This window comes from Cricetulus griseus, assembly GCF_003668045.3.
Source record: "Cricetulus griseus strain 17A/GY chromosome 1 unlocalized genomic scaffold, alternate assembly CriGri-PICRH-1.0 chr1_1, whole genome shotgun sequence".
Taxonomy (NCBI): domain Eukaryota; kingdom Metazoa; phylum Chordata; class Mammalia; order Rodentia; family Cricetidae; genus Cricetulus; species Cricetulus griseus.
In genome coordinates this window covers 9402012-9474100 of record NW_023276807.1, presented here as the reverse complement: position 1 = coordinate 9474100, position 72089 = coordinate 9402012, and the positions used below count along the sequence as shown (strand labels likewise).

Below are 72089 nucleotides of genomic sequence, written 5' to 3'. Positions count from 1 at the left end.
GCCCCTAGCCAAGCAGCAGTTAAACTGCTCGACAGTGCCCTCTACTGCCAGGGAATGAGAACTTGCTTCCTCAGTTCCAGTCTTCCTCTTTTTTAAGGGCCAGGACCACTTTTTCTGCCTCTTCTTCCTCCTTAACCACACCTTGCTTTGAATGTACAGTGACTCGTTATATAGAGTTAAGGGTGCCACGGACCTTCCCTCGCACACGCCCACCTAGCTCCTCTCCGTGCTCCTCTCTGTGCTCCTCCTTTCTACTCTCTTGCAACTCAATGGAGTTTTTCTGGGAAAATCGGACAGATTGCCCATTGAGAAATCAAATACAACAAATCTCAGGATTGTTTGGTGCAAATTTGGTGTTGGTGGCTGACCAAAGGCAAAGCACGTGCCCGTGTTTTGCCATGGAGGGCAAAGCAGATGCTTCGGCACCCTCCATTTCTGAAGCCTGGGGAAAGTTCCTAGATAAGGCATTCTCATCTCTCATTCTGCTTCTACACGGAAGCCAACCCACAAGCGTCTGATGGAAATGAACTCTGAATATACTGTTGTACTCAACCTGATTATTCTTCTGCTGACTTTCAAAACAAAACCTTGTCACCACTGCTGCGCCCTGTACTACTCACTTAGAATAGGGGTCAAGCTGTTTGGGAGCTGGTCTAGCAGATTGTAAATTGCGACACAGATTATGTTCTGTTCATGTATGGCCAATTGTGATCAGAATACTACCCAGTTCTCTGCTGAGGCCTGCAGGTTTAGGAGATATATCCAAGACAGGGTCTCTATGGGTAACAGCCCTAGCTGTCCTGGAACAAGCTCTGTAGACCAGGTTGGTCTCAAACTCACAGAGATCCTCCTCCTCTGCCTCCCAAATGCGGGAATTAAAAGCGTGCACTACTACTCCCTGGCCATTACTATCTTTATTTTTAAGCCAGGTCCTGCTACAGAAGCCAGCTGGGTCTTTGCTCAGTGGAACCAGCATTGCACAGGTGTGAGCCAACTATGTGGCTCACACCACAGCTCCCTCAAGACTTCCTGTCTCAGTGCTGAAGTGTGTACAGCCCATGGGAACTGTCTTATAGACTTGTCACCTTCATGAGCATGACAGTCACACCCTGAATGTTTAGCAGGGGGATTCAGTGAGTTTTCTGTCTTGCTCAGGTGAAGGGTTCCAGAGTCTCAGTCCAGAACATTCTACCCAGAGTCAGAAGGAGTGCTTTAATTGACCTGGGTGATAATGCCATTATTTCCCCACCCTGTCCTTCATCCCCCAGTCCCTTGCTTTTTGGGACACTGTATCCCTGAGTAAGTCACCTTCTCATCAGCCCTTGACTTGGGGTGGATTTGGAATGCTGCTAAATGGTTTCCATCTTGCACACATGTGTATCACATGGGAAACGAAGAGGAGGGCATCTCCTCAGAAAGGCAACCTGCCAGCTTGACTGTGGATTCATTTCACTCTGCTAGGTTTGTCATAGGTGACACACCCCCAGAGGAAGTCCCATTCATTCATATTTCCACAAAGGTAAGGAAAGAATCTTGATGGCTGTTTTAGAATGAGGGTACTTTATTATCCGGGTAACTTAAACACAACTACATAAAAGTAGCTCTAGTGTACAGGTGTGACCATCCAGCTGCCCACAGGCAACTCATACCCCAAGATAGCTATGCTTGTGACCTAAGACAAACACAAAATCATAAAATTAACTTACAATATGATGAGGGTGTGTGTGTGTGGTGATTTTTTTTTATTTGTAACTGTGTTACATGGCAGATAATTCTGTCACCATGACAAAAGGTTGGACGTTCCTGATAGGCAACACAGAGAAATTCTGACAGTAATTTTTAGTTACCCTCATTAACAAGCACGAGATCATCTTTAACCTATCATCCCTTGGACCTGTTTTCTCTTTTCTAGCTTTTCCAGTTCTAGGAAATCTGCACAGAGGTCTCATTTCTAGAATCAAAGTTGAGCCTTGGAAATTCATTGACATGCCTGTGGAGGAAGTTTAACTTCTTTCAAAAGCTCTGCAAACTGCCTTTGTCTATTTGGAAGGTGGCGCCCCCTACAGGCTGCCGAGCTCTGGTCTTCTGGGAGACTCATCTCTGTTTCTTCTCTTGGCTGACCTGCTTCAGAAACCAGCCAGGAGATTCAGTTCCGGCCTCTTTTGAAGAGAAAAGTCATGTTCTGGCTGGGTCAGAGCTGAAATGAGACCCTCCACAGGGCAGAAAACAGGCTGCTCTTGCTGCTTTGCTCTCTCCAAGCAGTGCTGGGAGGGCCCGGTGGGGTGGGGTGGGGAAGGGGTTGGGGGTCTTGCTATTTCCTGCCTCAAATTATGAGCCACAAAGACAAGGCACACACATTTGGATGGTGTGGTTATATGCTCAGCTCCCAGGTGCTGTGACCTTTTGTAAAGAACAAGGTGGCAAAAAAAAAAAAAAAAAAAAAAAAAAAAAAAAAAAAAAAAAAAAAAAAAAAAAAAGGGGAAAACCCTTTGGGCAACCACTCCTGAAGTCCTCTATTCTGAGAGAGTTTACTGGGGGGTGGGGCACAGGTAAGCAAATCCCTGAGAAGCCTGAGTTCTTTTCACAAATGTATTCCATTTAACTTGGGCTGGGATGTGAGTTACTTTACCCTGAAGGGAAACCTTACCTGCCAGGCTCCAGACAGGTCCATGAACGCTGGGGGCCTCCTCCTGTTTTCTCCCCCTCTGGAAAGCTCTATGTTGACTTCCCTAATCTTCACTGGGCACACTTAGCTCCTGAGTGGAGGAGACTCTGACCAAGACAATGATAGTCTCTCAGGGCTTTCCGGAGGCAGACAGCCTAGGTGCTGAGAGGGAAGTGGTCCTTTGTGCTTGGAGACAAAGCATGCCTATTAGCAAGGCCCCATCACTGTCTATGAGTAGGCCCCGGAGGCCCAATCTCGCACCTGGCAAGGCCAGGTCATCCATTCCCAAAGACTCCCAGGCAATCTGGGCCAAAGGAGCCTGGTAAATGCAGCGTTCCTCAGGCTGGCAGCCTTCTATGGAATGTAGGTTTTACTTTTTTTCACATTCAATCTTGCCAGATGTTTTTCAACTCTATCCTTAGAACTTAAGAGGAAAATGTTACTTTTATGAACTAGCATAGAATAAGTAGAAAATCTACACTTCTTGACTCAAATTCTATTACTTCCCCTGTTTCTTCCTTTGAAGAATTTACTTTGCCCCCAGTCAGGAGTGTCTTACAAGTGCTTATTGTAATTATGAGTGGCTTTGAGAACACCCTTTGAAACCACGGGTTCTTAAAAACTCCTAACTCTGGGGGCCCCTTCTCAGAAGAAATATAATGAGCCCATACACAAGGTGACAAATAGGATCTTAAAGCGTGTGTCAGTCACCTCTCTCCCCAGGTAATTTTTAGGGTGGGTTAATAGTTTATATGCCCCACCCCTCCCAGTGGTTGCATGTACAGTACAGATCCTGCTTCTAAGGCTCGGGAACATCAAGGAAGAGGGGAGCAGAAAGACTCTAAGAGGCAGGGAAAGGATGCTGGGAGGTGTTGTTTCCTAAAAAGCCCAGGGAAGTTTCACCCAGGGTGTACCTCAGCAGTATGACTGCTGAACTAAGACCTGAACAAGCATGACACCAATAGACCTGTTAACGGGAAGGGGAATCCCAAGGGGGGCCCATCCCTAGAAGAAAAAAAAAAGCCTACAGGCAAACAAGAAATGCTGAGAGTGCAAGAAATAGTCTTCCTCAGGGAAAAAGCCCCCCTCCCATTGGCTGTCCAATACCAAGTGGTCAGCCCTGAAATCATATAGACAAGCAACACTAAATGGACTCAGAAGGCTATGTTTATATATTTAGGCACATGTGCATGCGTGTGCACGCGTGTACACACACACACACACACACACACACACACACACACACACACACACACACACACGTGCTAGGGCATGTGTCTGTGAAGTCTAGAAGAGGCCATCAGATCCCAGGAGCCACAAGTGATTTGAGTTGCCCAGTAGGGTGCTTAGAATTGAACTCAGATCCTCTGAAAGAACAGCAAGCAATCTTAAGTTCTGAGCCATCTCTCCAGCCAAAGCCCCAATGGTATTTAGTGTTTTACTCAACACTACTTCCCAGACACTTATCCAGTGTCTGGCCTTTATTCAGCTTCTGCACTGAGCTGAGTCAATATTGGGTTTCAGTGAATGGAGAAGGAGGGTCAGAACTAATTTAGGTGGTGACTCCCTGGGGTTCCTCACTCACTCTTGGCCTTGTTACTCATCTCCCGGACCATAACACTGCTCTTCCAGATCTTTCAAAGAAAAGCCTCAATATTTTAGAAGCCTGTTGGCCATATGGCCATGTGGCCATGTGGCCATGTGGGTTGACCCTGGCATCTTGGAGGACTCAGGGGTTTGTGATGGGACAGGTCCTGTCCAAGGCCCCTCTGCAGTGGCTAGACGGAGCTCCGGTGTCCCAGGCATAAGATAGCAGTAGCTGTGTTAGCGTGTCATTCAGCCCACCTGTGAGGCTCCACAGTAGTCACTGACTTCTCAGAAGCTGGAGGCAGAGTGTGGGAACAGGGAATTCACAGAAGACCCTCAAGAGAGTGCATCTTGTGGAGGGAACTTGGTCAGAATCTGCTACTGGGAAAGGGGGGGTTGAGGGGGGGTCTTAGAATGGACGTCTGATTTGTCCACCAAGCCAGGAATGGGCTACAAAAGATAAGAGCCATTTCCAACATCAAGCTTTGAGGGAGTGGCTGGAAATGAGGGCTGCAGAGACCTCAGTTATCACCATGCATTAAGAAGAACACATCTTTGTTTCTACCCCTCCTGCTAATTCCTGGATACTCACTGTTGCTGTTAGGGCTGTTGGAGGGAGACTTGGTCCTTCACACTTCCTGCATGTGCTGTGGTTTGTGGGATCAGGTGACTAAACATGGCCAATGAGGTATGAAAACAAGAAGACATCTCTCTTTCTCTCTAGATAGATAGATAGATAGATATAGATATATGTATGTATATATATGTATGTACGTGTGTGTGTGTGTGTGTGTGTGTGTGTGTGTCAGAGCCTGTGATCAGAACCCTCTGAGAACATGCAGCTGCCTGCTAGCCTGGGTCTCTGAGTCATTTAGTGATAAAGAGAAAGAATCCTCTAGCCTGCCTAGAACAGCCCAGTAGGTGGAGAGCCCAAGGACCTGTGCTGCTCAGTCACTGCTGTACAAGATGGTCTGTGGTCTCTCCAACTTACCTCACATCAGGAGCATCTGGGTCCCATTCTATCACCAATTCTGACTCTAATAAGCAGTCATTTGTTTTAGAATACCTGCAGAGCCCTGGGGGAGTTGAGAGGCGGTAAGTCCCTATGCCTTCCTCACTCTTTCCCTGTCATTAATACGTCACATCATAGATGTTCGTTTGTCATAACTGATGAGCCGGCTCTAAAGGGCTATTACAAATGAAGGCTCATTCTTTTCTGCCATGTCCTTAGTTCTTACCAAATCATTTTTCTGTCCTTGCACATTGCTTCTCTAAACTGGGACAACTTTCAGACTTCTCTTGGGTTTGATGGTCTTGACAGTTTGTTGTTGTTGTTGTTGTTGTTGTTTTCTGTTGTCCTTGACAGTTTTGAGGGATACTGGTCAGCAGTTTTATAGATGGTTCTTCAAAATTGGGGCTTGTTTGATGTCTTCCTCATGGTTAGACTGGGGTTATGGGTTTGTGGAAGGAAGGCCCTGTAGACAGCCACCAATGAGAATTTAGACTGTCCACATGATATCTATATTGGCTGTTTTCAATTTCTTGAGGTCAGCTTTCTCAAGTCTCCATGCTGGAAAGTTGTTACTTCTTGCTCTCTCACACTAAGTCTTGGAAAGAGCATTAGTTACTTTCCTGCTGCTGTGATAAAAAATACCATGACCAAGGCAACTTAGAGAAGGAGGCATTTCCAGAGGGATATGGTTCCATCACGGTAGGGAAGTGTGGTAGCAAATAGCAGACATGATGGCAAGACCAGAAGCACATCTTAGCCTAGAGCAGGAAGCAGAGGGAACAAACTGGGGATAACAAGTGGCTTTGGAACCTCAAGGCCCACCCCAAATGACAGACTTCCTTCATCAAGGCCCCATCTCTTAAACCTACCCAAACAGCACCACCAGCTGGGGACCGAATAGTCAAACATCTGAGTCTACTGGGGGCATTCTCATTCAAACCACCAGATGAAGTCACTAAACACAGCCCACATATAAGTGATGGGAGTCACCCTCTACCTCCTTGAAGGAGTGTCTACAGACATTGTCAAGAATGTGTTGGAGGAATTAGTTTCTTCCTATTCACTTATTTGATCATCTTGTTTGTATCAGCATGGATTCATGAATATTTATGTTATACATTATTTTATAGTAGGTTATGGCAATGTTCACCACTGGGAGCTCATCCAGTTGCTGCCTATGTTGCTTTGGTAGCCCTCATCTTTATGCTCTTTGAATACTTCTTTTTCTTCACCACACAACACTCCAGGCTCATCTTGCTTATTTCTTGTCCCTGATCTAGATTCAACCATTGCTATAAAAAGTCCTGGATTTATTTATTTTTTTATTTAGAAAGCTGGGAATAGGATCTAGGTTTTGGTGCTTGGTTAAACACCAGGACATTTCATTCTAACGTAACAAGGCCTAGGGCCTTGAGTTAAAGCCAGGTTACTCCTTGGCCCTGTTGCCCATGAGAGTTAACTTGATTGATAGCTGGCTTTTGTAGGTTCACCGAGCTCTGGATAGGTCAGCACTCCACCACCTGCCACAAAGTATTTATAGATAGGACAACACACACACATTTTCACACATGATCAATGAAAGTTGTCTTTTATGAAGGAATATCTATGCATTGTTCATCATGATACTTCTTGTAGTTTAAATATTAGCAGAATTGATGCTCTAATGCCACCTTCTCCCAGATCTCAGTCTTCTTGGCACCCAGAGAGCATAGAGAGTAGAGAGTTTAGCCTCTCTAGATACCAAGACCAGAGGATCTAACCCAAGACATTGGAGATCAAGTCATGGATGGGACTATATTCATTCCGGAACTAGCAAGAGAGACCTTACTTGGTTTGAAGTGTGTGTGTGTGTGTGTGTGTGTGTGTGTGTGTATAGGAAGGTGGGTGAATGGGTGTCACTGAACACACACACAAACACACACACACACACACACATACACACACACACGTGGTCTGAGTGTGTGTACCTCAGTATTGAGGTGTGAACAAATGTACATGAAAATGTTGGTAGTTATGAGATTGTGTTCATATAAAAATCAGTATATAAATGTACCTGGGGGGGGAGTTAGTATGTGTGACTAAGATGCATGAGTGGATGTGCAAGCATTAGAGATTGTGAGGTTGGAATGGAACAGATAACCTCTTCTTCAACACTCATTTTCCTTCTTCATTCCACATAGAACATTGGCAAGTGCCTCCCCAGGGCACACACCCCACACCCCCCACCACCAAAAGAAGAGTAGGGTCTCCAGAACAGGGGCTTCTGGTGTGGCACATTGCCAAACCTCATCTTCTCCCTCTCCTGAGAATCTGGGTGCAGCACAAAACAGTCAAATATTTTCCCTGTCACCACTAATGATGGCCCCACAAGTTCCTGGATAGCAGAGTTAATTTATTGCCATAATTAACAATTTTCTGATAGCATACTAACACCAGTTAATTATTCCCTCAGAGACAAAGCAGACTCATAGAATGCCACTAGTAAGAGGACATACCCAGCCCAGAAGCTCAAACACACACTGTGTGATAGGTTTGGTGACCTGGAATGTGACTGCAAGACAGAGGTAAGGGAGTGTCAGTTACTGCTGTGGGAGCCCCAAATGATCTCTACTGGGCTTGCTCTTCCTGAATCAAAAACAATGGCGCTTTGGGGACATGTTAACCATCCTGCCAGCCTTTCACTGACACCATGACAAGCCCAAAGCTGTCTCAGCCAGGTCTGAGGTCCTAGGGTGTAGAAGAGAAGCCATTATCTCCATCTCTTCCATCTGCCCAGACACCATAACAGCACCCACTCTCTAAGGCACATTGGCACATTACCTGAGTGGCACACTGGCCGGCTCAGGGTCACAAAAATACATTAACAGTTACAGTCACTTCCCACCCCTGCAGGCAGGACCTCCCACAGAGAGCCTTAATATGGTACCATAAGAGAAGGGCCTGGGCCCAGACAGACATGGCTCTCAAACACCTGGGACAGATGGCCACCTCACCTCCAGAGACACCTCAGCTCCCTAGTGAAAACAAGAAGCCAGAAGTGAGAGCTCTGCTCACATTCTGACGTGGGACAAACCACAAACCCACAAAGACTCACTTGATGAAAAAAAGAAAATCAATCCCGAGGCTATTTTTCGCTGAGTGACTATAATGGTTCAAGTGGACACTGGGTTTTCTTACCTCAGTTACTCAAAGGGAACCCTAGTTGTGTTCTCCTTTCACAAGCAAGAAAGTCCCTCCACAGGGGAAAGTTAGGTCAACTCTTACCTGATGCCTCTCTGTATTCATATGCTCTTTTTATTAGCTGCTGTTTCTTAGAAAGGTCTCAGTTCCAGCAAAATGGAGAGGAAAGTACAGAGATTTGCTGGATGCCCAAGCCCCACACGTACACAGCCGCCCTACTACAAATGTCCCCCACCCGAGTGGCACGTTCATTAAACTGATGAACCTCAGGGCACATCCTTACCACTCAAGATCCACCGTGTCATCTGGGCTTGCTTTTAGGATTGGACATTCTATGCCTTTGGTCCATTGTATGATGACATGGGTCCATTCTGTAATATACATGGTGGCTTCCCACTCTAACGACTCTTGCTTCACTTCTGCCTCCCTGCCTCTCTCTCTCTCTCTGAACCTGACTCAGCCACTTCATAGTTTTGAATGTTCCAGAACTCAGCATATGGCACACAGCTGATTCAGACTGCATTCATTATTATTATTATTATTATTATTATTATTATTATTATTATTATTATTATTAAGGTGGGAAATTACCCAAAGGGGACCATCTTGGAATGGAAAAATGGCTTAACATTTAAGAGTAATTTGCTCTTCTAGAAGACTTGAGTCTTCCCAGAACACATGTCAATTGGCCCACTACTGCCTGTAACTCCAGCTCCACGGAAGCTGACACCCTCTTTTGGTCTCTGGGGTACTGCACACATGTGGCATACACTCATACAGACATACACATACACATTAATAAAGATAATAAAGTGAACCGTCTTAGTAACGTGCCTGAGTGATTCCATGTTCAGGTCTTAGCAATTCATTTCTTTCTGGCACCGAAGAACATTCCATCATCAGATATGCCACCATTTACTTAGCTGTTCACCGACTACAAGATACCGTGCTTGCATCTAAGGTTTGGCAATTGCGAACAAAGCCACTAGTAGAGTTTTGTGTTTGCCTAGATTTTCAGTTCATTTGGTACACATATAAGGAAAACAGTATCTGGGTTGTAAGGTAAAGATGCTCAGGTCACTTTCACTTGTTCATGGAGGAACATCGGACAGACAATGCAAAGGATGTACTCAAGACTAAGGACAAAGTGCTGAGGCGATGGCTCACTGGTAAAGTGCTTGCTGATGCCGATGGTCTGAGTTCAAATCCCCAGAGCTCACCTAAAAACAGGTCAGACAGCTCCTCTGTAATCAGTGCTCCTACTGGGATGGGAGATGGAAAAAATCCCCAGAAGCTCATGGATTAATCCGCTGAGCTAAAAATAGCACCAGAGTGACAGACAACAAACAAAACTTCTGTATCAGACAAAGTAGAAATTGAGGAGCAACAATATCTGAGGTTTTCTCCTGATCCCATATACATGCCTAACACACATACATATATGCACATGTAACACACACACACACACACACACACACACACACACACAGAGAGAGAGAGAGAGAGAGAGAGAGAGAGAGAGAGAGAGAGAGAGGCACATAAGCACACACAGGATTAAGGGTGAAAATGGGCAACTAAGATTTCTTCTTCCATCTTCAATCTCCTCAGAGGAACCCCACATACCACAGCATCCATGGTCTGCAGGACACCAGAGCTGAGTGAGGCACGTCACCATCTGTGTACCTACATGTGTGTGAACACACACTTGGAGGGAAGACACATCAGTCTCAGCACCTATGAGGAATCATTTTTTTCTATTGCTTTATCACCTATAATTTTTCATTTCATAAAAATGAGTATGAACCTAATGAGGCACGTTAGGATTTGATAGCACTGACAATGAGACCAATGGCATGGATTTTATCCTCTGCATTTGCATGGCATTTCATCCCCCAAATTGGTCCCCAGATCCTGTCACCATTACCATGTCATAACAAGTAGACGATACAAACTGTAAGACTCTGGAACCTTTGCAAACTGAGCTCGCATGTCCATCCTGGACCCTGCTTCTCTTGACAGGATTATCACAGGAGCTCCCAAGACAGAACGGTCCTTTGGGTGTCTTGTCAGGTGGAAGGGAGAGTGTTTCGGAGTCTGCATCATCCTGAGTGGCCAGAATTGGAAACAGGGAGACAGAGAAAGACTGGGACTCTAGAACCTGCAGGGACAGAAGCTGAAGGGACCAGCTCCCCATTTCGGCAGCCATAACAGCCGAATACATGCTTGTCTGACCTTGTCTTAGTCACTAAGGTCAGATATCTGCCTCGTAGCAAGGAACTAATCAGAAGTTAGCTTGTGGTGCTATATTTTACGGCTCTGGGTGTGCTTTACGAACAAGTGCACAGCAATGACGCGCAGAGCATAGCAATCGCTCTGGGAGGGCCTATGGGCCATAACAACCAGTTGGCCAATCAACACAGGGCAAGCCCTCCAAGCCTGGAGCCACACCAATCCTGAGCTTGTGCGTACCCCTAGACACTCCCCTTATGCTGCCCTACAAGATCTCTATGCAGCTGCGTAGAGCTGTCTTTTCTAGCCATCCATCATGGCAGGTGGATGAAAGATCCCAGCTAACATGGGGGTAGCTCGTTAAACAACAATAAAGCCTCATGCAGTTTGCATCAAGCTTTTGACTCCACATGGTGATTGGGGTGGCCGAGCGAGGTCCTGGGCTAAGATCCTGGAGGCCTGAGCTTTCCAGAGGTCTTACACTAGTGTTGTACCCAGAGTCAGGACCCCCAAAGACCACCAAGAGACTAGATCCCATGTAAAAGCAAGGAGTTTATTACTGTTATTATTAGTAGTATTAGTATTAGTAGTATTAGTAGTAGTAGTAGTACATGCTAGGGCTGACCATCCTACACAAAGACAAGATATCTACGGCCTCGAGAAGGAGGTGGGAGCTTCTTTTAAGCCTTACTGAGGGGAGTGTCTAAGGAAGTTAGGTCATTTGAGATTGATTTGGTTAAGCAAGTAGCAATCATATTAGTATGTTCTAATTGGCTGGGGCTGATCAGGGCTATAGTTTTCCATTTTGGGACAGGCCTGGACAAGTACTAGGCCCTGTCCTCTAGCTGCTATGGAGGCTGGCTCAGGCCTGGCCTGGCCTAGTACTGCATGTACCAGGCCTTCTCCGTGCTGTTGAGGGTCTTGGAGATTGATTGTCCTTTGTTTGTGGCTTTTCCTCAGGAACTGCTTGTTCAGTCACAGGAAAAAACAGGCCTGATCTCTGGGAGAAGACTGAGCAGCCTGTTATGGTGTCTGCTCAGTCCTTTCACTAGGTCCACCCAGCTCAGAGGGTGTGGCCCTGAGGTTGCTCTCAGCACCTGTTGAGACAGCAGGTGTGGGTGATCTCAGGAAGGAAAGGTGGATGGTGGAGAGGGAGGAATCTGCCTCCAGGCCCAGGTGGTACCCACAGTGAAGGTGTCATCCCTAGTCTCAGAAGGTGAAGAGGGGTCGTGGATTTCTAACTTTTCTCACTTCTGAACTCACCACTGGGAAGTGCTTGGCTTATCCCACAGAGGATAAAACAGAAACCTAACTGCCACAATCCTGAGAGCAAAGTTAGTGAGTTTTTCCTAAAAATAAATAAATAAATAAATAGAATGATTGCCTTAGAAAAGTATATGTGTGTCTATAAATTATTTAACATGTCAGATAACACACTAATTATGTAATGGATCATAAATATAATAAGTGTCCTGTTCATTTTATATAATAAATAGTATATAATATACACTGTGGACTATATTTCTTAAATGCCATGTTTCTTTTTTTTTGGTCTCGCTGAGCCTTTCTTTCCCAGCTGTGAAACCCTTTCATTCAAATGCAGTAAGTTCTTCCAACTACTCTTTTTTTTAAAGTTATTTTCTTTTTTTTTGGTTTTTTATTTTTTATATATTTGAATTACAAACAAGATTGAATTACATGAAGATCCCAGTTCCCTTCTCCCTCCCTTCCTCCTCTACCACCCCCCCAACTAAAATCCTACCTGTCATATGTCCTTCCTTTTAATCTACACCTGACTCAACCTTTCTGCTCCCTCATGACCTCTGCATCCCTCCTTTTCTTCTCTTCTCACTCTCGTAGCTTCCTCCCCCCTCTTCCCATGATCTCAATTTGCTCGGGGGATGGTGACCCTTTCCCCTTCTCCAGGGGACAAAGTTTGTCTCTTTTAGGGTCCTCCTTGTTTACTAGTTTCTCTGGCAGTGTGGATTGTAGGCTGGTAATCCTTTACCCTATGTCTAAAATCCACATATGAGTAAGAACATATCATGTTTGTCTTTTTGTGACTGGGTTACCTCACTCAGAATGGTTTCTTCGAGTTCCATCCATTTTCCAGCAAATTTCAAGATTCCATTGTTTTTTTCTGCTGAGTAGTACTCCATTGTGTAAATGTACCACATTTTCTCTATCCATTCTTCAGTTGAGGGAATGCCATGTTTCTTATTTATTTGTTTTGCAAAGAGCATCTGCTGGCATCTGGAGAGCAGTCCTGGATACATCCCCACTTGCTTTTATAGCATTTGTTCTCAATCTTCCTAGTGCTGTGACCCTCTAATACAGTTCCTCATGTTGTGGTGACCCCCAGCCTTAATGTCATTTTTGTTGCTACTTCATAAATGGTAGTTTTGCTACCATCATGAATTGCAATGTAGGAGATGTAGGTTTGCCAAGGAGTCACAGCCCACAGGTTGAGAACCGCTGCTACGGAGAGCTGTGGCTCACACTGACCGCAGCATCCTTGAAGAAGTGTTTTACAACATCCCACCTGTAAATGCTGGCCAACTGAGCTCCACCAAACATGTCTTGAGATGAGGATAGGTTTTGGTCACCCCCTACCGGGCACATGGGCACCCACAGTTGGGTGGGTACCCCTGGCTGGACTCCTTCAATGAAGTGAAGGATGGACTGAGATTCAGAATTGTTTCGAAGTTCTCTGTGAGGTACTGTTTGGTTGTTTCCTTAGAATTGAAATATCCCCTTCAGGAGGGATAGGGGAGGCTCCAGACTCAAAGGGAAATATATTGAGGGAAACAAAACTTGGAAGGTCCTGGGGACCCTACCCTGGCTGTATAAAACAAAGTAAACAGCTTCTGGGGATGGGGATTCTGCCCACTGAGCCAGAGCAGAGAATTCTCAGACTGTCTAGCTGCCTGACAGTGCAGAGCCCCAGGCTTGCAGTTCTCATGAACGGTCACCATGTTCAGGTGGGTTTTTCCCTGAGGCCCTGCTTTTGAGTCATCTCTGCTTCTTGTAAGTCACCCCTCCCCCACATTCTTGTTAATAACCTGGATAAAAAACCCATTTGCTCCCCAAGTTGGACACCGGGGCAATCATCCCTTTGGTCTGTTGTGGGATCTCTTTCTGGGGTGAGTAGATGTGTTTGTGTGCCGTCTCCCCAGGAAAAGTCTGCAACACTGCAGGATCCCAGATAAAATGAAAAAATGACCTACCAATAGCAGAGTCTGGCATAAACTCTAGCTGTGTGCTCATCCCCAAAAAGTGTGTGGCGTATGGAAGTGAGAATAAGAACATTGCCCAAAGTCCCAAGTAGATGACCGTGAGAGGACATGACTTGCTGTAGCGGAGGTCAGCTTTCAGCCTCATTAGCTCTACCTAAGACCAGCTGGAAGTCCCTGCTCGGTCATCAGTGGTGGCTGTGTAGGGACGTCCCACTTTGAAGGCTTGGAACTGAGATCTCAGAAATTTGCAAACACCACCGATTTCCACCAACTCTTTCTCCATGAACCGATGGGAAGATACAATGTCATTGCAGGGGGGAAGGTAGCTGAGACAACTCTCCAAACTCAGAGTCTGTCCTTCCTAGGACAGTCTGTCCTTCCTAGGACACCTCAGCCAGACTTGACCCTCCAGCATACCACTCTCTTCATTCTGTATCTAGGCTTCCCTGCCACAAGCTCCATGACACAAGGTCCCAATGGTGACTGTGGTCTGGTAGAGTCCATGCAAGAGGTGGCAGCCAACACCCATAACCCATCTCCTCAACCTTGGGCTAGGCCAGCTATGCCGTGGGGCAGGGGTTGCTCTTAGGGGTATGCTTCAAGAAGCCCTGTGACATGCTTATTTTCTCCAGGAAGTAAGACTGAAAGCTCAGGATGAGGGCTGCTCACCCACAGGCCTCTGGGGTATGCAGCCTGGTGGCAGGCTCTGGCCACAGAAAGATGAATGGTGTGGCTTCCTGGGCTCACAGACTCACCCAACGTTCCATGCCTCACTCACATTCACAGCAGCCCCAGAAGGAATGAAACTTTTCGTCCCCTGGGTCATAGAAGACACCCAGTGTGGCTTCTAAGCATGGCTGCTAAGCCCTGTGTTGATTCACCTCTATAGATCGGATAAATCTAGACTTGAGGGGGATGCTGCCTCACTAGATGAGTCTCTATGACATGGTATGCAGATCTGGTCAACCTAAAACAACTGCTAATGCCCTGCACTAAGACTCTGGGATCTGGGGTGATGTTGGCCCAGGGCAAAATTGCTTAGGTGGGGTAAAAGGCATGGCCCCTCTTGTGTGTGAATGTAGGTAGTTTGTCTAACTCTTCCAGACTCCTCCCTGCCCTTCCTCTGTGAAGTGTAACAGTAACTGTGGAAATCTCATGGGCTTCCTGTGAACAGCCCACACATGCCAGCTGCTGTGACTTGCTGTGATTGTCACCGACGCCACTGCTCCCCTGATAATGGTTTAGTCAACAGTGGCCATGATCATTAGTCATTCACCCTCACCTTCGTTATGTGGAGCTGTCCTAGCAGCATATCCTGGCACCTACATCTGTCTGCTCCTATGGTACTTCCTCTTGCAGGGGGAAAGCTGGGGAGGAACCACATTCCTTCCCTACGGACCAGTGGGAATTAAGTCTGGTTAACCTGTCACTGTCTCACTGCTAGATGCTATAGCGGGGAGCAGAGAGGATGAGAGCAAACAGTGCCAGGAGCTGATGAGGAGAGGTGGATAAAGCAGGGGTGGGGTTGCCAAAGAGCAGAGGGCCACTCTTACGGAAGGTGACCCTGGCAGCACACTGATGGGCCCTCCCTTTAGAGCAGTGCTTCTGACGCTCTGAAACACATTATTAGCACCTGCCAGCTTGTCTCCATCCCGGAGCTTGTGATTAAGCTGTGGGAGGGGCCCCGGGTTTGTACAGGTGAATTCCCAGGCGGTGCCAATGCTGATGTGTGGGGAAGAGACTTTGAGAAACACTGCTTCAGTTCCAAGCCCAATAACTTAGCAGTCAAACAAAATCACTGGCAGGCAAAAAAGAAGCAAAGGAACTAAGCAATGACATGAGAGGTTGTTTTTTTTGGGGGGGGCAGTTGGGGGTCTCTAGACACTCCCAAGGCTCAGTTGCAAACCAAACAGAAATTCACCTTTGACTTTAGACCAAGCAGGAAAGAAAGAAGAGTAAGTAGCCCAGACCTCATGGGGTGTATTCTCCAAGAGTGGGGTGCATCATCAAAGAACAGATTAGAACCCCTCAGTCTTCAAGGCTGTGTAAGCCCCCAGGGACCCCAACCCCAGACTTTTGAAGCTGTGAGCCCCACTGACTATCAAGTAGGCCACCAACTACACAGAAGCCGCATCCCTATGCCTGCAGCTTACCCAAAAAGGCAGCAGAGGAGGTCTCCCTCTGCTTCAGAAGGCTTTAGTGGTCCTTCTGTCCCTTCCTTCCCCAGGCTGCTCTGAGCCTCCCCCTTCTCTCCTCCTCTCTTCCTGCAGTCTTGCAAGTGAAGTAAATAAGACAAACAAGGCAAGGATTTGGGGTTCCAGGTAGCTAGCTCAAGGCTGCTCAGCTTGAAGGATGGGTCTTTGACACCATCACCAGCAGCTCAAGCCAGAAGCTGACTCACCACACAGGACTCCTGACTCCCTGGCTTTGACTTTCATTTATTGGATAGGTGCTTCCTTCCAGAGAGAGAGGCTCTGTAGCTTCCTGTGCTGTGAGTCAATGCAGAAGGTACAGGAATTCATTCCAGTCATTAGAATAGCTGGCAATAATCAGAGTAACATTTCAGATGGCTTCTTCCTGGTTCAAAGCCCACCATGTTAAGACCCTTCCTGTCTAACAGCAGAGGGGACTGGGTCCCAGGAGCTCAGCTTGTCTGCAAAGGGAAGGTTTCATCCCTACCATAGGTGGTTGGTTTCCAATCTAAACCAGTCCAAACAGGCTGCCTGGCTGGTGTTTCTTCATTCCTGAAGATGCAGTGACCCCATGTGGCCATTGCCAAGCACAGCAGCCTACAGGGTGTAACAGCAATTTCTTCCTCACCAGGCTGCTGTGTGTTGAGCTTTTAGGGTAATTTGTCTCTAGCCCACTGACTGTGAGACCACAGCCCCCAGCAAGGTCTGAGCGCACCCCTTCAGGCACTGCTGGAGGTGCTGTGAACCTTTTGTTCAGTGTGGCTTTCAGATCTGTTTTTGTGCTGTAAGGTTCTACTTCCTGTGTCTTGGAGACAGGTGAGACCAAGGGAACTGTTTGTTGTGTGATGCAGGAGGTGGAAATAAGAGGCTTTTACACAGAGTTGAGAGGGTCTACAAGGATTGGTTAGCTACATCCACATTTATAAGTGCAAGTGGGCCAGAGGCATTAAAGATGTTTCTCCTAGTGCCACCCAGATGACATGCACAGATACGGGAGGAATTGCATGTGGCTGCTGCTGACATTTGCTGAGCTTGACACAGCTTGGGAAGGTGTGTGTGTGTGTGTGTTTTTCCCCACTCCCTGAACATAGGTAGGTGGCTTGGCGGGGTATGTCTGCACCTTACTTCCGTTTTCCACACCTCACTTCCCTTTCTCTGGCTATAAATAAAACCTGCCTGAGACACAGGGCAGAGAACTCTGAAACACGTCTCCCTGTGTCTGTCTGGTTCCATTCTGAAATGGCAAATAAAATCAATTGCAATCCTGCAAATCTAGACTGTTGCAATTTACTCTTTAAGAGTCACAAATGTAGATTCTTAATTGTAAATGGCAGTAATGTTCTGAAACATTCTTTCTGAAGAGGAGGGTACAGCCACTATCTGAAATGAGAAAGAGAGAACATTTTCAAAAGCAAGAATTACTTTCCCCCAAACTCTTCTTTCTATGCCCAACTGTTGCTCCTCTAATCTCAACCCGAAACTCCACTGTGAATGAGTTGTGACTATGAATCTAGACAGTGTTGGTTCAATAGTGACCAGTCTGCCGCCATCTCTCTCTCTCTCTCTCTCTCTCTCTCTCTCTCTCTCTCTCTCTCTCTCTCTCTACACACACACACACACACACACACACACACACACACACACACACACACATATATATATATATATATATATATAATATATATATATATGTTCCTGCACAGTCTTGATCTTGCAGTTTCCAAATTCAGAACTAAATGAATTTCCTTTCTTTATAAGATTTGAGTATTTTGTCATAGCAACAGAAAATAGATGAAGAGCTTTTCTAAAATCTCCCCCTCTTCCTCCTCACCTTCCTTCCTGTCTTCTTCATTCCAGTGCCCCCTGCTCCAGAAACTCATTCAGTTTTGGAGATGCAGATACCTTAGGCCAGTCCCCGTCCTGTATTCTCAGACCAGTGAACACTGCATCATGATGACCTGTGATGAGGGGCCATTAACACCTGTGCAGACTTGAACATGGGTTTGAGGGCACCCCAGTGTCAGGGCTAGGGCCTGAGCCAAAACACAGACCTGAGCATTTGAGGTTTAAGGTGCTGGCTGTGGCTCCAGCACACCTAGGTTATTTACTGCTGCAGGCCACAAAGAGTGTCTCAGGTATCTGGAGTCTTCAGATTACCTCACCCTTCCCTCTTGCTGGGGACAGAAGAGTGTGAAACACAGCACATGTTCTTTCCTGACTGAACAGTGGTATTCTCAAATTCCTCTTTCTCCCAAATGGACTGCTTAGGCTTCTGTAAGAAAATACCTCAGCCTGGGTGGCTTAAACAAGACATCCATTTTAACAGTTCTGGAAGTGTGAGGCTAAGGTCACTGGCTACCTCTGAGGTGCCTCCTCGGCTTGCCGATGGCAGCTCACAAGGCCTTTCCTCTGACTGTGCATCCCTGGGCCCTCTCTTCTAAAGACACAAGGGTATAAATGGAGTTCTTAATTGGTCTAAGTAATAAAAAGCCAGAGTCAGATATTGAGGGAAATGCTCAAAGATCAAAGAGAAGGAACTAGCCAATGTCATACCTTACCTCCTTTGAGTCTCAGTAGACAAGAGAGAGTTCCTATTTCTCCCTGCTTATATCCTGTTTCTGCCCAGCTACCTCACTTCCTGACCTCCAGACAGGCTTTATTTGTACAAGCAAATGTCACCACACAAGGGTTTACATTCATGACCCCACTTAATCTCCATTATCTCAGACACATTTAAAGGGCTATCTCTCTAAGTCACATTCTAAGTCACTGAGGAGTAGCATGTCAACACAGATTTGGGGGAACACAATTCAGTCATATGAGAGTCATGTAAATAGGTCTAGGACATGGGCGACTTTGAGAGAGGGCATTATTTCACCTACATGTTCAATCAACTCATCTAGACATTGACCAAACATAGATCTTTTTATTTCCAGGCTGAGAGAAACCGAAAAGCATGGGGAGGGTTTCCCTGCTTTCCTCAGCCAGTCCCCCAGGGTTTGGGGGGTCTTAACATTGACTAAGGGAAGTCCACACAGCCCTGGGTTGTGCCCCCTGGTCAGTCTTTAGTTGCCAATACCCCTCCACATCTGATGTGGTCACTAGATACTCCTCCAGCTGAAGCAAGCTTTTGTTTTCAACAGTCTGCAGCCTGTGTATTCCACAACCGTGAACAATGCTAGAGCTGGAAAATGCCAGATGGACTGTGGTGTGCAGAGTGGTTATTAAGGAGAGTCCCCAGAATTGACACTGATGGAAGAGAAAGGGAGGAGGTGTGGGTCAAGAGAGCGGTCAAGTGACAATGCCAGCCCATCAATAACTTCAATAGCCAGAATGATCCCTCAGTGATGGCCTGTGTCAGGCAGAGCCCAGCCTTTATAGACCCATATTGATCCGTCACAGATGTGAGCTGCTCAGGAAGTAGAATGACCACGGGCGAGGCAGCTCTCTGTTGCTCAGCCAGCTCTAAAGGAACAGAGAGTGGGGGCCTGTGTACCCACAGCATGGCCAGCCCATGGCCAGGGGGCAGTGCTTCATTGTGAGAGCCAGGGCAGTGCATCCACATGCTGGCTACAGTCCACACTAAGTCTCTCTGGTTTGCTTCTAAGTGTGGATTCTGGAAGCATCTCTGGCAAGATCCCCGTTGACTTGCCTTCTTGGGAATGTAAGGATGTACATGGCTCAGTGGCAGAACAGGTCATGCAGGAATTCCTGTATCTGATATCTAGGATCTTACAAAAAAAAATGATAGAGAGAGGATTGAATGCCAACATTTTTGGTTGTGCTGCTGGACTAGGGCTACAGCTGGTGTCCCACAGTCCCCATCTATACACTCCAGTATTTCCTTGCCTTCATCTATGTCTTGGCTATTCCCAGTAGCCTTACTGAGAGGTGTGAGCCCCCGCATCCTCCAGCTAGGGTGACTACACTTGACTATTACCATCCACACCGGAAAAGAGACATCTCAGGGGTCACCTCTATTCCACACTTCTTCCCTTCCCCAGTGTGTTACAGCAGCTGGACAGCCCCCTCCTCTTTCTGGTTAGACACCACCTCCCCATCAGGAGGGCACTTGCTCCTGGTCAATCTGAAGAGACCAGGTTGACACTTAAGTTGCAATGTGTAATTCAGCTAGCTTTGTGTCATCTTTTCAGACAGAAGTGTCCCTTGAGAATCAGGTGTTTTGATCTTAGCTTCCACCTGGGAAGCACATATGTTCCAAGAGGTTACTGGGAATTAGAGGTACCACTCGTTGGTTCTCAGACCCTTGGGTCCTCCTCTATGGGGACAGACTACTTTGTAAAGTTGATTGGCCCTAAGTGTCTCCTGCAAATCCTGGAGAGTGACATTCTGTTCCTGTAGCTCTGAGTTGGCGCTGTGCCCTTAACAGGCCACACTGACTTCCTATGAGTCTAAATGGTTCACATGATTTAGTCTCATGGTTACAGCCAGTTCTCGTACCTTTATTCTGTAAGGAGGATCTCCAGTCCTTTGACAATGACACATAGTACCCAATGCTAAATAGACAAGCACTCTGAGAACACTATTAGTGGGGCTTCTGAAGAGCTCTGTGGTCAGAACAGGCACCGGTATTTGTCTCTTTCTATCAGAATGAGTCACTGGCCTTAATGGGATCCATTGGGATCAGACTGTTGCAAGCTCAGACCTGTCTGCCATGGCAGATTGGGGATTTGTATGGTAGACTGGTACTTATGTCAACTTTGGCAAATGAATGCCTGCATCATCAGATCCATTCATAGCCTCTACTTCTCTAACCATTGAGCCTGCACTGAGGTGGCCAATGACAAAGGCTGGCTGAGTCGGCTTGTCTATTAGGCCATGAGGAAACTCTTCTGTGGTAGAAGATGGCCTCCAGAAAACTAACATGAAATATGACAGTTATCATTCTCTGTCTATTGCCCACAGATGCTCCAACATATCTCTGCATCAGACACCCTGCTCCAAATCTTCCAGGCCTTGTCCTTCCAAGTTCCTAACACCAGACAAGTGATTTGGTGCTGCCTGGGCATTCATCTGTATTCTGACTTGGCCTGCTCTCCTTCACCTACAATGTGGATGAGCATATGCCTTGCCCTCAGTTCTGCCTACTACGAGGCTTGTCCTGCACAATTCTTCCAAGACCACCGTTGAGTGAGGCTCTATGGGGCTGTCATTGTTTAGATCACATATTCACACCAACCCCACTTGGACATAAGCTAAACTTGGCCATTTTCTTCTTGTTGTCTGGCCTTATTTGGAATCCCCAACATAGCATGGGTATGAAGTGGTAAGTGGCATTGGCCTATAAAAGCCTGAGTCACCTGTGTGTGTGGTGGCTGTGCCCTCTAGTCCTGCCTGTATACAGCTGTGGACATTCCTCCTCCATTTTCAGATAGATTCTTGCTGTCCCATGCACTGAATTTTATCTGCTCTGCATCATAGAAATGATCTTAGAAAGTAGTGTTTTTTTTTCCTTTTTTAGTCAGTGTCTCACACAGCCTAGGTTGGCTTTGAATTCACTATGTAGTTAAGTGTGATCTTGAACATCTGATCCTCTTGCCCGGTGTTCCAGATGCTGGGATTATCCACGTGTATGCACTCAGGGCCTTACGTATGCTGGGCAAACATTCTACTGCTGAGCTACATTCTCAGCCCAATAGAGCATTTGTTTGTAATGAAAAGCCACTATCCCCTTGTTTTTCTACTACTGAGTTAAATAGTGGATTGAATAGTAGCTAAGCAGTAGGCTGATTTGAACAGGAATAATAAAAGACCAGAGTCAGATATTGGGGTTCAAGCTTCACACTGATACACATCTCTAATGTGTTGAATAGCGTTCCTCCAAAATCCATGTCAGAACAGTGTCTGCGAACATTGCTGCTGTCTTAGTTACCTTTTCTACTGCTGTGATTAAAAAAACAAAAACAAAAACAACAAAACACCATGACCAAAAGCAACTTAGAAAGCAAAGGGTTTATTTGGCTTACAGGTCACAGGTCACAGTCCATCACTGAGGGAAGCGAAAGCAGGAACCTGGGGACAGGAGCTGAAGCAGAAACCATTGGGGAGTGCTGCTTACTGGCTTGCTCCCCTTGGCTTGCTTATCTAGGTTTCTTATATTCCCCAAGGGCACATGCCCAGGGGTGGTACCACCACCAGCAGATCTGGTTTCCCCACATCCATCATCCGTTTGCTTATCCACAGGACACTCTGATGTGGGCATTTTCTTAACTGAGGTTCCCTCTTCTCAGATGACTGTAGCTTGTGTCATGTTCACAAAACAAACGAGCAAATACAAATACACACAACCAACACAGTGGCCTTATCTAAAACACTGCTTTTGCAAGTGTAACCAAGTCAAAGGGCGTGCTCTGTAAGGACAAGGCTGTAAGAGCAGGTAGCAAGCAGAAGGCCACACACTAATGAACAGAAGGTCCTAGACCTGCATTGAAGAGCCAAGGAACATGAGGGACAGCTAGAAGAGGCAAGGGAAATTCTCTCTGAAGTTCATGGGAGGAATGGCTCTGCCACCACCTTAATCTTCATCTTCTAACTTCTAGGATCGTGGGATGATACATTTCTAGTGTTTTCAGCCAGAAGTCTGTGGCAGTTTGTTAGGATCACACCAGAAAGCTAATTTAATGTCCCGCACACATCTAGTCATTTACCTTGTCGTCTGGGTAGGATTATTTATTAAAGAACATCTACAACACTGTACATTTTATCTATTCCAACTATCACATATTAGATACACAATTTCAATTAATTAAAATGAATAGGCAAAGAATACAATGAGGTAAACATTGCGACATTTAAAACTGGCCTTGTGTAAGAAACAAGTGCCAAATGTTGGTACTAACATCTTTGCCCCCATCTCAAACAAGAAACAACAGTGAACTGGGTGAATATTCCATATTATATGCATATATTACTACTGATCTCTGAAGAGGCAAAAGTCTTGATGTTCATTGATACGGACTTAACTTGTTCAAACCTGCTCTAAATAAATAAATAAATAAACCCGAACAATTCTTAATGGTAACAATCATTTCACAAGCACAAAATCAGTTGCTAGCATCTCATAGTATAAATGGATGAGTTGTGAATATGCAGCCTTCCAACCTATTAAGCAGTTTTTCTAAAGCTCAGTGGGAAATAGTGTGTCAGGGAATAAGCTGTGTTGTGAGGTAAGGTGGTCAAGGGTCAACCTGTACACAGTAAAACACTACTAAAGTTAAAAGTGCTGTAAACTATGGAGACCCCAAGAGAACGGGACAAAAGCAAAGATCCAAGATACCTAGCTGCAAACTCCGTATTCTCCTGATTCTGAGACCACACAAAGACCGATCAAAATAGAATCCAAGAATATTTAAAAAAAAAAAAAAACATTTCATCAAACCGTCTCCAAAAAGGCTGGGGAAAATTACTGAAAGCCTTTTAAACTTATCCCCTGAAGCTTTCCCACAGAAAACTGGCTGCATCATTACACAGCTTGCAGGCAAAGAAAGGAATCAGTCAGTTTCGGTCTACAGATTCACTCAAACACCATGGAGCATCCTGAACTCAAAATGAATCAAGGATGTTTCTTGTGGGGAATGAGAGGGCATTAGCAGCTTTATTTGTAAATCACCCTGGTCCTGAATTAGCAGTTAAGAGACGGAAGGCTGGGCATGGTGGTAGATCTTTCAGAGGACTCAAGCCTACATCTTCTCAGCCAGGGCCAGCCCCAAGCTAGAGTAACTTTCCTGGTCTTATGCAAACCAAAGGCGAAAGCACACAGAACCAGGAATTTTCTACTTGTGGGTGGTGTCTGGAGAGAATTAAAAACTATTTGAGTTTTCTCTGGGCTACAACAAAAGATAAGCAAAAAGTCCTTTTGGATTTTGTGGGATATGACAGATTCCAAGTCCTTTAACAGCCTCACTCTTGTAGGAGCCTTGGCCTTGAAAGCAGGGATGAGCAGCTTCTGGCCAGATGAAGCTGGCCTCGTAATCAACCCCAGCTATTCAACTTCCAAATTACACTGGGCCTTTCACGCTATTTGTTTATGAGCATAACCATCAGGAATCAGAGTTTTAGATAAGGAGTGGAGAGAGCTGAGGACAGCCGTGTACTGTGCACTTGGCCTGTGTGGAGGGAGTACTTTTTGTTCACAAATATGTCAGAAACTCAGAAGGCAAAGTGCATGCTGCTGCAACCGGGTTTGAACAACTGAGAAAAGATCTCTAAATTCTTAAGTTGGCACAGACCAAAGAGCTTGCTCAAGTTTGTCATAGGGATAACAACCAATTGGGAGGCGTTTTACACAGCCACACAGCTAATACATGAGTTTTGGAGCTGTCTGCATTTCTGGCTGTAATTCTGGAAACAGGGTTTTGCACACCTAGTGGAGGTCTCTTCTGTTGCCTGATGCTATTACAAATCATCATTGTTAAAACTGAAGCCCAGGCTGGAGAGATGGCTCAGTGGTTAAGGGCACTGTCTGCTCTTCAGGAGGATCAGGGTTCAATTCCCAACACCCACATGGCAGCTCACAACTGTCTAACTCCAGTTCCAGGAGATCTGACATCCATGGAAAAACACAATGCAGATAAAGTTAAAACAAAACAAAACTGAAGCCCATGGGGGCTGGCTCATTGGTTAACAGCCCTGGCTGCTCTTCCAGAGAACCCGGGGTTCAATTCCCAGCACCCACGTGGCAGCTCACGACCATCTGCAACTCTAGTTCCAGGGGATCTATCTGATGCCTTCACACCAATGTACATAAAATAAAGTTAAATAAATTATACAAAACAAAACAAAACTGAAACCCATTTAACAGAACCCAAGTATCACCTCCGCCCCTAGCCTGACTGGAGTGCTTACCCACACTACACTAGGCAATTGGCCTCTCATTTGTAGAGAACCTGGAACAATAAACATTTCTCTCAATGGTATTCATCATTCACTCGTTTGTAAATTAAGACCCAAGTACAATTCAGACAGAATGTCACCACCTTGGTTGAGTGCAATGGTGGCACTTTAACTTCAGTATTTCGTGCTACTGAAATATTCTGACAACCAGATTTCCCTCAAGAGCCCTCAGTGAGCACCTGTCTACCACTGTGCAGTGTGTGCAGGTGTGATGTGGAACAGAGTGTGGCCAGCACAGTCCTAACACATTCCCTTTGGTATTGAAACCCGAATACGGTTGTTCTTCTTTGCATCATTGCGGCATGGGCTTTTACACAAGAACCTGGGGATGAGATCACTCTAGAGAGGCAGACAAAATTAGGACCAACACCCTCACAGCTCAGAGTCCAAGAACTCAACCAATTCTAAAATTTAACAACGCAGAGGTGACAGCAAACCTTCCAAACACTAATTCAGCACAGACACTGGAGACACTACAATCACACTGGCTGGACACTCCCAGATGGAAACAGTAACAATACAACTTGCCACTTTTTTTCAAAAAAAAAAAAAAAAAGGGAATAAGTAAAAAATCTACTAATTTTCATGAGTGAATTCTAATAAGGGATTTCTGCCACAGGAGTTGCAGTTTAGCTTCATGTGGTCAGATGATGTCATAAATGCCAAAGAGAGTTGAACTGGTAATGCATGAAATTGCTTGCCTAAAGGGTTTAGCCTTTTTTAAGATGGCATTGAAGTAAATGAGATGGGTGTTGTATTCTAAGACCTGTGGTGAAGCTGAGTTTCAGTTACTGGAAAGAACGATAAACTACATTACTGTTGTGATCATAAGGCCTTCCTAATAAATGCTTGATGGATTGATACACTATCAACATTTTGTATCACATAATGTGCTTTTAAACTAAAATCCCACACCTTGAATGAATAAAGCAGAACTTGCCACTGGGATTTGCTCAGCAGGGTCTTGTCTGTAAGGATGCTCACCTTACAGACTCAGCAGCCTACTGTCTGGATCAGCTGCTCAGGGCAGTAGCAATGTCTGGGTATTCCAATCCAGATTCCCAACATGCACTGGAGGTCGGGAATTACACCTATCACTATCCCGATGGAAAATTCCCAGCTGAATACACATAAAACTTTCATTAAAAAAACAAGTTTGGGAGCATGTTTGACATCACACATACAGTTTTAACTCATTTTTGATTACTCTTTTGGAGTGTTTATAAATATATAGTCTCAAAATAATTGCTATTCTCAGTCTTTTCTATACGTAAGATACATATTATATTTTTTACGTCCATTTAATTACAACATGCAATTTACAATGCCTGGAATTATAGAGGGACATGAAACACAAACACAGCTCTGTCCAGTAATTATGAATTCTTGGGTAAGGACTGGACAATGATTCAATTCCTTAATTTCGCAAACAAGTTCACAGCAACACACAGAGCCCAAGTCCATTTTTTGGCTTGCTTGTATTCTAATAGGTCTGTCTCCATTTGCAAACACTTACTGGCTAGCCACTGACACACACATTTTCCATCTATCATATCAAGATACTGATGAGGAATGTAATCCCTTTTGATACCTAAGTCACATGTCAACCATGTGTGTGTGTCATGCTGGCAGTGAGCTGGATGCGTGAAGCATCTGCTTTGAAGAGATTTTCTCTTGGGGTTCCCCACTATACCTTCCACTGGAACTTCAGGCTAATCTTGAACAGTGTCAGAGTCCAGCAAGCAGACTTTTAATGTGTGAGAAAATCAGTATTTGGCAAATGTCCCATTTATCACCTTACTGACAAGCATTTTACAAAGAATAGTGAGGAGGACAGGCATTTGTCCCTGCCTGGAACTCATAAAAACACAGGGGCTTCCAGCAACCTTAATGTAGAGGAAAATCAATTATCTCTCTCTGCATTGTTAGCCATCTCTTGGCGACTATTCATCTTACGTGTAATGATGACCAATATCCGTCGAATGGCAAGCAGACGCTCTTTCAAGGAGGCCATGCCGAGAATGGCCAGCTGAGCCTTGCGTTCCAACGGCAACACCGCCAGAATCCACCAGGACCATGCAGGACCACTAGAATTGCTCTGTGAAATACAGGAGTGAATAAACAGAATTAATGCCTATATCACAGGCTGTTCCCTAATCTAGCCTTTTGTTTTAAACAACAGATATGGGCAAGAATGTCCCAACTTCTGTTGTAGGGATAGGCCACAATTCATTAGGCCCTTAAGAAGCAGAGTTCCTGTTGAATATGATTTGCATTCACAAAGGTGCAAGGAAGGGGCACAAAAGGAAAGACTTGCCAAGAGAAACTGGTTCTACAGAGAAACTCTGTAGAATATTCTGTCTCTGTTTCCCTAAGTGTCCAGATATCGACGTACAACCATCAGAAAGAAAGATCATAAATACTACCTCCAGGTACCAACGTTGTGTGCCATTGCTTTTGAAGTCTTAAGTGGACTAGCTAAAGCATAATGTTACAAAGTATTACAGTGCTACAAAGGTCAAAAGTACTTAGACAAGTTTGAGTGGCTCAGGAAAGTCAAACTTAAAGCCAATGTGGCAAAGTGTGTGTAACATACATACGCACACATCATTATATGTGCTAACTATCATGAATTTATACATACGGATAACATATGTAACTTTTGTTTAGGTACATGTGTATACACACATTAGCCTTTATTTCGAGTAATCAAATGAGCATTTGGGACTGAATTCTAAGCAAACGCTGATTCTCAACTGTTTTCGTTCTTCTTGGTGCTGGAATGAAGACATTTAAGCCTAAGCCTGTCTGTTTACAAGGTCTGGATTCTCCTCTATCCCCTTTAAAGAGGTACTAACCAGGAGCCAGGGAGAATGGACCCCAGTGGCTGTAGCTTTCGAGTTGGATAATTTCACTGGAGAATTAGGAACAATTCATCAACCAAAGCTCAAAGGGGCATCTCAAGTCACTGTCAAGCAGATCCTACCTGCCCTTCAGAGGTAACCTATAACCCAGATTCTGAGAAACACTATGGGACTCAAACTCTCTCCTTTCCTTATTCCACAAGATCGGGAAAATAGCATGTTCAGTGAGAAGCACCTCACAAAAAAATATTCCCCCTTAACTAAAATCCTCATCATTGTCAGAATAACAGTCTCCAAAGGTCTCAGATCATTGGTAGAATAACAGTCTCCAAAGGTCTCAGTGTCTGATTCCTAAGGCCTGTGACTCTGCCACTGTAAGTGGAAATGGAGGACTTTGAGGATGTGACCAACTTACTACAATGGGAAGATTATCCTAGTGAACCTATGTAGCCACTTGGATCCTTCCAGGACTGTGGCCTGGGGGATATGGGACATAGAAAGGTTAGAACTGGAGCACTGCTAGCTTAACAATGCCAAGGCTAGCATTTCAGAGGCCCACAATGCCAGAAGCAGTCTCTCCTATAACCACCAGAGGGCGATGTGCACTGCCACTGCTATGTCAAGCCTGGCGAAATGCCAGAGGGCTTCTCACCCATACAGCTGTAAGATAATAATGCACAGGTATTGCTGCAGCCACCTTGTTAGTGACAACATGTTACAGCAGTGGTAGGAAGCAAGTCCACCCACCAATTAGAAATTAATTTGAATTGACTAGTCAAACTACTCTCCTTTTGAATCTGAGGTACAGTACAGTGGGAAACGGGAGTGGTAAGAAGGGGATGGCCAGGAGGACTGACTGGGAGGGGATTTTGGAATCTAAAGCAGGGCCTCCTAAACTTTCTCCACTCATGACATTTTTAAACTAAGAATTTTTTTTACAGTTCTAGGCACAGAGGTACCCTGTGCCTACTAATACATAAAATTTATATGGAAAATTTACTAGTGATAAATCGTAAATATATCTATTCTTAATTCTTTTATATACATGTAATTGTACCATTTATTAAAGATAAGTAAATCCAACACTAATTAGATGCATGTGTTGTTTATTTTTACATACAAAAAACAAATCTTGGTTGAGTATGAAATACTGCAGGACATAGAGCATTATTGATGTTTTTCAAAACCAGATGATCGTCTGAATTTACATAGAGTGTTGAGAGTGCCAATTTCCTATAAATACAGTGTACTTATAGTCATTTCAGAAAATGCTGGAAATATTGTCCTAATCCCAAGTCAAAATTCATTGATTTTTTTTCAGTGAAATTCAAGCTAGCAACTGTCCTAGTTAGTGTCACCTATTGCACTGACCCAGGCTGGAGTCGTCTGAGGGAATCTCAGTTGAGGAGTTACCCAAGTCAGGTTGGACAGTCTCTGAAGCACTGTCTTTGACTGCTAATTGATGTGGCTGGGCTCAGCCCACTGTGGGTGGTTCTATCTATCCCTAAGCAGGTGGCCTTAGCTGGGTCCAGTCCTCTGTGGGTGACTCTATCATTTTTTCTTAACCTTCACATTTACTTATGTGATTCCCCACAAGGAGTTGCAATCTACGTTTGAGAAACTTGTATTTAAAGCACTTTTCTGAGTTGGAGAAATAGCATTGAGGAAGAGGGTGAAAGAAAAATGCACACAAGAGCCAGAAGAGAGAAATGGATGGGGAAAGACAAAAGACAGTCCACTTTACAGTAAACATGTTGAAAGTGGGTCCTCCCCGCTACATACAGGATTTCTGCAATCCAGAGCACCTATATACAGCTGGAAGGAACTATATACTTCGCCACGATTCTAAACCTGAGCAGCTCTGTCATTAAACAGTAAGGCATTGGTGCTTAGATAAACTCCACACATTGTCCAATTGTATCGGGAAGGGCCAGCTGCAACAAGAACTACTGGTCAGTCAACAAGGAACAGAAGGCTTCCAAGGTCATGACCACTGTGGGGTTTTCTCTTGAGGCAGTCAACGTCTTGCTTGGTATGTGCAAGGCAGAGATGCAAAACATGGTGTGTTGTGGCCAATGGAATGATTTTTGTTTGAGGTGATCTTCACGTGGGGCTAGAAAACATTAATTTATCCACTCTGTGACACCACACAGGCTGTCCTATTACCTTCTTTGAGCAGCTAGCACACGAGCTGGCTTATGATCACGATGGCGTACAGTGCTGTGCTGCTGGATTTCCCACCAGAATATGACCTCATCACAGTACCGAGGGAAAGAGCAGCATTATGAGAGAAGGGAGGAAAGCCTACCTGTGGCTCAGGTTCCCTCTCTGGCATCGACCCGAAATGGCTTAGGATTTGTTTTTTCATGTGATCCTGGAGAGAGGCAAACCAGGAAACAGACTGCTGGTACACCGACTCGTGAAGGGCAGCGAGTTCTTCATACTCCGCACCTTCCACCTGGCCAGAGAAAAGAGGTGGGCGTTTTAGTCCTCCATGCAGACACCAGGCCTCCCACAGCGGCGACCTCTGACAGCTAAGTGGACTTGGGACATTTACTCCTTCACTAATTCCACAAAGTGACATGTTTATTATTATTATTATTATTATTTTTTGAGACAGGGTTTCTCTGTATTGCTTTGGAGGCTGTCCTAGAACTTGCTCTGTAGACCAGACTGGCCTGGAACTCACAGAGTTCCTCTTGCCTCTGTCCCCTGAGTGCTGGGATTAAAGGCGTGTGCCACCAAAGCCTGCTTAGAAATGTGCTTTTTACTATATCTGAGATTTATCAATTGTACCCTGATTTTTCTCTTAAGATTCTAATGTGAGGGCCGGGTGTTAGTGGCACACGCCTTTAATTCAGGCACTCGGGAGGCAGAGGCAGGCGGATCTCTGAGTTCGAGGCCAGCCTGGTCTCCAGAGCAAGTGCCAGGATAGGCTCCAAAGCTACACAGAGAAACCCTGTCTCAAAAAAAAAAAACCCTCTAATGTGAGCACATAGTCAATGTGATAAATAATTTTCCATGGGTACAGATTACATATTTGACATATCATGTTATTTAGATATATTTTGAATATCCTGACATTTTGTTTTTATGTTTTTCTTTTAAAAAGTTCTTATTAGTATATGTCAATTATGTGTAATATTGAATTTCACTGTGCATTTGTAACTATATATATATATAAATATATATATATATATATGACCATATTCACTCTATTCTGAATTTCTTTTTAATTAAACTATATTCCAGGGTTAAATAAATGAATGGCAAGAATGTATCTACATTTCCCTCAGCATTATGGGAGCTCCTCAATCCCCTGTTACTCTTCTAAATCCTATTGTGAGCTACCAGCCCTTAATTGACACAGAAGCATTTTATTCTGCCGGAGGTGAAGGGCCACTGGTCAACACTTGACCTCTGGAAGGTCACAGCCCAGTCCCCTCAGGCCAAGGAAGCCAAGTTTCCATAACTGTAAGAGCATCAGCAGGCCAATTACAGGAGTTGACATTGTTTTTAAAATAAATATGTATGTAAAGGAACCAGCATGATGGCTCAATGAGTGAGAATATGCAACGCCAAGCTGGACGACCTCAGTTTGATCCTCAGAACCCTCATGGTAGAAGGAAAGAAAGTGCAGACCCCTGCAAGTTGTGTGTGCATGGACATATGTACACATATGTAATAAACATGTATGAATAAATATAAACAAGAGGGTGTTTTGTGAGGTACTGCTTTCTCTGGATAGTTTCCCAGAAGCAGAACAAGAAGTCAGAGTTGGCATTTTACAAACTGTTTTCCTAAAACCAAGTCACACTCCAGGAACTGTGCTGGAGTAGCACTTCCACCACCATGCTAGTTGCCACTTAGCCACGCTGCCTTGTGCCCTGCCTGGCTTCTGGTACTCCGTACTGTCCAGCTAATCGTTTAGCTCTCCCTCAGCCCTGTATAGGATGGACTGGCATAGCAGGAGGAGCAGGGGACTAGCGTTGGGCGTGTCTTAGTTCATTGCTGGCTCTCATGAGTACGTGTCAGCCAGGATCACGGCCCTGTAAAGCAAAATAAACCATCCAGGTATTTCCTGGATAGAAAACTCCAGCAGCTACAAAACCCATAGAAATTGTAACAACAGAAAGAACTGTCATAGGTTTGACTTACACTGATACAGACCAACATTTACATGCAAGAGGGATTTTCTTTAAAATTACTTCATTAGCTGCTTTTTATATTTTTGGTTGTGAGCCTAGCCTTTAACGGCTGAGCCATCTCTCCAGCCCTCATTAGCTGCTTTTTAAAGCCGGCTTTAAAGTAAATCCATACACCATTAAAAATAAGGTGTCATCGACAGCAACACCAATAACACTTCATCAGATCTGTTGTCAATCCCGTAGAAGGAGCTGAGAACTTTCACATTGGACCACTCTTTGTAGCCAGCCCGGTGATCCAGAGGCCTTGGAGTTGGGCTTCATGAGGTCCCTTTGATCTTTGAGGTTCCCTGGGCCATTCGCCGCCAGAAGTTACGAGACGGACAGAACCAGTGCTTCTGGGTGTGATCCTACTTAAACGAACACGTGTCTATGTCTCTAGTGTGATATGAGAGGGTACATACTTTTATATCCACATTTCAGGTTTCCACTAAAAATTTAAAAGAGGGACACAATAATTCAAAGTATTTCCTCCTAAGTATTTTTAATTTTGCTATAAGATCTTGCTAGGCTCAAGGAATTTTGTCTACTGTACAAGGAAGTGTAACCATCACACACTACCACCCTAAACCAGACAGAGAACATTGCTGCTACCCAGAAAGACTCCCCAGCCCCTATCCCAGTAAGGCACAAAGTCCACCCTGCAATTCTGCTCTCTGTCTCCAGGCCATGCTTTTCCTGTTCCTGGGAGTGTACAAGAGACAACACTTTTGCCTGCTGTGTGTGCATAGAGAATATGCATCTGCCCAAGGGGCGTCTAGACCACTTTCTCTTTAGCTACAGATGAGACCTGAGGAGATCCCTACACATCTTTATAAGGACCTGTTCAAAACTCTTTGCTTATTTATCAAAATATGTGTACTGATATTTCTGAAAAGGAAAGATCATTCTTGCTGGGTGAGAGGTTTTCATACTGGTTTTGGAAGGCACTTTAAGCACTACTATTTTACATTTTACCTCATGCTGAACCATACCAAGAATCACTGCTTGTGACTCAAATGCTTGCCATCACCATAGTTTTAGTATCCCCCCCCCAATTCTATATTTTACATGGGTGTTTTGCCTACATGTATGTTTGTGCATTTGAGGCTACAAGAGGGCATCCTAGTTCTTCGAACCTGAGATACAGGTGGTTCTGAGCCACCATGTGAGTGCTGGGAATAGAACTTGGGTCCTCTAGAAGAGAAGCCAGTTGTCTTAGCCACTGAGCCATCTCTCCAGCAACTCTCACCATGTCTTAGTAAATAATATTGTATTGAAAACCAGTCTAGCATGGTCTACTGCTGCTTTTAAACCCTAAGAATAGGAACCAGTAATTACAAGAAAAAACACATGACTTACAGGGTCTAAAGCACAATCATCCCTTTGAGCCTACAGGGAATTGAGCCAGGATATCTTCCACAGATATCTAAGTCCACATAAAATGATGTACTGTTTGCATAAAGCCCACACATGTCCATCCCCCTTTCATTTTGCGTCACCTATAGATTACTTGACCTAATAGAAACAGTTGGTTCACTTGATTGTTTTGTTCTTGAGACAGTATCAAGCTATGTTGCCCAGGCTGGCCTCACACTTGGGCTCAATCATTCCTTCTTCCTCAGGCTAGAGAATCTAGGACTACAGATGAATGCTTCGTGCAGCTCTATACTCTGTTGTTTAGGAAATAATGACAAGGCAAATGTGTCTATCAATTTTCTTTAGAGGCATAACTTATTTTTGTAATGTTTTCAATACACTATCAACTGACTCTATCAAGAAACCAGAGACAGACTGTCACCTGGCCTATATAGGAAAAGTGTGCCCGTTCCCAGGCTAGACTATCAAACATGAGAGCACAAGTCCATGTTCCCTAAGGGTGGTAAAGGCATTTTATTTTAGGAGATTTCTCTACCATCTCTAACTCAAGTAAAAACCCATGGCTGGATTAAGAAGGAAGTAACACTGTAAGCACAATGGAGAGGAAAACAAAGATGAGTGATGCTGATGAGACCCCAGTAAAATGATCCCCACCTTCTCATCTTCCAGGTACTCGATGTCCGCTGTGTTATAGCCATCCCTGTGGCGATGGTTCAGTACTCTGAAGCGGCTAATCCCTACTGCATCCACAACGGAGCTTCCATCGGGAAAAGTTCTGACATCCTTTATCTCCAGCATGCAGCCGTACTCCGAAATTCTGAAAGGACCAGCGGTGAAAGAGACAATTGCGTTTAAAATTCAGATGCCTTCGTTTCCCCTAACGTGTAGCTTTTAAAAGGAATGTAAATCCAGACTGAACAAAGGGTGTCTGTACACCAGGCCAGCAAGATTATCATCCTGTGTGATAATGCCTCCTTCTGCTGAATACTGCCTATACTAGAGATGGCGGCTGGGCTGGCAGCGGTCTCAGGCCTTAGCATCAAATGAGCTAGAGCTCTAGAGGGATCTGAGAAATGGGAAGAGACCAAATCTTAAAAGTGGAGCTTTAGCCCCTTAGCCAGGCCATGTTGGGGGTTCAGTAAGCACAAGACTTGGTGTTCAGACACTCTGTTCCGGGCCCACAGAGCACCCAACACACACTTACTTTCACTTGCATTGCTCCAATCAAAGTACTGAGGTAGGCAGTTTACAGTCACTCCTCCCCTTTACACCCCACCATTCCATGTATGATCCCAACAGAAGCCACAGGTACTCTCCAGGTGGCCATTATCAGTGGGCACATCCTGCCACCGAGCTAACACTTTCTATTGCTCTTCTACTGTCTGTGACCTCTCTGGTCCTCCACACTGCTTTTCTCCTGCTGGCTTCTCACATGCTAGGATGCCCAGGATGGCATCCCTAGCTGCATCATCTATTCTCACTGCAACACTTTCCCTAGAGCTCCTCCCATGTTCATTACTAAAACTCTCATCAATGTTTCGGTGACATTCATGACGGTACACACAACAGGATATAATATGTACCTGCTCCAGCCTCACGGAACATGGAGGCTTATTTAAGATTACAGTAAGATTTGAAGATCTGAATCCTAAGATGCCTGTTTCCTAAGTTCTTACAGTGAGCAACTGCACTATGTATCTCCTAATCTAAAGAAGAGTGTGAATTCTTAAGTCACAAATCACTCGCACGCCTAGTAGGCTTTTTCCCTTCCATGTTATCTAACAGAACAATCTCATTCCTTCCTGTGGTGTGCACACGGAAGCACCCTGAAGATGTATTGTGTTTTCCTAGCTATTGGCAAACCCGACCTCCAAGTGTCATCAGCTCTCCCATGTCTGCCTCAGCTGTGGGGCTCACCCCACCCAGTAACGTCTTATCTTGCCTGTGGACAAGAACCTGTGAGTGGGGAAAACCCCTCTTGCCTGCAGTTCCCAGCAGATGCAGTCTCATGCTGTCCCACAAAGGGCCACCCATGTGCTTTTAAAAACTGGCTGAACTCGAACACACTCGGGCTTCCCTTCATGCCCTATGCTAGAGGGACTTGAGTGCCTCGGCTCTCTGATTCGTTTGAGTAGCATGGTTCATGGTTCACCTGATTCATTCTTTTTGTTCTCCGGTGTTCTCTCTCTTGGTATAACTGCTGTAGCTTTTGTCACCCTGCTCTGGTGAGCCAAACTGTAACCCTTGCGTGCTACTGTGCATACTCAGTGTCTCATATTAAAAACAAAAAACAAAAAACAAAAAAACTTTTGCCTGATCCTAACTGTGAAAGTAATCTCCAATATTTCCTTTTAATTTTTTTTACATTTCATGATTTATGGTTTTCACAACAGGAATCTGTTAAAAAACATATACATAATAACGTAAAGAAGGGAAGAGACTTTTGTGGTCCTATTTAGACTGCCCACTGCCTGCTACTTTGATTGGCAGCTTTTACTTGTGGTTTCTCTCTTTCACGCAATTATATATAAATTTGGAATTCATATTTGACCAGATCTGTTATGATCTCCGTGTTCTGTTTCACAGCTCTCCTGAGTATGGCTTATGATTCTGGTATTAGGGAAATGTCCTTTCTGGTCACTTGATTTATTCAAAACTATCTGGTCTTGGTCTTTTTCCCTGTCACATTGATTCTAAAATGGGCAGACAAAATCCTTTTGGGAAATGAATGGAATGAATTAGTTGGATAGAAATGGCCTTTCTATGGCATTGAGACTTACCATCCACTAATGTGGTCCTTTCAGTTACAGCTTCATGGCTGCGAATCAATAAAGTTTTAGCATTTTCTTCAAACAGGTGTATTCTCTTTAAAAGACGATTTATCCCTGGGTATTCATGGTAGAATCTGTTGAGTGGCCCTTAAAATACATTGTCCTCTTTTTCCTGGGCACATGGGCAGATTACACTTCCCACCCTCCTTCCCAGCAGGTGTAAGTACAAGGGAGGTGGCTTTTTTTCCCCTACAGAATCCTCTAGGAGTACATGTACCACCAGCTGGTATTGGCTATGCCATCATCATGACCATGGCCATGCAGCACCAACGAAGCCTCTCTTAGGACAGGAAGGGACTCAAAGTCTCCAATGCAAGCCCCAACAGCCTGCTGCCTTGCAACATCCTCTCTAGACAACTGACCTGAAGCACCAAGAAGTGAAACCAGGTGGCACAGTTTGCATAAAACTGAAAAATTTTAGAGTTGTGGATATTGAGAAAAGCCTCACTGATAATGTAACCAGAGCTGTCTGTAGATAGACGGGCAAGAAGAGAATTGCAAGCAGAGGGTGGCTTGGAGGCATGGAAGCATGGGCTTCTAAGAATTCGGACAGCGACATGGAAGCAGACTGGCAAATGCAATAGCTGAACAAAAGGAGCGAAGATGAGGAAGGAAGGATGGGGTGTTACTTTGTCCAGCCTTGAGCTTATACTTTTTGAGAAGTAATGGGAACTAACGATTTCCAAGCATCATCCTTAGTTGTTCTTCAGGGAAAGGAAGAAGTCTGAACTTAGTTGGGACCGTTGAGATGCTGTTTCTTACCCTGCATTCTCTGCAGATAAACACATGCCAAACCGCTTGGTGCCAGTTTCCATGCATCTTCTTATCATGAGGCGATAGCGGGGCTCAAAGACATGGAGAGGGCAGGGAACTGTAGGGAAGGCCATGGCACACACAAAGATGGGCACATCTCTGGTCAGGCTGCAGAGCAAGAGGAGATGTTAACTTAGACACATAAGCTGTTCAGAACAGAAGCGAGCAGTTGTTACAACAGCCAGAGTTGCCAACAACACAAAATCTGAGCCTGACTCAGCCCTAAGAGTGTGAGGACAGCCAAGGATCCTGGCACAAGAAAGGTCTCCACTCAGCCAGTTTGTAGCCAAGCCCGTCATATTTAATGATGGGAGAGAGCATCCTGAGTTATATTACTGTACTTGTAAAAGTTACAGCTTTGAATTACACTTAAAAACACTGCACAAATCAGAAAGTACACAGTAGACACAGGCATCAAGTTTTAATAAAAAGTAGAGGATCGACCAGCTCTATATGGAGACACAAACTTGAACCAGCTGGAGAGGAATCCCTATGAGTCACAATCCTGCTTCCTGTTCTGACTTTTGTCTTTCCATTTAGAAAGTTATTCAGACACAGAAAACAAATATACAACTTTCAAAAATATATTTTGAAATATCCCTTATAATTACTTACAATTATATGCCCACAAACATTTTGCAACTAACTTTTTTCTATTTAAAGACCAAAAAATTCTGTTATAAAAAGAAATGTAAGTTTGTGTCCACAAAGATTTTCCTCATTATTCTGCACAAAGGACCAACTTCACGTGACATAATCACTTACTTTGATAGTTCTGACATTTCTTCGTCGTAAGTCCTCTTCCTAGCAGACAGCTCTTCTGGTAAGTATCGGAACATCAATTCTTCAGTCAGGACAGTTACATTAAAGTTTCTGGTTGCCAACAACTATAACAAGAAAAGATACGTTAAATGATACCTAACGGTAATTGGCCCTGAAAGACAATGACTAGCACTGAGTCTAGCCTGTGGGAGTCTGTTCTGTGCATGAGAGAAATGGGTTGGCTGGTGGATGACTAGTGCTCCCTGGAGACTTGAAGTCCTTGTCCTTAAGGGGCTTATATTTAGCAAACTTTCAGGATGTTTCGTTTTTCTCTTTTGAAAAACCCTATTCATTTTTTTTTTTTTTTTGGTTAGCACACAGAGCAATGGGTATTACTGTGACATTTTCATCCAAATCTTCATCCAGCCCTCATGAGACAGCAGGAAAAGTAGGAGTAAAAGACTCATATTGCAAATGGTCACAGAGGCAAACTTTTGTTTTCATGAGCGTAGGGAGGCATCTTCAGGTCCCTGGATCCCAGGAACACAGGTGCACTAGGGAGCAGGGGAGGTGTGCCTGTTGCAGGAGGTGATAATAGTGTGGGTGAGTCCACAGAGGCACTCCCTAATGAACTGCTACACACACTCAGAACGTGTCTAAGGCATAACACAACACAGATAATCATCCTGAGACACAGGAAAATTTCAAACATGCACACCGTGACTGCAATTTAATAACCAAATGCAACATGCTACACAGTAAGGCACGCATGCTTGCACGTTTTAGAAAGGTTTTGATGATGATGACATATTTTAACATGCTTTGGCAAAGAATTAAAAAGTTACAATTGCCTTAAATTTTATTTCATTTTAGCAATCTCTTCTGCTCTGTCAGATTTTTTTTTACAAGTTATTTTAGCCTTAAGAGCGTGTCTCGGGAGTGTGTCTCAGTGTGTGCACTTAATGTGATAGAGGGAGGGGAAAGGGAAGGAGGAAAACCATGTTATTCTAGAAATTGCATGTGGCATATTTCTGGAGATAACTAAAACAAAGGTCACCAATCTCAATTTGAGGATGTGAAAGAAACCCTTACCCACTACAAGAGGCTAAATAATTCACCTCACAGAAAGTGAGTGACAACAATGGGGCCAGCACACAGCTCTGCAATGCTATTCGTCTATCTTGTCTGCACGCTCAGTATCAATGGACTCTAGAGTTTCTGTTTGAGATAAATATCAACAGATAGTTTCCCTATATACCCTAAATTTTACTGGATTTGGTTTCAGACCAAAGACAGTAGCAACTGATGACTGGAAAGGGTATGAAAGAAATCTGGCAGCAGTGTGGAATAACCCAGACACACACTAAGTACACCAGAATGTATCAAACCGTTTGAAGTGAATATACACTCCAAATATATACCCTGCTAGTTTTTTTTTCAATCTAACGCAATGCTTCATACCTGAAAATTACTTTAATACTTGGCTACTTCAGCATCTAATGTTTCTTTATATGTTTTGGGTGATGAAAAAGGTGGGAAATGACCCATATTAGATAAAAAAAAAATCTACTTGTGATTTTAACAAGTAGATGGTAGAAGAGAAGCAGAAAATGTCTACCAAAGTACCAGAAGAGGGGCCTTTTCATTCATTTCACAAACCCCTTACCTCTGAAAGCTTGTCCTTGCACAGTGGGCAGTGTGGAGCATGGTCAAGGCAGCGCTCAAGGCATTTTAGGCAAAATGTATGTCCGCAGGGCGTAGTGACAGGTTCAAAGAGCAACCTATAAACAAGATGTTGAGTTTTCACCAGGATATATCCATAAGAGACTTTCAAAATAAAAACTACCATTTTAAAGGATGCCCCATGCAGTTTCCATAAAAACTTTGAAGTCATTTGTATCTGCTCTTTTTTTACATCTTCATTAAATTCTTAGAAAATAAATCAATTATTATTGATATACATTATGCTGGCTAAGTTTATGTTAATTTGACACAGGCCACAGTCATCTGAGAAGAGGGAGCTCCAGTTGAGAAAATGCCTCCATAAGACTGGGCTGTAGGCAAGCCTATTGAGTATTTTCTTAATTAGTGGTTGATGTGGGAAGACTCAGCCTATTCTATAAAAAATCAGGCTGAGCAAGTTCTGGGGCACAAGTCAGTAAGCATCCTCCTCCAGGGCCTCTGTATCAGCCCCTGCCTCCAGGTTCCTGCCCTGCTTTAGTTCCTGTTCTGACATCCTTCATTGATAAACTATGGATGTAGAGTGTAAGCCAAATAAAACATTTCCTCCCCAAATTGTCTTTGGTATAGTGTTTTATCATAGCAATAGTAATTTATTGTAAGACACACATACACAAACACACACAAACTACACACACACACACACACACACACACACACACACACACACACACACCCTTAAGATGTCCTAGGTATATATGTGTGTGTGTTTACTAACAGTACCTTGCATGTGGTTATAGAATTCAGAAACATTTACTTTTTAAAAGACAAACATGTATTCTATATCAGCTTACCTCATGCACAGAGCACACTCAAAGTCAGTCACGTCAATCGTGAACTCTGGCTCTTCCAGAGAGTTCACGTTCCCCTGAGGTGAGGAATCTGCATCTGAAAAAGTTTTCAAATATTGTAACTAACATCCAAATTTATGAGAAACACCATACAATGAATTCATTTCTTTTGGGTAAAATGCTTCAATATCAATGTTAACAAATGATGCTGAAAAAAAAAATCTTGTCCAGCAAGTATAAAGCAAGAATTGATCAAGTTAGTACAAATTCAGGAAAAATAAATTCCATCCAGGTGTTCTCTTTTTCATTATAAAACCCCTGCAAAATATATTGTAGAAAATAAGCTGGTGTATACATTTCTTTATGGATTTTACTGAGTAAAGAGCTTTTTAAAGTTCATTTGAGTACTAATACTCTACCCCTTTTGATTTCAAAGTATCATGGTAGGAAACAGCTTGCTGACCTTTCTTGGGGACTTTTTCGGGAGTGTTTCTGTCACACTCATCTTCTGTGTCACTTGGAAGCTGTCTCTTTAAAGTGCTGCTTGGTGCTGCTGGGATGACACCTTCCAAAGCCTTTTTGTCCTCTTCACAGTGTAGGCCCAGAATAAAATATAAAACCGAAGAACTGGCATTCCCGAGTACATCAGACTTCTCAGATGGATTCTATTTCAGAAGGAAAAAAAATAACCCTGCATATTCAAGAACCATAGGATACAAGGGAAAACCAAAACAAAGCAAAACGACATGCAGTAGCCTTCTTAGAAATCTTGAGGAAGGGACTGTGGAGACCACTCCCTGGGTAAAGTGCTCGCTGTGCAAGTGAGCCTTGGGTTAGGGTTCAGGCTCTGTTTGTAAAAGCTGAGTATGGCAGAGCTGAGTATGTCTGAAACTTCTGTGTGAGGAGAGACAGCCAGGCCAGCTGACACATTTGCTCCAGGATCATCGAGATATCTCGTTTCAAAAACGTTCAGTGAAAGCAACAGAAGAAACATCTAGGGGTTACCCATAGTCTCTAAACACACAAAATAGATCTCTGTGGGAAAAAAAGAGGACCTGTGCTCCAAAGCCTGATTGGCTTTTTCTATCAGGTAACCAGAAGTGCTTTGCACTTTTCATGGAAAAACACAGGATAATTTTTTTCTGAGAAGACCAATCTTCATATCTATGTCATATACATCAATGTATACGTTATATATCAGATGTTCAGATCTGTCTCTACTTTCTTTTCTCCAAGACAAAAATAATACGAGGTTTCCTGATGTTCTGGAGATGTTCCAGAATGTGTGGAGGCGTTGGAGGGAGTCCAGAGTTCCCATCTGTGATGTTCCATTAGTTCCAGTGACTTTTAACTAGTGTTGACATCTAGTCTATGTGATCCATGATGCCCAACGAACTGCCAAATATAAAGCAACCCAATGGCAGACACATGCAATTCACACCTCTGAACTGCCTGTATTAGCATCACTGCCTTCTTCCAGAGGATGCTGGGGATTCATCTGGTCATCACAATGGGCCTTTGGTCCGATTTGGGTAGGAGCTGTTGAATTTTGATGCTCATTCTCTGAAGCTGGAAAGAACACCTCACATATAACCTATTTTTCAAGAAGAGAAAATACATTGTAAAATCCTCTCAGTGGTGTGTGTGGGTCTCTAATACATTTTAAAGGTCCAGAGTCAACACAAGCCAAACAGGCCCTCAAAAACAAAAAAAGAATAATTGCTATATCCCAATTTCCAATCTTTTAAAATACAAACATTTTGAAACTATACACAATGTGTTAAGAACTGTAGACTTTAGCCCCTTTCCATCTATCTTACCAATGGAAAAATATGGGAATGCACCCAGAGGAGGGAAGCCCAGAAACCCTTTTCTGTGCCAAAAAAAAAAAAAAAGATGTTTCAAAGAAAGAAAGAAATCTGTCCCAAGTACCTAAAGTGGTTTCACACAACTGTGGACGGAAAAACTGACTTTTGTTCTACTGCATCACAAAATGAAATGTGCTCATCAGCAGAGGTTATAATGTAGACACACAGTAGCTGTGTTGAGTCAAATTATTTTAAAACAGGAAACACTGACAAACGTAAACCTAAAACTCACAATCCCCGAAAACACTACAGAAAGAATGTCTAGGCATTTGGCTACGATAGATTCCGACATTAAGTGTGACACAGTACTTTCTGGACCATGCTGGTGAAGCTTGGCTGCACATCACAGCTCAGTCTGTGGAGCCGAACTGTTCATGCTACATGCCATAATGCATCTTACTGTGTCCTTCACAAGCCAAGCTCTAGGACAATGACAAACCCTAGGATCAACACCGTCTCCACAGCCTTGTGCTGCAACTTGGCCTCACATATCAATCTTTCATCATAACTGAGGTATGGGTACATTTACCTCATCAGACATTCTGCTGCTGCATATCTAATTAAAATTTTTCGGATGTGGTGTATATGGTTACTGTTGTTGTTAATCACACTATCGTGGACACTTGAAATTACATGCGTTGCTCTAACAGGCAAGGGCTCCCGACATGACACAAAGTCGCATGTTATACCTGAAGGAGGAAGTCCTTTATGAGAATGCATACCTTCTGTGTCTCTTTCTTTGCTGAGTTACATTCAGGATTTAAAGCAAGGCAGTAGATAAATTCCTTTAACACTTCTTTACTTCTTCCCAATCCGGAAAGAATCTGAGCTTTGATATGGTGCCCCTGGATTTGCCCAAAGACAAAGAATGGGTTTTAAAACACAGCAAGATTATATGTATCTGGTGACCATAAGCCCTGGAAAATGTGTTAGAATAGTTTGCTATAACTTCAGATTAGGTGGATATGTGTACACGGTAACTCCATCTTGAAACAGTTCTGAAGACAAACTTTGCTGTTTAATAAATACATCTACAATCAGAATTCATTTATCACTGTAACTGAGATTTGTGCCCAAAGAAGTTCTGAAGGACATGCTAAGAAAGAAATGGAATCTATCAACATAGTTTTGTTGTTTATGTGATTTATGAAATTCATATAATTTACAAATCTCTTGAATAGCTTAAGAAATTAAGTGTATAATATATTTATCATTAATGTTAAAGCAATCTTGAACCAAAGATCAAAGCCAGACATACATGTGAATTAATCCGAATTCAAAATATACTATAGATTACAACAGCAAAACAGTTATAATTTCTATATACTAACAGTCACCATTTGTTTAAATGTGTACATGTGTGTATGACACAGGTATAGGTGACCTCAGAGGTCAGAAGAAGGTGTTGGGACTAAAGAGATGGTGCATCGTTTTTATGTTTCTTTGATATTCTCAAGTCTGTTTTAGTGAAATACTACTCAAATTCCTTAACCACCTAACCAATTGTGTGGATTATTACTGAATTGGTAAGATCACTCCATAGATGCTGAGTACAACTCCTCCTTACCGCACAGTCTTACCTGTTCCTCGTATGTGTTTAGCTTTTCAACTCTGCACCAGTATCTTTTGAAATTTGGTGAAGACCTACTTATCAAATTTCTTGTTTTTGTAACATGTACTTTCTGGTTCCATTTCTTGGCCACTGATCTTACATTTATTTCCTTTCTTTTATTCACCTCGATTTTATTTAAGATTTATTTTTGTTTTTGTGTCTGTGTGTGACTGAGTGTATATGCCACATGTGTTCAGGTTTCTGCTGAGGCCAAAGGAGGATGTTGTATGCCCTTGAGCTAGAATTGAATATGAATGTGAGTCACCCACCATGGCCAAACTTAAGTCTTCTGGAAGAGCAGCAAGCATTCTTAACCACTGAACCATCTCTCCAGCACCTCAACTTAGTTTTAATATGCTCTTCTCAATCAGTATCATAAGATAGAAGCTAGATTTGAGGCCTTTGTCCTTTAACAGGAGATGATAATAATACAAATTTCTCTCTAAAAACGGCTTTAACTACCTCTAAGAAATAAAATGTATAATATATTTATTTATATTATTAGTTTTAACTATTTGATAGTTCCCTTTTGATCTTTTCTCTGTCCAAAGGATTCTTTAAGAAATGAGTTGCATGTATAGAGGGCTTTCTAGATTTTTGTTGCTTTTGTTGACTTCAATTTTTGGTTGTTTTGAGAGAACATTCATTTGAAGATTTCAATATTTTAAATCTTGATACTGTTTTAGGCACACTGGATCTAACATTCATTAAAAAAAAGATATGTATGCTATAGTTAAATGCATTGTTCTACAACTGTCAATTCCGGTGAGACGAAGTCTTCTTCTATGTCTCTAAAGTTTCTACTGATACTACTCTTTGAGATTAATATGGCCATTTAAGCTCTGCATACTGTGCATTTTCATAAAACATTTTCCCAGCCACTTAAATATGTTAATGTCTTCACATTTTAAAGTGAATTTTTTTGTAGATACCATATTGTGGGTCTTGCTTTGCAGGCATGCTGATGTTTTCTCTTCCCACTTTAAATATGCTGTTCCCATGCTGACTGGCTTCCACGATGTCTCATGAGATGTTAGCCATCCATATTGCTATTTCCCTGTATGCCGTGTTTTCTTGCTACTTTCAAGACTTCCTTAAACAGTAGATTGATTGTGGTTTGAGTTCATTTTTGCATGGTTTCATATGCACATGAAATTAATCTTTCCCACTCTGGTAGAATGAATGTGACTGGCCCCCATAAGCTCAGGAAGTGGCACTATTCAGAGGTGTGACTTTCTTGGAGTAGGTGTGGCCTTGTTGGAGGAAGTGTGTCACTGTGGAGGCGGGTTTTGAGGTCTCATATATGCTCAAGCCATGGCCAGTGTCTCAGAATACTTCCTGTTGCCTGGGGGCTCAAGATGCAGCTCCTTCTCCACTCTCTGCTTCTCCAGCACCATGTCTGCCTCCATGTCTCACCATGATGATAATGGATTAAACCTTTGAAATTGTAAGCCATCCAATCAAATGTTTTCCTTTACAAGAGTTGCTGTGGTCAAGATGTCTCTTTGCAACAATAGAAACGCTAAGATACCCACTAAATTTGAAAGCCATTACCTTTTCAATTTTTTTCTCTCTCCACTTTTCTCTCTTCCCCTCCTGTGGTTCTAACTGAATATATGTTATACCACAGACTATTTTCCCCTCTCTGTTCTGCTACTTGGATTGGGTTTCACTTCCTCTGTGACTTCCCTGTGTACCACCTTCTGTGTATAATGTGCTATTTGCCTCTTTACCACCTTTTAGTCTCAGGACTTACAACTGTCATTTTGGGGTCAGTTTCCCTGTTGGGTTTGTTATTACTCAAAAGTTACCAAATTTTTCTTCAATTCTTTGGATTTAATTTCATGTAACTTTTGAATTTATTTATACAAGATGGACATTTCCAACCCCAAATTCTGAAATGTCCCAAAATGCAAAGCATTTTCAGCATTGGCCTGATGTCTCATGTAGAAAGGTCCAAACCATAAAGCTATGTCTCATGCACAAAATTTTTAAAATATTGTATTAAGCTGTATAAGAAATTGAAATTACTTTTGTAAGCTGTATATAAAGCATAAAGTGTGTGTTTATAGTGGAGTCTCCTCCTTGAGCTATAACACTGTATATATGGAACTATCCTCAAAATATGCAAGTATTCAAAACCCCCAATATATCTGTACCCAGGCATTTTGAACACATATTTTGAGATTTTGTTGATTCTATAATATTGAGCTAGATATAATATGTACCAAGAGTAAAGGAAAATACTGTTTAAATATTATCTAAATCCTAGATTAACTTGGTCTTTTAAATTGATTTAGTATGAAGTAATTGCTAAATTTGGACTACTGTAAAATAGAGAAAATGCTACCTGCAGGTGCCTAATCCAACCTTGTTAGCATGATTAAAAATACCATGACCTAGGGCTGGGAAGATGTCTTAGTGTGGCAAAGTGCTGGCTGCACAAGCATGAGGACTTGACTTCTAATTTGAGCCACCCATGTGAAAACAGCAGGGAAGGTGACATACTGAGTGGGGGAGACAGGAGGATCCTAGGGGTTCACTGACCAGTAAGCCTATCTAATGAATGAGCCACAGGCTCAGTGCGAAACCTTGAATCAAAATATAAGGTGGAGACGCAATTGAGGAAGACATCCTAATGTTAACCTCTGGCCTCTACATGTACCTACACAGATTAGTGTAATGGCACACACACACACACACACACACACACACACACACACACACGTTGTATACATATCCCCACCACACACACAGTCACACACACAGATGCATGAGTACACATTCTTACACACAGGCACACACATGCTTGCACACATGCATGCATGTATACACACACACACACACACACACACACACACACACACACACACACACACCCTAACCTCATTCAAATAGATCCTCTGCAAACCCAATGAACAAGCATAATTCACCTTAGTCAGGAGAGGCTCCCTTTGGCAGACTGCATCTGCATCCCGCAGGGCTTGCTCATAGTTCTTCATGGTTAGATATAACTCTGCTCGCAGAAGCAAGAGCAAGTTATCATCGGGGGCTGAAAGACAGGAGAGATGCAAGTGACCACACTTAAAGATACATTGTTTTCTGTCATTAAAATATTAAATTAGGGACTAAGCACAAAGACAAGTATGAAACAACTCCTCCCAGTGATCTCATGTAGACTTCACTAGGTACATGAGTATAATTTACTTCTTTCAGGAAAATAGAAACAAGTTTAATTAGGAAAAACAAATTTAACATTCACTGTTCCTTTAAGCACACTAGCACAATCTCCAATAATAAATCAAGTGATCCCTTAGTTGAATAATCTGAATCCAAGCTTTCAAATCTAAGGTTCAGGTTTGGGGGTATTTCAGATTTTGTATTTTTAAAATTAGAATTGGAAGACATTCAAAGAGAGAAAGAGCCTTTAAAATGTGAAATATTTCTAGATCCAACTATTTTGGACCAGAGAAAGCCATACTGTATAGTTGGGTAATTTTAAAGGGACATGTGAAATACATTTCATGGGAAGCACACTAAGAAATCCATGCTCTAAAAACTAATAAAAGGGAGAGGAGATGGCTCAGTCGGGCAAGGGTTTGCCACACAAGCATAGAGACCTCAGTTGGATCCCAGCACCAAAGTAAAAAGGGAGGGTGGGCACAGTGGGACATGCCTTCAGTCACAGCACTGGGGAGGTGAAGGAAGGAGGCTCTCCAGTCCACCCAGTCCACAGTGGAGCCCCAGGCTCAGTAAGGGGCCATAAATCAAAAATAAGGTAGAGAGCAACTGAGAAAACCACCTGGCTGGGAACTCCTGCCCTGGGGTCTGCAGGCAGGTCGACTCAGCCCCTGAGGACCAAGCAACCCAGAGTCTGCTGACATCTCTGTGCTAGTCCTGCTCTCACTCACCTGTCGAGTGAGTGCCTCAGACCGGCCTGCACCCACCTTGAGACCCATCAGAGTATCGGAGCCAATTGTACCCACCAGAAGAGAACCTTGGACCCATACACACCAGGAAAGGAAGAGACACCACCTGCACCCACTGGAAGAAGAGATGGGAAGACAACAATATAAGAACACATCCAACAACAGGAAAACCAATATGACACCACCAGAGTCTAGGGACTCTACACCAGCAAGACCTGAACATCCCAACACTGATGAAGCAGAAGACAGCAACCTTAAAAACAACTTCATGCAGACGATAGAGACCCTAAGAGAGGAAATCAGAAAATCCTTCAGAGAAATGGAAGAAAAGACAAACCAAAAGATGCAATAAATCAAGGAAAGCCAAGGAAATACAATTAAACAACTGAAGGAAACAGTTCAGGACCTGAAAACTGAAATAGAGACAATAAAGAAAACACAAACTGAGGGACTGCTGGAAGTGGAAAAGCTGAGTAAACGATCAGGAACCACAGATGCAAGCATGACAAACAGAATACAAGAGATGGAAGACAGAATCTCAGATGCTGAAGATAAACAAGAGGAAATAAATTCATCAAGCAAAGAAAATCTTGAGTCCAACAAATCCTTAACACAAAATATCCAGGACACCGTGAAAAGACCAAACCTAAGGATAATAGGTATAGAAGAAGGTGAAGAAACCCAACTCAAAGGTGCAGAAAACATATTCAACAAAATCATAGAAGAAAACTTTCCCAACCTAAAGAAAGACATGCCAATGAAGGTACAAGAAGCCTACAGAACACCAAATAGAGTGGACCACAAAAGAAAGTCCCCTCATCATATAATAATTAAAACACCAAACTTACAGAATAAAGAAAGAATATTAAGAGCAGCAAAGGAAAAAGGCTAAGTAACATATAAAGGAAAACCTATCAGAATTACACTGGACTTCTCCATGGAATCTCTGAAAGCCAGAAGGACCTGGATAGATAGTCTACCAACTCTAAGAGAACACAGATGCCAGCCCAGACTACTTACCCAGCAAAGCTTTCAATCACTATAAATTGAGAAAACAAGATATTCCACGACAAAACCAGATTTAAACAATATGTAACCACTAATCCAGCCCTACAGAAAGTACTGGAAGGAAAACTCCAAACTAAGGAAATTAACTACTCTCACAAAAACATAGGCAATAGATAATCCCACTTTAAGAAAACCCAAAAGAAAAAGCAGGGTAAATCCACATACAATACCATTACCAACAGCAAATCGAAAACAAACAAGAATAAACACTGAATGGTCCTTAATTTCCCTCAATATTGATGGTCTTAACTCACCTATAAAAAGACATAGGCTAACAGATTGGATACGAAGACAGAATCCAGCTTTCTGCTGCATACAAGAAACACACCTCAAATTCAAAGACAGACATTACCTCAGAGTAAAGGGTTGGGATAAGATATTCCAATCAAATGGAACCAAGAAATGAGCTGGGGTAGCTATCCTACTATCTAACAAGTTACACTTCAAACTAAAATCAATCAAAAGAGATGAAGAAAGTCATTTCATATTCATCACAGGAAAAATCCATCAGGAAGAAGCCTCAATTCTAAACATCTATGCCCCAAATACAAAGGCACCAACATTCATAAAAGAAACATTATTAAAACTCAAATCACAAATAAGACCTTACACAGTTATAGTGGGAGACTTCAACACTCCACTCTCACCACTGGACAGGACCACCAGACAGAAACTTAACAAAGAGACAAAGGAACTAACAGAAGTTATGATTCAATTGGGATTAACAGACATCTATAGAACTTTCCATCCAAACACAAAAGAATAAACCTTCTTTTCAGCATCACATGAAACCTTCTCTAAAATTGACCACATACTCAGCAACATAGCAAACCTCAAAAGATACAAAAATTGGAATAACCCCCTGTGTCTTATCAGACCACCATACCTTAATGTTAGAATTCAACAACAATACAAATTGCAGAAAACTTACCAATTCATGGAAATTGAACAACACCCAATTGCACAATTCCTGGGTCAAGGAAGAAATAAAGAAAGAAATTAAAGACTTCCTAGAATTCAATGAAAATGAAGACACAACATACCCAAACTTATGGGACCCTTTGAAAGCAGTACTAAGAGGAAAGTTCATAGCTCTAAGTGCTCACATGAAGAAACTAGAGAAGAGTCACACCAGAGAGTTGACATCACAGCTAAAAGCTCTAGAACAAATGGAAGCAAATTCACCCTGGAGGAGTAGATGCCAGGAAATAATAAAGCTGAGGGCAGAAATCAATAAAGTCAAAACACAGAAAACAATTCAGAGAATCAATGTAACAAAGAGTTGGTTCTTCGAGAAAATCAACAAGATAGACAAACTTTTATTCAAACTAACCAAAAGGCAGAGAGAGAACATTCAAATTAACAAAATCGGAAATGAAAAGGGGGACATAACAATGGACACTGAGGAAATCCAGAGAATCTTCAGGTCATACTTTGAAAACCTGTACTCTACAAAATTGGAAAATTTAAAGGAAATGGACGATTTTCTGGACAGATATCACTTACCAAAATTGAATTAAGAACAGATAAACAACTTAAATAGACCTATAACCTCTAAGGAAATAGAAGCAGTCATCAAAAGTCTCCCAACCAAAAAAAGCCCAGGGTCAGATGGCTTCAGTGCAGAATTCTACCAGAAATTCAAAGAAGAGCTAATACCAATACTCCTCAAATTGTTCCACACAATAGAAGCAGAAAGTTCATTGCCAAACTCTTTTTACGAGGCTATAATTACCTTGGCACCCAAGCCACACAAAGATGCAACTAAGAAAGAGAACTACAGGGCAATATCCCTCATGAACATAGATGCAAAAATACTCAACAAAATACTGGCAAACCGAATCCAATAATATATCAGAAAAATGATCCACCGTGATCAAGTAGGCTTCATCCCGGCATGCAGGGTTGGTTCAACATTTGAAAATCTATCAATGTAATCCAACATATAAACCAACTGAAGAAGAAAACCCACATGATCATCTCACTAGATGCCGAAAAAGCCTTTGACAAAATCCAACACCCCTTCATGACAAAGGTCCTGGAGAGATCAGGAATAACAGGAACATACCTGAACATAATAAAAACATTATACAGTAAGCCAACAGCCAACAGCAAACTGAATGGAGAAAAACTCAAGGCTATTCCTCTAAAATCAGGAACAAGACAAGACTTTCCACCATCTCCATATCTCTTCAATATTGTCCTTGAAGTTCTAGCTAGAGCAATATGACAACAAAAGGAGATTAAGGGGGTGCAAATTGGAAAGGTAGAAGTCAAGCGTTCACTGTTTGCAGATGATATGATAGTCTACATAAGTGAACCAAAAAACTCTTACCAGGGAACTCCTATAGCTGATAAACACCTTTAGCAAAGTGGCAGGATACAAGATTAACTAAAAAAAAATATCAGTAGCCCTACTATATATGGATGATAAATGTGCTGAGAAAGAATTCAGAGAAACATCACCCTTTACAATTGCCACAAGCAACATAAAATATCTTGGGGTAATGCTAACCAAAAAAAGTGAAAGACCTGTATTATAAGACTTTTGAGTCTTTAAAGAAAGAAATTAGAGGGAGAAGGGAAATGGGATTGTCATGTAATTCAATATTGTTTGTAACTCAATAAAAAAAAGTCAAAAAAGAGAAAGAAATTAAAGAAGATACCAGAAAATGGAAGGATCTCCCATGTTCTTGGATAGGTGGGATCAACATAGTAAAAATGGCAATCTTGCCAAAAGCAATCTACAGATTCAATGCAATCCTCATCAAAATCCCAGCACAATTCTTCACAGAACTTGAAAAAACAATTCTCACTTTATATGGAAAAAACAAAAGACCCAGGATAGCCAAAAACAACCCAGTACAATAACAGAATTTTAGGAGGCATCACCTTTCAAGCTCTATTATAGAACTATAGTTCTGAAAACAGCTTGGTATTGGCACAAAAATAGACAGGAAGACCAATGGAATCGAGTTGAAAACCCTGATGTTAAGCTGCACACCTATGAACACCTGATTTTTGACAAGAAGCTAAAGTTATACAATGGAATAAAGAAAGCATCGTCAACAAATGGTGCTGGCATAACTGGATGCTGTTGTGTAGAAGACTGAAGATAGATCCATGTCTATCACCATACACAAAACTTAAGTTCAAATGGATCAAAGACCTCAACATAAACCCAGCCACACTGAACTTATTAGAAGAGAAAGTAGGAAATACCCTTGAACGAATTGGTACAGGAGACCGCTTCCTGAACATAACAAAGTAACACAGACACTGAGGTCAACAATTGATAAATGGGACCTCCTGAAACTGAGAAGCTTCTGTAAGTCAAAGGAGACAGTCAGCAAGACAAAACGGCAGCCCACAGACTGGGAAAAGATATTCACCAACCCTACATCTGACAGAGGGCTGATCTCCAAAATATACAAAGAACTCAAGAAGCTAGTCTCCCAAACACCAAACAATCCAATTAAAAAGTGGGGTACAGAACTAAATAGACAATTCTCAATAGAGGAATCTAAAATGGCTGAAAGACACATAAGAAAGTGTTCAACATCCTTAGCCATCAGGGAAATGCAAATCAAAATCACTCTGAGATACCACCTCACACATGTCAGAATGGCTAAAAACAAAAACACCAATGACAGTTTATGCTGGAGAGGGTGTGGAGAAAGGGGAACACTCCTCCACTGCTGGTGGGAGTGCCAACTCATACAGCCACTGTGGAAATCAGTATGGCGACTCCTCAAGAAAATGGGAATCAGTCTACCACAAGATCCAGCAATTCCACTCTTAGGCATATACCCAAAAGAAGCATATTCCTACAACAAGGACATCTGTTCAACCATGTTCGTCGCAGCATTATTTGTAATAGCCAGAACCTGGAAACAACCTAGATGCCCCTCAACAGCATAATGGATAGAGAAAAGGTGGTACATTTACACAATGGAGTACTACTCTGAGGGGGAAAAAAAACAACAACAATGGAATCTTGAAATTCGCAGGCATATGGATGGAACTAGAAGAAATCATTCTGAGCAAGATAACCCAGTCACAAAAAGACAAACACAGTATGTACTCACTCATATGTGGATTTTAGACATAGAGTAAAGGATTACAATCCTACAATCCACACTGCCAGAGAAGCTAGTAAACAAGGAGGACCCTAAGAGAGACATACATGGTCCCCTGGGGAAGCAGAAAGGGACAAGATCTCCTGAGCAAATTGGGAGCACTGGGGGGGGGACTAGAAGAATGAGAAGTGGAGATGAGGAGGGGTGAGGAAGACATGATGGGGCAGGGAGGTTGAGTTGAGGGAAGACCAGAAGAGAGCAAGACAAGAGATAATATTATAGAGGGAGACATTATAGGTTTAAAGAGAAATCAGACACTAGGGAAATGTCTGGAGAGCTACAAAGATGACACCTACTAACAATCTAAGCAACAGGGAGAGTCTGTCTTAAATGCTCTCTCCTGATAATGAGATTGATGACTAACTTATATGCCATCCTAGAGCCTTCATCCAGCAGCTGGTGGAAATAGAAGCAGATACCTACAGCTACACATTGAACTGAACTGGAATCCAGTTGAAGGAAAGGAGGTCTGGTGAGCAAAGGGGTCCAAACCAGGCTGGTGAGAAACAGCTGACCTGAACAAGGGAGAGCTCTTGGTTCCCAGACTTATACCTGGGAAACCAGCATGGGACTGATCCAGATCCCCTGAGTGTGGGTGTCAGTGAGGAGACCTTAGAAATCTATAGGACCTCTTGTAGTGGATCAGTACTTATCCCTAGCATAGGAATGGACTTTAAGAGCCCATCCCACATGGAGGGATACTCTCTGAGCCTAGACACAAGGGGGCTGGCCTAGGCCCTATCCCAAAGAATAAGACAGACTTTGAAGACCCCCTATGGAAGGCCTCACTTTCCCTGGGGTGCAGAAAGGGTATGGGATAGGTAGGGTGTTAGTTGGGGGGGGGCAGGGGATGAGGGGAGGAAAAGGGACCTGTGATTGACATGCAAAATAATTTTCTTTCTAATGAAAATTTTAAAAAATATATTACAAAAAAAAACAACACCTGATGCCAGCCTCCACACCAACCATGTGCCTGCCGATTTGCCTATGTAACTGAATTATATACACCTACAGTACCTTCTCAACTTTCCTATGTTCCTCATGCAAAAGATGTATAGGTAACCATTCATCTGATGATACAGACAAACCCAGCTTCACAGGACCCCAAGAGTTGCTCTCTCTACAGAATGACAGTGCATAACAAGTGCTGACGTGGCAGGGTACCATGGAAACTCCACAAAGCCAGGGCTCCCAAAAGTTGAAACTTCACAGCTGTTTTTCACACCTCTGGACTTTGCTCAATCTGCCTCCATCTTCTTAGGATCCTCACAGCGGAGCTACAGCTGCACTTTCCAGTTGATAACAATGCTAAGTGCTTAGATATATTCCTTTCTTCCTGAACGTATTTCTGGTTTGCCTGGAAACAGTGACTTTGACCTCAAAAGTCTCACTTTGGCCTTTGCAGAGGCCAGAGTGCTTCCTATTAGTTAAACCAAGCAATGTACAGGAAAAAAAAATCATGTAAGACAGGACTTACGACATGGTAAGCTGCAAAACAACAAACAAACAAACAAACAAAAAACATGTTATAGACACCTGTCATTGAGAGGTATGACAGGAAAAAGGGTGGGACAGTGGGGAGCAGGAGTCACAGGTTTTTGTTTTTTAACTGTTACAAATCAAAGCATAATAATAACTGTTTCTCACTGAACTGTGATTGAAACATTCTGTTGCTAATTCTTAGGACAGAAGGTAAACAACACAAGATAGCTTCAGGAAGCTCCTAAAACTGACCAGATTCACTAAGCCCCTCCCTCTCACTGGTAAACAATAACTGCTGAGAGTCAAGCTGCAAGGAGGAGGCTTAGACAAGCTAAGATGAAAAGGAGACTCTCAGAGGAGCCAAGCTGCAAGCAAGAACAGGGATCAGCCAAGAGGCCTGGAAGGAGCAGAAAGCAGCTGAGCTGCCATGAAGAGGTGTAGACCAACTGAGCTACCCGGAGCTGCCTTCAGTTGTACAGTATACTCTAAAAATCCAGTTTTTATGAGATGTCACCCATGCTAGGGTGGGCTTTGGTGACACACCTGTCTTGGAGTTAATTTTGCTCCTGTATGTAACCCCTCATCCTTTAAGCAATCCTAGTAAAACTCATGAGTTCAACATTTTGGGCTCTGGCTGTATTTATGCTTTGGAGTGTGTTACATATCCCCAAGAAAAGACTTGTCACATAACACTCACTTGCTCAGTCTTGTCTTTAGTCATACAGGTCTATTATGAAATTCTTTGATAAAGAGAGAATATTTCCCTTAAGGTTCCTCAGCATCAGGTGAAAATGTCCATCTGTTATGATTCATAAGTTATGACCCGCAATGCGATCTTACATGTTCCGTCTTTGAAAATGTACATATATACTGAGAAGCACTGACAGGACTCATGAGCAAGTGTCTGATTTATTGCATGTGTATGGGCGAATTGCCTGCATGTAAGTCTGTGTACCACATGCATGCCTGGTGCCCTCAGAGGCCAGAACAGGGCACTGAATCTCTTGCAACCGTAGTGCCATGTGTGTTCTGGAAATCAAACCCAGGTCCTCTGTAAGAGTAGCCACTGCTCTTGACTTCTGAGCCATCTCTCCAGCCCTGAGTTAATTATGATTTAAAAATGTTTTCTTTATTCTTGAGAATTTGATACATGTATACAGTGAAATACGATCATATCCACCCCATCTCCCTATTCCAACTTCACTAATATCATCCCAACCTCATGATGTCTTCCATGCACATATGGACAACATTAATTGTACTCAGTGCGTTATCAAAAAAAAAAACAACAACATATTTTAAAAGGAGAATTTTCACCACCTGGAAGAAAAACAATTCTTAATTCTCAGATGATCTGCCTTTTAAAGAAGTATGCCATTATGGGGGAAATATAACTGTAGACTAATAATTTCTAACTGGAAGATTAGGTAAAGTTCCTTAACTGCACACACACACACACACACACACAAATACATCCACTTTCATAACTCCCCTTTGGAGGTTTTTAGAAATCTAAACAAAAGAAGCGACTGGAACTGCAAACTGAGCTTCAATGACAAATCCATAGACCTCACACCCTGTGTCCACTACATGAGTTTCTCATGGATCTGACAGTTTGACAACTGGTTCTCTTTAGTTTCCCATGAAGCCATATTGTGTGCAGACAATTACATTTCTTTTACTGTTATATTTCCAGTCCTCATTTCCCTTCATTCTCATGTTGTAGAAGTATTGGTAGTGGATCATCATCTTCTCCCTCAGTAGGGATTTAATCCACAGGCCTACACATTTCCCCCCTATTCTTGACTTCAAAAGACAATGTCTAGGGCTGGGGAGGTGGCTCAGTGGCTGAGAGCACTGTTGCTCTTCCAGAAGATCTGGGTTCAATTCCCAGCACCCACGTGGTAGCTGACAACCATTTGTAACTCCAGTTCTAGGGGATTTGATGCCCTCTTCTGGCATCTGGTGGTACAGCAAGCACATACATGTTAAAAGGTTAAGGTGATGCTTATTTCCTGATTCCTTAGCCTTCCAATAGCCACACCTGCCTTGGCAGTGCTCTTGATGGAACTGTCTGTGACCCTGATCATGGTCCAGACATATTAACCAGAATGTCTGTGTAGGCTAAAACTAAAATAACAAATAATTGTCATGTAGTCTCTGGAAAACACCATTAAGCTCTGCAAAAAGGCAGATGTTGTTCTGATGCCCCTTGAACACTGATGTAATTGTGGGTTTTGTCTTTTAAAATGCTGCACTCCTGAGCTCTTCGCCAAAAGACTCCAAGGCATGAGCCAGCTCTTGATCATCAGTTAAAAATAGGACTCATATACTTCTAATTGGCCTAATTAGTGTTGTCGTTACTATCACTCCTGCATCATTCCACATGCATGTAAAACATCCATACATGTACAATTTAACAAATAAAGACTATGTCCAATCACTGACTAAAGTTAGCCAGGCTACCTTTGATCCTAGATTCCTACCAGGGCTTTATACCAAAGGATGCTACATTCCAGGAGGTTGATGCAGGATCTGAGAGATGAAAATACGGTGTCTTCCTCCATCCAGTGGATTACTCCAACTGACTTGTCTCATAATGAATTATCCTAATATTCTTAAAACAGGCTTCTAGACTCAAATACTAAGGCATTTAGTGAGGATTTCTCACCTACGCACATGTGTAAGACTGGTCCACACATTTTGTCTTATAAAAAGAGATGGGAATATTCCTGTGTTTCTCTATAGTCCGAGATATAAAGGAATCAAGTTCTGGAAGTCTCTGTGGCTTGTTGGCAGAAGATAATCCCTCAGCAACATTCCAAATTCTTTCAGATTACTCATTCACACTAACCTATTACTACTTCCTGGGCCAGTTTTGATCACTCATATTTTCCTTTTTCTTTTAGAAACTATCTTATTTTACATATCAATCCCCCATTCCCTCGACCTCCCATCCTCCCATGCCCTCCCAACCCACCCCCCCACCCACTCCTCAAGGATAGTGAGGCCTGCCACAGGGGATCATTCATATTTTCCTACATAAAAGCACCTATTTTATATTGTTTTATCATCTGTTATAAACTGTTGTGTTTAACTGCACTGCTTCATTTCTGATGATTTTTGTGCTTTCTGTTTTTCTTTATGTTTTCTTGTCCATTCCTGGCCTGGGTGATGATGACCCAGCTTGACCAGCTAATCAGTTCTGTTTCTTCACAGCGTAATCACAGCAGCTTGTGCAGATGGCAACCAAAACACAAAGCTTTATGACAAATTATACAGACCTTACATGCAAGACCTGAACTTGAAATCCACTTTCACCATTATTCATTATTTTTCTGCTTATACTGGCTACCTGCCAGCTTAGTCTTGAAGCTGACTGGCTTAAGAACACCTTTCCCTTCTTTCAAATCATTCTTTCTGACAAAGCATTTGCGTTTACTCTTCATGTTCCAAAGGCTGCTTTTCCTGGAGTCCAGAATTAATCCGATTCACTTCTTCTGTAGACATCAAACGAGTAACACCATTTTCCAAGCAGTAAGACTTACACTGATAAAACCAAGGGAAATTGTCCATAAATCACTCAAAACTCAATGGAAGGGGAAAGGTAGTTTTTAATCCCTTTGTGTGGAGAGAGCTTGTGGTAAAAATTGGTGCACTTGCCAAGTAACCGCCCCAAATACAAGAGTGTCATCAATGAACTTGGCTGTGAGAAGGTCTCAGGGGGCCTCCTGAGACACCGCGCGCCTGTGAGACAACCAGAGGAATTTATGCTCTGTACTCTGAGTTTATCAGAGACTGTACTCCAGCTGCCCAGAGCAGCTGCTGCACGGGGAGCTACCGTTTTTTGATATTAATGCTGTCACATGTGTATGAAAGCAGAGAGGAGAACCACGTTATTCAAAAGTCCAATTAGCTGACATCTAAAGCAGTAAAAAGCCTGCGTTGAGTTCCCTGAGAACAGCAAAAGTGAGTGCCCATGTTCCTCAGGGGCTACTTATTCAGGGTGATGTAGGGCCAAGTCCATGTCTTAAATGTGTATTTTGAACATTTATTTGTGTAACCCTGCAATCACCGGCCACCCAGTTCATGCTCAGGACTGAAGACGTTCCCTGTGTGCTTTCCCACTTGAAAGATCCCTGGGAAGAGTGACCACCATTCTGACTGTCACTAGCAGTTGATGTGAACACCACTGCAGTAGTGTTTAGGAGCCAATGTATCACATTGCATGGTTTTTCCCTAACTAATTAGTGAATGTGGGTATGCACATGTCATCGAGCATATGTGGATGCTGAAACCAACTCTTAGGGACTTTCCTGCAACATTGTAAGAACCTAGGCTGGTGTACAAGTGATTCTACCCACTGAGTCATCTCACCAGCCCAATACCATGTTTTCACTACTATTCGGGTCAATGTTTCCTTATTTAATTGTGATTTCCTATTTGACCTACAGTGTGGTTGTAAGTTCCCCAAGCTTTACGTTGCCATGCAGATGTATTGCCATGCAGAGTATTAAGAGGTAGAGCCTGATGAAGAGATCAGGCCAGGAGGGCTTCACTCTCATGAGTGGGCTAATGAGGTTATCACAAGGCAGGTTAGTTACCGTCCACCATCTAAGCGAGCTCTGTGCGCCCTGCTGTGTCTTGTGCAATACCCAGCACTCTGATACTGGATTTCTCAGCCCTCGCAACTCTTCTGAAATCAATGTCTTTTTAAAAAAATAAATTAGCCAGTTTGTGGTATTCTGTTATAGCTTCAGCAAACAAAGACAAGTTATGTTAAAAACGCATTGCTTTGTTTCCAAATATTTGAAGATTGCCAACTTATTTGCTGCTTCATTTTCTTTTAGTGTCTGAATAATATAACCTTTTAAAATATTTGTTGCATTTATCTTATAGTCTAACCCAGGAGTTGGCCTACATAGCAACAGGCCCATGGTCCTATGAAACCAAACGGGTGATACATTTTGCAGGTACTCCATATTATAATACCCGTGAAATAAATAAAAACACCAATGTATCTGTTCCAACATATGTTCTTACCTACTTCTCTATTCATGTTTTATCAATCATTAAGTTTTGTTTAAACTCTTTAAAAGTTTAGTCCTGCCATCTTGTATTCTTGGTGTGTGCTCACATACTTGTCAGGTGTCAGGACACTCGGGAAAAGTTGCTTTTCTCTTTTCTGTTTAACCAGATCATATATGTTAGACATCACCATCCCTCTTAATACACTTTGCCTTTACTTTATGCTATTTTCATCACATCAGGCCTCTCTCTGTCTGTCCTTATATGCCACTTCTTTTCAGTTTGAAACCTTTCATATTTGCAGCAAGTTTTTCTCATATGTAAGTACCATATAGCCATGCTCATTGAATTCAGTCTGTCAACATTTTAATGGAATATTCAGATCACTCAACATTAAGTGTAAAAAGTCGTCACTTTTCTAGGTGTCTCATTTGTTCTAGTCTAATTTGTTCCAGCCTCGATTGTTGTCTATTACTTCATTTTTCACTTATAAAATTTTTATTGTGTGTTTATGCTTGGGGGGTCTTGCTTCAGTGGTCACTGACTTCATGGTTAGTTCTTTCCTTTTACATTTACATGGTCTCTGGGGCTAGAACTCAGATCCCAAGGCTATTGTCTTTACTTGTTGAGCCATCTCAGCTATCCCTTTAACTCCTTTATCTTTTGACAGGTCAAATATTTTTTATTTCATTAGAGTTTTTAAATTCCACATTTTTATCCATTTGCTGGTGGCTCAACCGAATGTAACAGAAACAGTTACCATTATACTTGTAGTATTTTTTTTTTTTACCACACCCAAGGAAGCACATTCACCACACAATGTACATTGCTGATCCTGGCTTTGTGCTACCTCCCAGTTTTGCTTCTTTCTAAGTTATAAATGCCACAAAACATCATTGCTTTTTGAGATGCCACTTTCATCCGTAGGGTCACATATCTAGTCTTCATTCCTTCCTTGGTCCCATGCTTTCTCAGGGGTAATTTCTCTTCAGTGGAACCTTTCCCTTAGGAGTCTTCATAGTCCATTCTGATACCAACAAAGTCCTTCAGCATTGCCCACAGTGTTGGCCTAAAGCATCTTGACTTCCCTTTCATTTGGGAAAGGTTTTTATATGGAAAACAACTTCTAGATAGGCCTTTTTGTTCTTTATTTTATTTTTTCTCCTTTCAACAATCTAAAGATGTTAGTCCACCATCTTCTGGCATCATTAAGTTTGTGTGAAAGTTGGCTGTCAGTCTTCCTATGATTCTTTCAAAGCAAATAGGCCCCACTCAGTCTTCTCTAACTGCTTTCAAACTTTTCCTTCCTTATTTTGGGAATCTTGATTCAGTGGGTCACCACTTTTCATTAACTATGGAAAATTTTTGACTCTTTTTTTTCTCCTCCCTTTAAATATTTCCCTTTCTCTTCACTCTTCATTTGGGATTCCAACTTCACAGACTTCAGAACCTTTGTATGTGGCCCACATACTTCTGCTCTATTTTGTCTTTGTCTCACTATGATCCAGCATGGACACGTTTCATTAAATTGTGTCTTAGTTTCCTTTTCTATTGCTGTGATAAGGACCATGACCAAAAGCAACTTGGGGGACAAAGGGTCCCCTTTAAAAGCAGCAAGTCCTCTTAACCAGTGATCACCCCAGCTCAGAGAGTAGCTTTACAATCATTTGCTGCCACAGAAACAGCTGACCTGAACAAGGGAGAGCTCTTGGTCCCCAGACTGATAGCTGGGAAACCAGCATGGGACTGATCCAGACCCCCTTGAATGTGGGTGTCAGTGAGGAGACCTCGGAAATCTATGGGGCCCCTTGTAGTGGATCAGTACTTATCCCTAGCATAGGAATGGACTTTAGGAGCCCATCCCACATAGAAGGATACTCTCTCAGCCTAGACACACGGGGGAGGGCCTAGGCCCTATCCCAAAGGATATGACAGACTTTGAAGACCCCCTACGGAAGGCCTCACTCTCCCTGGGGAGCAGAAAGGGTATGGGATAGATAGGGCGTTAGTTGGGGGGGGCATGGAAGGAGGGGAGGGAGAGGGACCTGGGATTGACATGTAAAATAATTTCTTTCTAATTAAAATAAAAAATTAAAAACAAAACAAAACAATCATTTGGTGCACATGTATAGTACCTCTTTGTAACTGTTAGAAACCAATCATATTTAACATGTGTAGGCTACCAAACAATTTTCCAGGAGGAGAATTTGCATGGAACAGTTCTCATCTTCTCCAACATCTAAACACAGGCGAAGTATTTCATGTCTCAGTTGGTGAGTGCAGTGAATGCAAAACACACAATGAACAAAAAAATAATAAAGTAAAATATTGACCTTTTAAATACTGAAGACATGTAAATAATATTTTGGATACAGAGTGGAAAACACTGTTAAAATATCACTTGCTTTTTGTCACCCTATTTAACACATCTACCAGGAAATTTAAAGTTCTGTGGCTTACACTACAGCTCTTTGACTAACATGCCTTTACAACCCACATCAGCGTCTTGGAAAAGCCACAAGAATGATGCAGCTGGCATTTGACACTGGCCACCTGCAGGATGAGCCTGTTAGCCTGGCGCACCCTACTACCTTTGAAATTAAAAATGCCACCGGCCACCGCCCAGCCCGTCTGTGGTCCCCCTCGAGGCTGACTCACCCATGTCCAGGGCCTGCTGGCACCTGAGCAGTGCGGCCTCGGGTTGCTGCTGGCGCTGAAGCCCCCGCGCCTGGCAAGCCAGCTTGCGCAGCCGACATTCTGCGGGGAAGCATCTCTCCACCAGCCCGCTCAGCACCACGTTCACGCGCCGGGCCTGCGCCCGCCCGGGTACCAGCTCCACGCAGCGCTTGCACACCGTGAGCCCGCTGGCCAGCGTCACCGGCTTGTAGAGCAGCCGCCCGCAGCGCGGACAGCCGAGCAGGTCGCGGGGCGCCATGGGCACCGGAGACCCAGCCGCGAAGCCCGGCCTCACCACCGCAGGTGGCCGTTTCTCGCGCAGGCCCAGGGCGCGCGCCAGGCCGCTCGCCAACTCCTCCAGCTCCTCGGGCTTCAGGGGCCCGAGCAGTGCGGCGCCCCGGAACGCGCCGATGGCCTCGGGGAGGCGGCCGGCGCGGGACAGCGCATCTCCCAGCTGCAGGCACAGGCCACGCTCCGGCTGCGCCAGGCCGGCCAGCAGCGAGCGGAAGAGCTCGGCCGCCTCCTCGTAGTCGCCCGCGAGGAAGGCCGCGGAGCCCTGATCCAGGTGCTCAGCCGGGGGCTCCTCGAGGCTGCAGCTCACGCCCTGAGGGTCCGGAGGCTGGGATGCTGGCTCGGGGCTCATCGTGCAGAGAGGGGTCGCCCGGCAGCAAGAGCGCGCGGCCTCCGCCTTCGCTGTCAGACACGCACGCACGTCAGCGGACCGGGTGCTCGGAGCCGCGGTGACCACGCGTCGGGCCCGCAGGAGGCACAGCGCAGCGCAGCGCACGCGGCTCGGCCCGGGCTCGCGCGAGGCGTCGTGCGCGCCCCAGTGGCTCACGTCAGCCAAGTGGCCGTGGGAGCGTGGCGACCCCCTCGCAGCTTCTTGGCTGAACCTTTTTCTGCTCCCGGCGGGCGGCCCCGCACCGTGCGCGCGCAGCCTCTTCCCTCCGCCACCACCGAGTCGCTGCGCATGCTGAAGTGAGCATCCCAATGTTCTCGTGGCCCTCCGCCTAGCTCTCCTGCATCTCTGTACCTGCCTGCTCCCCAAAGCTAATAGCCTAAACGACCCTGGGCTCCTGAAGTTCCCAAGCCCTATAGTCATCCCCAAGAGAGTAAGACCCTGCAAAAGAGACCCTGTCCCAAGGCTCTCCAGTAACACAGGAATCCAGTCAATGACGAAATACATACGTACATACAAATTATCCTGTTTACATTAAACGCCTTGAAAGTTACAAATGAAGCTACAATAATAGCAAGCAGATTGGAGGTCATGTGGGGCTGGGAGAAAGGGCATGCATGCAAAGTCACACGAGAAAATCTTTGGGGGTGATATCTTGATCGTGGTGATGGTCTTGATGCCAGGTAGGTGGGCAGTCAGATGAGGTAACCAAGGAAACTACGCCCTGTCTCCTGGTGGTTGGGAAGCCTCTTTGTAGTTAAATAACGTTGAAGCTGCAGATAGTTTGTACCCACTTAATAAAAAAAAGAAAGAAAGAAAAAAGAAAAACCAAGGCACGGGGACATTTCTCACACACAAGTGCACTAGTGAGTTATAAGAAAAAGTTTGTTAAAATTTTTAAAAAGATGGAAGCGATGCTGTCATGATGAGGTCAACACCAGGGTGGCAAGAGCTGATTCTTTTTCTCTGCAGAGTTAAAGAATAAAAAAGGCAGGAAAATCAAGATCTCGGGCCCAATTTTTTTTTTTTTTTTTTTTAAGCAAAAGTCCAGGCACAGGACAGGGCCCACAAAGAAGCAGACTCCCCAGTGAGGAGGGGATCTGAACTCTAGAATCTGAGTTTGTCTGGCAAAGCCAAAAAGCTTCCATGTCTGTGGTTAGGATGGAGTCTTCTCCTTCAGAATTGTCTGGTTTGGGATATTGCAGAGGATTAGAAAACCCAGACAAAGAAAGGGAAGCAGACTGATTCCTATCAGAGGAGACCTCTGCTTGAAGATTTGAAACCTTTTCTTAGAAGGGGAGAACCATGAAGTTGGCCATGTGAAATGTTCAAGTGAAGAGTACATTAGTCTACTGTATTGGTCGGGGTTCTCTAAAGGAACAAACCTGATAGAATGACCATGTTAAAAGGGGATTCAGCACACTGGCTTATGGCATGTGATCTAGTAGCTGGATAAAAACTATGTCACAGTATGAAGGTGAGAAACCCGGTAGCTGTTCAGTCCATGAGGCTGGATGTCTCTGCAGTTCCAGTTTGGTGCTGAAGTCCTGGAAGGCTTCTTATCTCCAGTCTACATTGGAATCCCAAAGTAGTTGGTTCTAATACCAGCAAAGGAATGTGGACAAACTTGCCAGTGAGTGATGGCAAGCAGGCAAAAAGGGAAGCTTCCATCTTCCATGCTCTTATATTTTGTGGTTGTGAGCCTAGCCTTTAACAGCTGAGCCATCTCTCCAGCTCTTCCATGTTCTTTTATTCAGGCTGCCTCCAGAAGGTGGGGCCCAGATTTAGAGGGGATCTTCTTGCTTCAAATAATCTGATTAAGGAAATCCCTCATAGGAGTGCCCAGGTGCTTGAGTTTTAGTCAATTCCAGATATAGTCAAGTAAATAACCAAGATCAGGCATCAAATCTACCTAGACCCCCTTTTCCTTGTCTGTCTGCTTCTCAGACGGTGAGATTCGAGTCCCTCAGAAGTGTATAGAATGTAAATAATAGCAAATGTAAAGTTAGGGTGGTTGACCATTAAATGGATTTTAACATAGAAAAGAATGATTAGTGATAGGGTACCTCCTACAGACAAAAAGCTCAATGCCATGAGATGGGTTTCTAAGCAGTCATGCAGACAATTTAAGAGCCTCCAAATATGTTAGGAAAGAGAGAGCTTATGAAACAACTTAGTTAAGAATTGATGAGGAAGAATGAAAGTTTACTTTTTTTGTTTTGTTTTTGGAGACTGGGTGTCTCTATATTCTTTGGAGCCTGTCCTAGAACTTGCTCTGTAGACCAGGCGGGCCTTAAACTCACAGAGATACGCCTGCCTCTGCCTCCTGAGTGGTTAAAGATTGTGTGCCTCCACTGCCCAGCTGAAAGTTTACTTTTTATATAAGGATGATTTTGTTTTGTGAAAAGGCCTTTATAATGTAGATGATTAAAACATGCTATGTGGAGGGGGGAAAGTGCTTGTGCACACAGAGAATTACTGGAAAAGCCAGGAAAGTCAAGCACATGGGCGTCTTTCAAAGGAAGGAAATGTTTAACCTGTTTTCCTCTTGGAAAGCTGGGAAAGGCTGTAGTTTACAACCTGACAATCCTCTGCTGTCTGATGAGCCAGGCTCCACCTGTATCTCCCAGAATTTGTATTTGTTTATCCCAAAGCCTTTCCCCCTAAATCTCAAGCATTGCTCCTAGGCCATAAAACTCACTCTTATGAGTGATGTCACTTGAGCTTTACAACAGCCTAAGTGACTTCTATGCTGTCTCTGGGCCAAGCCAATCCTGACATCCACAGGCATTATGTTTACCTCAGTCAGTCTCCCTAGACTCTAAATCTTGGGCGCACTATCTCTGAGTGAACAGTACCCATCTTTGTGAGCGAAGCCGCATGCACTCTGTAAACAGTTGCATTGTAAACATGTCTTAAATTTGTTGTGCACTTGGGACTGAGTTAATTGTTATCAGAAAACTCTTTTCCAAGATTGTGCTGTGCTTAAATATAACTAAAGTAAATGATCTGATGTCAGACTCTAGAAGTCCTGGCTCAGCACCACTACAAAAATCTGGCTGATCCAGAGTTTCATTCTTACCTCACCCTGATCATCTTCCCTGCCTGACTTAAAGCCTGAAGAGACCCTTCTACAATCCTGGAGTAGACGGGACATGAATAATGAAGTCTCATGGTCCACCTTGCAGCTTCAGCAACTCTGCCTCCCTGAACTCTTCAAAAGGCAGACTGTATATTACTCATCTGTTGATGACTTGGTACATATCTCCAAAGGGTGAGGAATTCCTTAAAAAAATAAATTATCATGCTCCCATTAATTAACTATAGTCACTTGATATCAAATTTCTAGTTAATTCATAAATCTGTGGTTGCCATTTCACCAAGAGAAAGCATGAAATCAGCCACTTTATCAGCCTATATAATAACACTTTGGAAAAATATTTCTACACACACACACACACACACACACACACACACACACACACACACACATACATACAGATGCACACACGAGTGTGTGCCTTGGACTTCTAAGCCTGGCTGGTGGCAAGGAAATGAATTTGTTATCCAGATGTGTTATGTCCAGTGATCCAGACTTGAGCATGAGATCCCATTATCTACTACGTTTAACAACATAAGCCCACCTTCTGACCATCAGTTCCACCATGCTCAGGGCTGGGGAGGGAGCACTGCTTCCACCATGTCAAGCCACCTGGCTCTCTCACTTCTGAAGGTTCCCAAGAGGAAATAATAGTCTGGGCAGCCAGACCAAAAGTCCATGTGCCAACTTGAACTGGTAATGTGGGCTTGCCAGCTCTCTGCACCCCAGATCTATAAGCAGCTGAGCACCCAGAGCCAGCCTTAACCAGTCCCTTAGCTGAGACTTCAGACATGAATATTCAAACACCTCAGTGGGATACCACAACAACTGTGTTAGTGTCCTATACATTTGCAAAGCCCAGTTTGCACAATCTGTATGCTCACACACACCTCATCCAGTGCCGAGACCCATCAATCCAATATCCCCAAGTTGTACAAATATTAAAAGCTCACCCAAGCATGCAACATATGGAGTTCAAAACCAAAAGTGGCACAGAGGCCATCACGCGGCTCAGCTTTACTGAATCTTTGTCAAGCAGCTGTGTTAGCTTTATGCCTTTTGCCATTCCCATCAGATATGGCTGCACCAGTCTATGAATTATTTGCTAACTGCTGGCATGTGTAAAGTAGGGTCTACCTCTGAAGCCTGAAATTTGGTTAGTGGGCTGGCTACAAGCATCTTTAAAATTGTTTCCACTCCTAATTCAAAGTTTTAGTCAAACCCGTGCTTTATAAACTGTCAAAAATCAAACAGTGGATGTTCACTGTTGCTTCCTTCTGGGCCACTAGATTGGGCTACCAGCAGCTGTCAATGCTTTTGTATTTCATTGCTACACTTGATAGCAGATAGAATCGCCAGCTTTCGCCAAGCATATGATCATGCCTGTTGGGATGTATATTTTTTGTGGAAACCAGAAGAAAATAATACAGAATTTACTTCTAGGAATTCATGCATTTTCTAGAGGTTGGCATGGCCTTTATTTTAAGATATTTTCATAGTTTCCAAAAATATGGTCACAATGAAATGTTGATGGAAATCTTAAAAGAGGGCTTGGAAAGATGACTTAGTGTTTAAGAAAACTTGTTACTCTCGCAGAGGACCTGAGTTTGGTTCCTAGCACCCACATTAGCTGCCTCCTAGCCATCTGTAACTTCATCTTCAGGGCACCTGCCATCCTCTTCTGGCTGCCACAAGAACCTGCACACACATTTACACATAATTGCAATGAAAAAGAATTAAAAATATAAAAGATGTGCTAACATGGTGATGTATTTCTTTATAACTGAGCACACACGGCGAGTGGTAGGAAAGAGAGCTGGGGAAATCCAGATGATCTCCAGCCCTGTAGCTGTTGTAGGAAGTTTGGCTTTCACTTTAGTGTGGCAAGGTTGTTGGGGGGCGGGGGTGTTGAGCATTTGAGGGATAAAGTGAGGAAGAGAATAGAGTGGAGAGTTAGGTTTAGAAAGCCTTGTTTAAAGACTTCAAAATTAGCATGTGGAAAAAAATCAAGAGGAGGATCGAACACCCCCCAACACTTGAGAACTATTGGACTAAAATGGAGAAAGATAAAGAATAAATTTACCTCTAGAGCAGTGATTCGCAACCTTCTGAAATCTGTGACCCTTTTAATGCAGTTCCATATGTTATGGTGATGCCCAACCCTGAAATTATTCTGTTACTACTTCATAGCTGTAATTTTGCTACTGTTATGAATCATAATGTAAGTATCTGATATGCAGGATATATGATATGCGACCCTGCAAAGGGGTCATGAGTCACAGGTTGAGAATCACTGCTCTAGATGGAGATTATATTTGCTTGTCTTGTACTTTAAGGGTTAATCCAGTGGGACAAGTCAGGGACCTGACTAAAATACTCTTCAGAAGGCCAGATCACCTTAAGATAATGTGCTTTTTCTTCCAGAAGTCCTTCTCATGTCCCACCCCCACCTTGCACACCTGGGAAGGGCCCTAGTACAGTCCCTAGCAGCAGCCATGGGCTTTCTGCCTTTCTGAGTTCTGACTTTCTCTTTTCTTCTCTCCTTCTCCTTTCTTTCTGATGCTGGCCAGAGTGCAAGAACTACTTTACACTTCCTAACTTGCACTTCCTTGCTAACTCTTTTTTGTAGAACTCCTCTCCCTGCCATGTGGACTCCTGACCATGCTGACCTCCCCTGCTGCCCTGTCTCAAGCATTCTGGCTTCATTCCTTCTTTGTTCTTCCCTTCCAGGCAACTGTGAGATTCACAGCTTGCCTGCCCTAGGGCTTTCCTTTTAAACCCTAATAACTTGTGTTCAGGTGTAAGAGTCTGTTCTTTGTCCTCAAGCTTCCGTTTGTGTCCGTTCTTAGATTCTTTTGTTATCAAAACAAAAAAAAGTACCCCAAGAGTGGAGCCCAACTTCCCAGGTATGGTATGGTGGCTCAGTTGGGACTCCCCAGGGTTTCCAGTAACACTTCTCTCCTGTCTCTTCTTCCCTTTTCCTGCAGCCCTAGAGAGCATCAGAAGCATGGACCCAGTCATGATTGTGCTTGTTCCTATGTGACTATAGACACTGACGGAGGAGCAATGACAATACTCTACCCGATATCCAGGGTTGTTTTCAGGATCAAAAGAAGCTATAGTCACTGTATCATCTGTATAGTATAAAGGGCCAGAGAGAATGGGTGTCATTTTTAGGGTAGCCAAGATAATACTGTGTTTGGGTATCATCAGATTAGTGGGTGGAGGGTAGGCAGCAAGCTAAATTGTGCCTCATGAACTCAGCAAGCAAGGGCTAGCATGGTGATGGCTGCATATATACCATCAGGGTAGATTTGTGGCCCAGAACCTGGAAGTGAGTTTGCAGGAGCCCTTATCTTGTCATGATGGGAGTCTCAAGGGCCCTCTTCAATTTATTATACTAAATGTCAGTTCTCTGCTATGTTGGAGGTCACATGTGGTAGGCTGACTACTTGGAGTTTCCACAGGAGAGGGAGGTGTCATGCGTAGACTCAAGACCAGTCTAGGCTGGCTGGGTTTCAGGTCCTCCCTTTCATCTTCCCTCTTGGCTATTTGAGAAGAGTCCTTCCTTTGACTTCTCACCCAGCCAGCTGGCTTTCTTTTGCTGTACTGTGACACTTAGAAATCCATTGTAATTAACTTCTGCCTAATTATCAATCCAATTAGGACTCTCTTTCCAGGCTCCTTTGTACCTGCCATGGTTAATTTATGTCTTAGTCCATTTTCTGCGGCTATAATTAAATACCTAAAATTGGGTAATTTATAAAGAACAGGGGTTTATCTGGGCTTACAGTTCTGGAGGCTGAGAAGTCCAAAAGCACAGTGTTGGCAGAAGGGCAAGCATGCATTTATGTGACAGAGAACAAGACAAGAAGGACACATACTGCCATGATATGGATCTCGATCTGTCACTGGGGGTGAAACCCTAAGAGCCTGATCACCTTTAAAGGCCCCGGATTTTACTACTGTTACAACTGAAACAAATCACCAGCATGAGTTCTGGAGGGAACATCCCATCCACAGCAACTGGCACCTGGGGAATCAGAACTGTTCTTTTTAATGTATTTTTATTTTATTTTAGTTATACAAATATATGTGCATATGCACATACAGATGTAGGGACCTGTGGAAGCCTTAAGAGGATGCTGGGTCCTCTGGAACTAGAGTTACAGGTAGTTGTGAGCCACCCAACATGGATGCTGGGATCCAAACCCAGGTTCTCTTTAACCACTGAACCATCTCTCTAGCCCAGGACTATGTTCTTGTCTTAATCATACTGGTTAACTTTAAGTCAGCTCCTTCTTGGTCACCTGGGTTCATCAGGTAGAACCTGCAATGTAGGGTACAGCAGGACCAGGAAGGAGTATTCATTATATCTCTCTGTTTTAAGGGGATCTACCAACTGGCAGCACTGGCCCTTCAATAGAATGTGAATACACATTTGAACCTGAGCCATGGGCAGTTTGCGTTTTCATGGAGTGCTACTCCATCTCTACAGCCTTATTAGTAAACGCTAAAGATAACCTGCTTGGTGGTAAGGTTTCTATGTTCTGGATAATTGTAATTTCAAATACCAACATTCATCTAAACATACTGAAGCCTGGCCAAAGTGACCAAGTCAGAAAGAACCCCAAGGGTTTACATCAAAACCCAAAGAGAAAAGCAAAACAGACACAATCTGAGGCCAAAGCAAATTACGGAAATGGTACTTCCATACTTCATGGTGAAGAGTTTGCTATGAAAGGACCAGAAGATGCCATCCAGAGAAAGTCTGAGAAAGATAATTAGAAGACCTAGATTTGAATCCTAGTACTACCTTAACACACAACAATTTCAAAGCTTTAAACTTGATATTAATCTTCAATTAAAAACAAAGCTCATAAAATGTATCTCAAGGGGTCTTCTGAGAATTAGCTAGGATACCTGCATAACCCCCTTGAGCCGATCCTTGAGCCAGGACATGGAGTATTTAATTATTCTTCGTTTCTCAACCCAAGGTGATGGCAGGCTATGGCAGGGTGTAGCTTCAGCCACACGTGGGGATGAACGATGCATGATCTCTTGGGAACCGGAAGGCTGGAAGACCAAATTGCCCCTCTCTTGTGATGCAACTTCCTCCTCCAGACAGAAGCCCTCGTTTGGGCCTTTGAGTGGGCCCAAACGTGGGAACCCATCTCAACTCTTGCTTTGGCCAAAAAGATGCAAGGCAAACGTGGAAATCACCTCACCCAGTCAATTCTGAAAGATGCCACACTGTTTGTATGCTTTGTGAACTTTTCTTTCAATTCACTCAGCTAAGCCTAGATACCCAACAGAGGGAATGTGGAAGGAGGTCTAGAGTCCCTTCAGCTGTTGTAAAAGAGATGGCAAGTGGCTGTGTGTGCCTGACTCTGTATCTCTGGTCTTCAAAAGAAGTTCTTGTAGTTTGAAAGTGAAAAGTCTCCCACAAGGCTCCTGTGTTTGAACCCTTGGTCCCCAACTGGTGACACTATTTAGGGATGTTATACAACATTTAGGAGGTGGAGCCTGGATGAAGAGCTATCACTGGGTGTGGATCTCAAGGTTATATATCCTGGCACCACTTCCTGTCCTTTCTCTGCTTCTAGTCCACCAATACAATGTGACTGGCCAGCCTCATGCTCAGGCCACCATGCCTTCCAGACTATGATGGACTGTCTCCTCCTGGAACTGTAGCCCAGAATAACCCTTTTCTCCTTTTATTTTTCTTGTCCTGGTATTTTATCACAGCAACCAAAAAGCAACTTAGACAGAAATTTGCCAACCACTTTAAGCTATCAGTGGCTACAGGTGGCTCATCTGTATGATAGACACTCGTTAACTAAAGACACTCATTATAACACACTAAGCACTATAGGATCAACTACATGGCATGGGCTACCCCTCCCCTCAAACCCAAATTAGGGAATCCCTGCTTATCCAGGGAGGCCTGAACTCTCCTGGGAGCCCCTGCCATGCTGTCTTTCCATGGCATTGACTCTCCTAACAAATCTCTTACCAAAAGACAAGTCTGCCTCTGTGTCCCTCTAGAAAAACCAGAGACCTCGTAATGTAATATTGCTATAATTTCTTTTCTCCAATCTTCAACCACGGTTCTCATTAGTACTTGAA

The 72089-nt window shown here is 43.4% G+C and overlaps 1 protein-coding gene across 2 annotated transcripts; it reads right to left on the bottom strand.

Annotated features, from left to right (window-relative positions):
• Positions 1-26917: 26917 nt before the first annotated feature.
• Lonrf2 (LON peptidase N-terminal domain and ring finger 2) lies at positions 26918-62824 on the bottom strand. 2 transcript variants are annotated; one of them, XM_027386798.2, is made up of 12 exons: positions 62164-62824; positions 46793-46911; positions 42970-43092; positions 41821-41973; positions 40843-41044; positions 40383-40476; positions 39515-39629; positions 37852-37973; positions 37036-37194; positions 34097-34259; positions 30187-30336; positions 26918-27112 (listed from the first exon to the last, which is right to left on the bottom strand). In XM_027386798.2, exons 1-12 carry the CDS (start codon positions 62822-62824, stop codon positions 26918-26920), a joined length of 2256 nt encoding a protein of 751 aa, XP_027242599.1. The 2 variants fall into 2 exon arrangements, with proteins under 2 accessions (XP_027242599.1, XP_035309384.1); XM_035453493.1 differs by having other exon boundaries at positions 40383-40470.
• Between the last annotated feature and the right edge of the window lie 9265 nt (positions 62825-72089).

What these genes read in the sequence shown, in the direction of transcription:
- Lonrf2 (XM_027386798.2), bottom strand. Translation starts at nt 62,824, where the DNA reads ATGAGCCCCGAGCCAGCATCCCAGCCTCCGGACCCTCAGGGCGTGAGC. An exon ending in CTAATACAGGCAGTTCAGAG is followed by an intron (nt 41,045 to 41,820) that starts GTGTGAATTGCA and finishes CTTCTGAAATAG; the next exon opens with AATCCATCTGAGAAGTCTGA. An exon ending in GCAAGGACAAGCTTTCAGAG is followed by an intron (nt 37,974 to 39,514) that starts GTAAGGGGTTTG and finishes TTCTTGTTATAG; the next exon opens with TTGTTGGCAACCAGAAACTT.